Source organism: Bidens hawaiensis, unplaced genomic scaffold (assembly GCF_021521415.1).
Source record: "Bidens hawaiensis isolate Kalapana, Puna unplaced genomic scaffold, B.hawaiensis_p1.1 tig00023609_1, whole genome shotgun sequence".
NCBI lineage: Eukaryota > Viridiplantae > Streptophyta > Magnoliopsida > Asterales > Asteraceae > Bidens > Bidens hawaiensis.
This window is the reverse complement of record NW_027493697.1, coordinates 941-73,029: the sequence shown is the minus strand read 5'-3', so window position 1 is coordinate 73,029 and position 72,089 is coordinate 941. Positions and strand designations below refer to the sequence as shown.

Sequence of the window (72,089 nt, the reverse complement as noted above, 5' to 3'; positions counted from 1 at the left end):
ACGTACGTTACAATAGTCTTTTTCGGACTATAAGTAATGTACTAGTTCAGAACTTGTTGGTTCACCAAACTGAAAATGTCGGCAAACGTAAACGATATGACGTATTACATTGCTTAATTATAAAACAATTGAAAGAAATAAATGGTGAACTGAATCTGGATTCTAACACTACTTTCAGGCTGTAAATATATTTTGTTGAGTTTATTTATTTTCGCATATATCTTTTTTTGGATTGATAAAGAGGTTTGTTTGGTAGTGTTGCTTAAGTCCGAAATATTCCTAGAAAAAAGTGAAGCAAATGCAAATAGTTGTGGCCATAAATTAAATTTTTATTTGTGGTGTCCAACCCATGCACTAGAAAGTGCACACAATTTATTTTTTATTCAATTTTAATCCGGCCAAACAAACATATACATATGACAGATTCGTAGCCCTGATTTTATTTTAACGTTACATGTAACATGCCCCATAATATCCATTCTGATTTTCTTTTTTTCTTTTTTTTGTTTCATTTCCAATGTATTATAAAATTACGTGATCGGCCGTCATTTTATAAATATAAAAAATACAATGCTTTACCAAAACGAATGGATAATAAAAGTACCACAATTTAGGATGAAGTCTAGTATTGTTATGATCAAAAAACTAATTTAAAGCTCTATTATAATAATGGCTATGTATTTATTAGGGTGATAAACCTTTAATTATAATTCTATAATCCCATTACGTTGTTAATAAATCTAATGAATCTCATGAGCCGATACAGATCCAACTCAACCACCTACACGTAGGGTAGGGTTGTCACTTTTACCTGAAACCTGAAACCCAACCGGAGAAAACCCGTACCCGAACTAACCTCGACCTGAAAAACCCGAACTCGATAAAAGGCTAACTCGAACCCGAACCGAACGGCTTGGTTCTCGGGTTTGATTTATAAGTTTCGGGTCAACCCAAAAAAACGAATAAACATTTAGTTTTGAAATTAAATATATTTTTCAGTATCTTAGGCTAAGTCTTAGCCACCGAAGTTATCAGAATTTGGCCCCAATCAACTGTTGTCATTCCAACTATTATAGATTGATTTTTATTAATTTATGTTTTGCGTTTATTACTAATAGCAATCGTAATCAAACAACCAAATCACGCCCGATTGAAGACGGTTGTGGTTTGAATTAGTTTTACTCTTCTTTTGAATTGTTTTATCAAGTTATGTTGGTTTATTATTTGATGACTTGCGTTACGAGCAAAGAATGTGCTGTTTTAATTTTAGCATTGTAGTTTTTTTAATTTTTTTTGTTTTTTATGATACTCGAATCCCGATTAGCCCGACCCGAAAAAAACCCGAACCCGAATTACCCGAACCTAAAAAACCCATGAGAGATTTGGGTTGGGTTTCGGGTCAACGGTTAAAACTTTGAAACCCGAAGAAACCGACCCGAAAAACCCGAAACCCGATTTAAGTGCCAACAATTTTTTTATTTTTCTCACATCCTATGATTTAAGTGCCTAATAAGTTGAGGTAGGGACGAGTATCTATAAAGTAATTTTCTTGGGTACCATTTCGTTTAAAAAATTGTAAACCTACTCTCACTGGCTGGACCACCTTCTTCCTTGCCTAGCCTTACTTTTTAAGTCCTAAAATCGACATGAACCACCAATTCACTTGTAACCCCTCAGATATATATATAAAGGCGTTAGGCGTGTCCATCATTACAAAATGTCATAGTCTGTGTTAGTGTGAACCGTACTACGTTATGAATATGATGAAAGAGATAAATATAAACTGTGTGTGGATGGGTCATGTGTGATGAGTCTCATTACATAAATTATTACGAAAAACAAAAAAGATAGACCTAAATGTTTATTTTTTTAGCAATAACTAATACTTTTTGATATTTACATCCAAATGTGTATATTAAACAAATTTGTTTACATTTTTTAAATGATTCTCTAAACATTTATCTACATAAATATGTTATGCATTAACATAGTATATATGACTCGTACATGTTTGCATTGTATTTCAGTAATTTTCTTATATTTTAAATAATAATTTATAATAATTATTTTTTGAAAAACCTTGTGAAACGAGTGAATTCTCAACCGTAGTGTATAAAGACCCAAATGCTAGAAAGCTTCATTATAGTATATTACAAATAACTAGTTTGGTGCCGCAAGTACCCTATTGGGTCGCTTGACAGCACCGAATTAGCCCGCAAATTTTGTTTTTGTTTTTTTAGTTCAGTCATCATAACATACATAAAGGAGACCGACTGAACGCCGATTTTATTCGGTTCTGGTATTGTAACGAACGTGATGAAACCGACCGAGTTCCTGTCAACTCGCCGTTTCAACGCCTAAGATCGACAACGGTTGGGTTTTACCACCCCATTGGTCCACCTCCATTTTTAAAGTTTTATTGTTTTATATTTGGTTTTAATTCCAGTACAATAACGTACGTCACAGATCGAATTCGTGTCAACTTACCAGCTCAAGATTTGGGTGAGTCTTATCATCGTCTGAGATTTAGCTACTGCTGAAAACTAGTTTATAGCTAAAAATATTTATTGGTGTTGAAACATTATGAGGGACCATGCATCTTAATGACCTTGGTTGGTTTCATCACTATATTAATATAATAATATTAAATTAAATAAATCAATATTGTATGATAGTGACTGCCAAAATTGCAACCACGACATCATAATTTCAAACTTTGCCCTTTTCATTCAAACATGGGCCAACAGTTTCAAACACTATTTTTCATCTGGTTACAAACATAACATAACATAAACTTATATGTATATCATCAAACTTGCAATGTTCAACAAATAGCAATTAAAAGGTTGAGCTTTGAACTTATTTAATCTAGTCCAAATACTACATCAAACTAAGACGACTGATTCGATGACCGGTCTGGTATTCGTTATTACATATACAAGCGTTAACGTCCGCCATCTCCTCCCGCGCATAATCGAATCTAGGAGAAACAATTGTATTATACAATACAAGGTCATTTAACCTCTCCTATAAACAAAAATCTTAATTTTCAACAAATCATTATTATTCACCAATAATCACACTTCTTCAACCGGGCTAGACCGAGTTTCGCTACTCGAACCCCTATGTAAATCTTGATACTTTTCGGTCACCTCGGCCACGACAAGTTTAGTCAAAAACAACCCTGCCACGAAAGCCGAACCCATAAGCATTGTGAAAACCGCACTCCAACTTTGGGTCGAAATGTAGCCCGTTAACACGGGCCCAATCGCAGCACCGATCGAGCCCGTTCCATCGATGATCGCGGTCACCGTGGCAAGTGCTTTTGCGTTGCCTTTTAATGACTTGTGGGTCCCGAGATCCGCTGAAACCGCGGTTGTTATTAGAGCATACGGTCCGTTAACAAACATCCCAATGACAAGCATTAGGATGATGTTTACGGGCATGGATAAATGCCCGTAACTCCTATATAGGTATAGTGCGGGAATCGCACAATACGTGAAGCTCGCTGCTGTAATCGCACGAGTGTTTAGCCGGTCAGATATATGGCCGGCTAAGATTCCTCCCACCACACCGCCTACATCAAACAATGTAGATAGGTTCCCGGAAGCCGTGCTCGATAAATACTCGCCATTTATAGCTGCAAAGATGAAAAAAAATATTGAATAAACAAACGTGTCCAGTATAATCTCACTAAAACACAAATCTTTATTTTTTTAAGAAAAAAAACAATAAACACGTACCAGTGTGACTAATGTAAAACGGAAGCCAGTAAAGAAACGTATAAGCGACCAACTTCGCGAAAAAGAGGCAAAACGCAAACGGGGCAACCCCGGGTATTCTCCAAGCTTCTAAAAACCCGACTGCAGACCCGCTCTCAGTGTCGGGCTTCGGGCTCAATAGAGGCTCGGCTACCCCCTTTTTAGGCGATTCGGTTTGATCTTCGTCTCGATCAAACCCGACCGATTCCGGATCAACAGGCAAGAACATAAAAACGACGACTCCAACGGCCGCGATCATCAAACCCGGGACCACCATGGACCAACCCCAACCGTATGCCAAGAAATACGAAGCGATTAGCGAGCCCGATATGTTACCAACCGACGTATGCGCGTTCCAAATCCCCATTATAAGCCCTCGCTTACTCTTCCCGAACCAATTACCGACAACCGCAACCACCGAGGGCCACCCGGTCGATTGAAACAACCCGGCTGCCATTTGAACTACCAAGTAGTAGTAAAACATATGAACATTAGCCCAGTACCCGAGCCCGAATAACGCAGTAAACAAACCTGTTCCAACCATCCCTATCGTTAAAAAGATCCTTAAATTCATTCGGTCCCCAATATGGCCCGAAAAGAACATCCCAACCGCGTAAACAAACAAGAACGCCAAATCAAGGTCCCCGAGCAATACCGTCCCGTTCGATCCATCAAACGGGGCCCACCCGCTACCGAGAACCCACGAAAGCGCATTCGATCTTTTCAAAAATGAGACCGATTGGAGGGTTTCGTCGGGCGTTTGAGGGTCTAACGCGCTTTTGATGATGCTCGTTGTTTTACGAGTGGCGTGATAACTTGTGTAAGCTAGAAATGTGACAATTAACACAATTGCTTGATGGGTTTTGAATGAAATGTTTGATTTCTTTGTGCATTCTACTAATTTGATTCCTGGAGGCTTTGTGTTTGATTCACTGACTGGTTCTGATATTGAACCCATTGATGAGTTACAATTACTACTAGTGAGCTTCAACTTTCTTTATAATATCAAGAAAACCAAGCTGAAAAACAAGATGATGATACAAAAAAAATTAGATAGGTATAGATGTATAATATATCAAGTGTTAAAAGATATATAAAAAAAAAATATTGTTCTTAACTTGAGAAATGTATAAATAATTAGAGTATAGAGAAATTATTATTACTAGAGTAACTATTCTAATAGTAGAAAAATTATTATTACTTAGTTTTTTTGTTTAGCAAGTTGTAATTATTTTAGTTCAAAACTGTGAAGTAATAATATTATTCTAATATTCAAAAGCTTAATAGATTAATTTCATTGTAGCAGACCTGGTTCATACCAATCAAAGTCATTTTTTTTAATTATTTTTTTTTTCTGAAACGAGTAAGTACATGTGTTCAAGATCAATATGATAGATAAAAGACAAAAGAGGAAAAAACAATTATTCCAACAAATCAAAATTATTCCTGAAAATCTTGGGATTAATTCTTTACAATCTAATCAACAACAGTGTGGAACCTAATTCTACCAAAAATAAAAATATGGAAATCCAATTATAATATTTCTAATTAATATTTTAGCATATTTCTGATAATTTTCAAAAAATAGTAATTAAAATATTACTAACATATTTAATATTTAATTTAATAATTTCAAAAAAATATTTCTGATAATTTAGATATCTGAAATTTTCTAAAACTCCTAACCGAATCCGAATCCAGAATTCAGATAGCCGAAATTATCATAAATATTTAAAAAAAAAATACTAAATACCGGAGAGAACGAGTTTAAAATTTCAGATAATTCGGGTTTGGTTTCGGATTCAGATTTTTTTGTATAACAAAAAAAAAGGTGAAAAACAATTCATAATTTTGTTTTCAGCAAATTGATACATCGAATGAAAATCTCAAAAGTTTGCCAAAAATTAGTTAACCAAACGACAATTCTAAGAACATATGTTCCAAAAATAAACCAATAATCATTAACCTTTACAAACCTAATTAAACCTAACTCTTGTTTTCGATTATGAAGATTATGAAACAGATATTAATATTAAACATAAATAAACTAATGCGAACATAAACATTAAGAAAGTACAATGATACCTGGATAACTGGATGTTGTTTCTCTTTCTAGATTTCTTGTACTTGTTTTTCTATATCTATGATCTGTGCATGTATGTATCTAATCTCAATAACCTCTGATGATGTCTTTGAGTTGATACTTGATAGCTTTTGCTTTACTCTATCTTATGTTGTTGGAGCCAAATTGAGAACATGTTCCTTTTTTTATAGCGAAAGGTTTTATTTGCTTCATATTTAAATTACCATAGTGCCCTTGGTTATCTTGTTATTTGTCATTTATCCAAATTTAATGTTTTGGGTGGTATGACGATACTACCCTTAGGAGGGTACAGCATTCTTTTTAAATATTGATGATAATTTAATTAATTTCAACTCTTGCTAACTCTTTGTCTATTTAACCTTCTAGGCAATGTTTAAAAAACCGTTTTTTTACTCACATTAGATTGGTTAAAAAAATGGTATAACCGGTTGAACTGGGTTGTACTGAAAGGTTCAACCGGGTTATATAGTTTACCTTGTAATTTGATATAATTGCAACGTCAACTCAAAAATAACCCAAAAACATATAATTCCATAATAAAATATAATCCATAATTAAAAAATAATACAACACTACTCGTTTTTTTTAAATATAATCTAAAAATATACTTGTTCCAATGTTAATCGCTAGGTTAAAAATAACTTTTTAAAAATATAGGCCACGAAATATCAAAAATCTCTTGGGCTTTAAACCGGTATTTTAGAAAAAACCGTCAGTTCGATGTTCTAGCAAACCGCCCAAAAATACCGAACTCAAAATACCGGCCTGATATGCGAAATCCGGTATTATCGGTTTAACTGACCGGTATTTAAAACACTGCTTCTAGGTTAGTCCAGTTGATTATTGCAATGTTATAACAGTTAGGATTTCTTCGATGGACGTCAATTTGAATCCTAGTCAAAATGAGGGTTTTATCCTGCCGGTCACCAGGAACCAACGGTTATGGCCTTTGAGAGAAGCTCTATTGGGGTTCTAAACAGGCGTCAGACGCAAGCCAACATGTAACCGCTCAGTGATACTGAAGACTGCCTCCGTTCTTTAAAAAAAAGTTTTTTTGTCCACTTGCAAAATGTTACAAGATAAGTCAGTCACCAACTTCGACTTATAATATTTTATATTTTTAATTTTAATTGCCGTTAATATAAACGGAAGTCAATTGGGACACAACTTGTATGTGACGCAGTTAATAGTCAAATAAAAATAAAACTTTATCAAATAGGCAAATGAGCCAAAACGATTTCAAGGCCAAACAATACAAATATTGTGTCAATATTGACTCACTTGCTTATTATGGTATAAGAGTCCAAAAGTTTTCCATGCCGGTTTGATTTACGTTTTATCTTAATAAAAAATAGCTAAAATAAACGTATCATATGAATTCATCTATATAGAGGTCAGACCAACACAGTAATTGAGATTAAAATTGTGACCTTTCTTAAAACAGTATGACAAGTGATGTACAACCATTTGATGGTTAAATAATAGTAACTTCTGCAGATAACTCACTTAGTGGTAACTAAGTTATTAATGACTGACATGTTGTCGTTGTATTAGTTGTTTCATTTTTTCTTGTGCGTTCAGGTATCTTGTGACTTGCATGCTGCCTCTTTTTCGGTTTAATAATAGTGGCTTATCAAAAGAAAAAAAAAACAAATGCATGATTGCTACATGTAAGAATCTAGTTTAGAAGATGTGAATATGGTGAATATGGTATTTTAAGTAAGTTTTTAGTTCCGTTTTTTAACAACTTTTGTTTAGTTTTTTTATACAAAATATATGATTTTGCAAGTATATATAAAAAAATAATGGAAGATGTAACAACAGATGTATAGTGATCTCAATAGACGTTAACAAATCCATCGTGTGTTCACTTCTTAATATTCAACTATGGGTTTGTCTTCACTAAAATCTTATCTCTATGAAGAAAAAAACAATCGTTTTGTCACTAACAAGGTAATGACCATCTGTGTTTGTTTCTCTAAACAATAGCGATTGCTTATTCTTGTCTCACTAAACATATAATGGGAAATCTTGCAACGTCGTACTAAATGGGTAATGATCAACCCTTTACATCTCTTCAAGCGGGTAGTTCAAGGGTGGATCCTATTGTATTAAAAGAGTAGATCTATTGAGTTCACATTTCACTTTATTAACTTTTTTTTTTCAAATATCTTTTGAAGTGTTTATACATTGTTGTTGTTTGTCTTATCATTTTTAGATCTAAGATTTAAGAAGTTGTTTGGTTATTTTGAGAGGTTGAAAAGCCTGTCCTTGGTTTGGAAGGCATCATTAAATATTATTGAAATTATACTGAGTATGATATAATTATACACAATAACAAAAATAGTAATCACAATAATAGTATCATTAAGAAGCTTATATACATATTAGGGGTTGTCTAGTCATTTTCAAAAATAGTGTCCATTATTTGTTTAAACTTTATATTATTTGTATTACTAATAACAATAATAATGTGACATGATGGGTAGTATTAATTCGTGTAGGATAAATGCTAAATAAAATCCCATATATGCTAGTTTAAATATAAAAAAGCGACAGATTGATTTTCATATACGACATGCGATACACGTTGTTCTTATGCTTCGACCATAAAACATACGTTTTCTTACTCATATAACTTAAATTCAAAGGTATGTAATATTATATCAAGAATAACGACTTTGGTAAGAAGAAGAAACACATTGGCCTTGATATGAATATTATTTATAGTTGTATATAGATATATTGGTTTTTATTAATCGTAACTATTGTATTTTGGTCACTGCTGGTCCTAACTAATGATATGGCTACTGATGGTCCCAACTTTTAACGTATTTGTTCATAATGGTCTGTGACTAACAATATCCTAACGTCGTTAGTTTCTGGGCCGGAAAAGTCAATTTTGTTGCCGGGAAAACGCTACCTGAACACCGCAATCACCACCAATTGACTCACCGCCAACCAACTACCACCACTTGATCACCATCGACCGATTCCCACGTTGGTTCTATGGTTTCCGGCAACCTCAATAATTGTTGTTTTTACTAGAAAAATGTCCCTAAAGGTTCGATACAAAGTTACCAAGATGTTTGGGATGAAAATGTTGAGTTTTCTGGCAAAAAACGTTTTTCCGGCAACCTGAAATTAACGACATTAGAATTCTGTTAGTCGCGGACTGTTAGGAACAAATACGTTAAAGGTAGGCACTGCCAGCAACCAATTCGTTAGTTAGGATCAGTAGTGACCAAAAAACGATAGCTGGAATTAATAAAAACCAATAAACTTTGTATATAAATATTTTTAACTAGAAAACCATATCCAAAAATCCTATGCATTTTTTATTTTCCCAATTAATAATTATCATTTATCTACTTTTAATAATCAGTGAAATTATGGATTCAAATTAGGTAAAAGGTTCACAAATCTAAAACTAGTAAAAAGTAAATCACACACAATGTATTGTAACCCTTCAATTTTAAAAGAAAAAAAATGGCGTGTAGTGTTTCCATGAATAGACATGCGTGAAAGCACAAACCACGAATTTCACTCTCACCACCTTATTTTAATTCTAAAATGTGTAAATAAATATTAATTTCACTGATTTGCTAGATGTAAAACAGGTGTTCGATCTCAAATTTTCTAATTCTACCATTAATTAAAGTGATGTTTTGTAAGTTATTGAAGAACGGTTTGTTAAAGTTGAGATCGGCTTGTTACAAGTTTGAACTGAGTTGGGAGCTTAAACAATCTAAGCTCGAATATGAACTTCACATATCAAGTTTGATTAGATTCGAAAGTCCAAAACACAACTATTATTAATTTATTTAAATATAATAACCTTTGTTTTATATAGTAAATATATAGTTACATACTAAATACTATTACATATTAAATCATGATAAAAATAACCGAGTCATTATCAATACAAAAATATAATTACAAACATATGTAATAATAGTAGTAGAACATTAAAGAAATAATAAATGAGCTGAGCCTTAGACGAACTCGGCCTTTATAAGTCAAGCTTGAAGTAAGCTGAGCTGGAGCACAAAATCTTTTAAACTAAATGAGGCATGATACCCGTATTTTATGATTTTTACATTCCCTGTCGATATCAGACCCAACATTTTTGATGCTGATACCCTTTATTTCAAATTTGAGTCTTGGTATTTTTATACCGATATTTTTTTTATTAGTACCTCTACCGAGCTCATCATTCCTAGTTAAACAAACATTTGTGATAAATATAGGCCCAAATTGAAAAAATAAACAAACTATAGTGTCGTTTAAAGATATTAAGGCAACTTGAAATAAAATAATATCAAGGGTAAAAGCATCAATCCAGGGAACATAATCCTGATATGATAAAATAATAATATTTTAATCAAAAGGGTAAATTAGTAAATTCAGCAGCCGACTTGTTAGACACGAATTATTGTGAAGGCCAGTTGACATATGCATAGGCGGAGATGTAAAAGCATATTCGCATCTCCACATAGCAATATTCCTTCCGTGTTCTATCCCTTGATTCGCTACGAATATACCCGGGCCCACATCATCCTACGTGGCAACTATGCTGACGTATGCTTGTTTTGGCCATTCATGGGGTCCCACGTGGCATCATCTTCTTGGCTAGTAACAAATGCTTGTCCGAATCGGATGATTCGCTAGTCTTTCGTCCACTTAAAAAGATTTAACTTTAGATTAATTATTTTATTGATTAATATAACAATGATTTTTTTGTCAAAAATTGGGTTCCAATATGTAGAAACATAGATATTACATCAATATAGCAGGTAGGCGGGTAACAAGCTGCGCCGCCACCCCTTTCTGAATTGCAATGATTTAATATTTGTTTTTTGTGTTTTGTTTGTTTATTTATTACCATGTGTATTCTTTTTAAAATAAATAAAACCAGGGGTGTTAGTGGTTTAGTTGTTAAATGTGATTTCGAATCACTTACTTCACAAAACTACTTCAAAATAAAATAACAAAGAAGTTAAATTGTAACTTGAATTTGACAAATGATGTATACCTACAAAATTAACAACGTTGTTAGCCTCGTTATAAGAACGGGGGCCTTTTTATAACCACTAGCCACTATTCAGTTTGAGAATCAATATGATATGTGATAAGTATGAGTGAGAGTAGAGAGCCGAATCCTTTGACCGTTTGGCAAACGGCTCATATATGTTGGTTTTCCTGCATTAAACCTAAAACAATAAACTAGAAATAATAAACGTGAAAGATGAACCGGGCTTGTGTTTAACACAATTCCCTTAAACAGATTCGCGGTCTGTTCCCAAGGTACACCGGTTTGAAACAGTGGTAGCGTGCTGCCGGACTTGACGAATTGCCTGAGACGAAATCAAGAATAATCTTCCAACAATATATAGCATAAGGTCTGAAATACTATTACGCCAGGTGTCATTAGAATATCCAGTTTGTCCCCTCCACGACCAACATAGTGGAGATCATGGAGGTTGTTTTGTGTGGGACCCGCTATGCGACAGGGGGTTGTCTCTCATGCATATTTTTTGTAGTCGTGCATTCTGTACATGTAGTGCTTCCCCGCTGGATTATTTCCCTTTATGCGGTTGTATAGTAACATCAATAGTCTCCACACTTATCTTTTATTCAACTAGCGTCTATAGATTGGCAGTTCGAGGGTGTGTGCCTGTGGGTCTGTCCCTTTGGTGTTTTCCTCCCGAATCCGAGTCTATATCTCTTTAAAGAGCTAGAGACGCAACTTATTACCCATTTACCTACTATTTTCGATGTAAAACTACTATAACTTAATTTTACGTACTCAAAAGTTAAAGATAACCACGTGAAACACATTTTTGAATTTTTTATGCTTAAATCCATTTACGTTTATCAACTTTTAACACCACACATGATTCCCACTTATATACATGCTTATTTAAAAATTGTTGAAATTACTAAAGCATAAATGGTGCTTTAATCATAATAGAAAACGCTGCAAGAACCATGCGATGAAAGTTAGATGTAATGTAAATAAATTATTCACTAACGAGTAACCAAATTGTTTGGAGCCCGATTGTATCAATGTGTTTAATAATGTGGAGACATCTCAAATGATAAGGGCTCGAGTCCCATAATGATGTCGTATTTGTTGTTAAAAAATCACTAATGAGTTATCAAGGAGTGTATTACTATTTACTAATTGCAATTATGTATATAAATTGTAGGTTAACAAACTAATAAGAGCTTTACAGGGATACATATAAGAAACAAAAGCAAATTAAATTGTTATTTGAATTTCTTTGTATTGTTAAGACACTTAATATATGAATAATAATGTTGTTGTGGTCCAAACTAATCATGTAAAGTCAAAGTTGAGTACCAAACATTTTTATTAAGCGGCGTATCTTTTAAGATCATGCGCAGTCAAAACTAGGTATATCCTGGCATTTTACGTCATATAACGCTTAGTTAGTTTTTAGGCATTTTACAAAAAGTGGGTTTAGTGGGAAATTACCCCCAAAGTGCCTCTCCCTCCTCCACATCTCTCTACCTTGCTCTCACAAAACCCTCAAAATTCGAGCCAGCCTCACGCTAGGTACAAAACGCTGACCTCCAAAATGCCAACCAAAACGCCGGGAAGAGGGTGTTCCACGACGTTGTGGCCTCAAATGTGACATTTGAGCCAATACAAGGTACACCTCAGTACGTATTTACCGATTAAGCAAATAAACGTCTTTTGCGTAACAAACGAACGATTAACCGAACGGGTCGGGTTATGACCCAGATATCTCGGGGGCCATCTATAAGTGATATACGTTTAATACAAGCTAAAATATTAGTAATATGGCCTTATTTTGATAGCAAACAAGTTAAACGAAAACATGCTCGTTTAACTACCCGTTATAGATTTAAACGCGAAAGATAATTACAAACCAAGCATTGTATCATCCGTTAAGCCGAAAAAGACTTACCAAACACTTATTTGAAATGTTTTAAGCGATCCGTGAAAATATTTTTGATTTTTACAAACATATAGTATGTTTTTATAATTTTACACAAAACTAGCCGGAAAAAACACACGTTTTCGTACTGTTTAACGCACCCGATAAGTTTTTCGCGCCAAAAACCGAACCCGAACTAAATTTCGATTGAGATTTTCGTATTTGGGCTTGAGGAATCAGAAACTTGGGCCAAAATGGGCCCAAATTAGGCCCATGGATTTCCGGCCGCAGCCGCCACCCCACCCCCCCTTTTTTTTCCTTTCACATATAAACTAGATTTGAGATATTTTACACATATTTTCACAATACAACTTCTGGAACTCTTCTTCTCCAGCCTAACCAGCAAGAAAACTAGGTAAAAACCTTATGATTAATCGATTTTTGATTCTTTTAAACTCGTTTAACAACATATAAACATGTCTTGATTACTATAAATCATTCCTAACCATGTAAAAGTCCTAAAAATGGTCCATAAACATGTTTTGATCATGCACATGGTAAGGAACCTGTTTTGATAGTTTTTTTGGCCATAAACACGGATGAAAGGGTTGAAACGACGTTTTTACGGTTCAAAAGTTCGTTTTTGTGCAATAGCCGAAACCCTAAGTTAAAGGGCTGTTATATTGATGAAACCTACTTGGTTTGTGATATAGGAGTTTTATCTAGCTTTCATAGAAGCACAAGAACCTGAAAACTTGATTAGAAGGGCGAAAACGAACCAAAATCACTAAGGTAATGCCGAAACACTCACTTACGGGCTATTTAGGTTAAGGTTGTGATGTGAATATTATTAGGCCTTGAAATTTTGCAAGGACATCAGGGACCATGTCAATGAGTCCCTGTTCAAATTTGGTAATTTTTCGACCATCCGAGAATATTTGGCGAATTTAATACCGAATTGGGACGTTTATTTGGGAAAAATAGCTAAAATACTTCAAAAATTATGAAAATTTTCTGGTAACTCATATTTGATGTATTTTGATCACATATGAATTTTGGGATCATTTGGAGAAGTTTAAAGGTGTTTTGTTTATATGCGTTCGTGTGAATTTTTATAGCCAAATTTGAGCCGAAAAGAATATCGCACGAGCTTTTTACATTCTGGAATTGATACAGGTGGTTTTGGGACATGATTTGAGTATTCAGGAATTTTTGTGGAATTTTTCGAAATTCTTTGGGGTAAACGGACGATTTTCAGGCGAAATATAGCTGATAAAATGAAATTTTATAAATTGATAAATCAGTAAATAATTCCGGAAATATTTTTATAAAAATATACATATTTTAATTGATAAGTGGTTAAATTTTCATAATTTAATGATTAACGGTTAATTAATTATGCTAATTTGAATATTAAACAAATTCAGTTTTTATAAAAACCGGCAAGTTCGCGATTAACGAATCTGCGGGAATATCAAAACACCAAGAGTGATCAAAAATCATATTTTTTGACTAATTAAGTAAAAACGAACTTTTCTATGAGAAACCTGGACAATCCGGGTGGATTGTGCGCGTTTCTTCTCAAATCAAAATGAATAAACGGAAACGGGTCCCGTGGCCAATCCGGAACCCCAGTATGTGATTCTTCTTTATAACTTAATCATTTTATTAACCAATACATTTACCCAAGCTTATTTTCAGTATGTTTTCTGAACTCGTAAACGAACAACTTGGCTCGGCTGGAAAAACGAGAATCTGAGCCAAGTTCAGTTTTAAGTATTAGACATTGAACAACATCACAACCTAAGCCTATTGCCACTTTCTGGGCGTTCCAGCTACACCCAGATTAGTTATACAGCCCAGTTTAGTATTGAGATTATAATAATATTAAAATATTAATATTATTATAATATTAATTATAGGAACTATGATAGCGGACCGAACAAACCACGAGCTGATACAGTGCTGATTATCTACTAAACCGTGAGTTTCATGACCCCACTCTTTAAACAGTTTTACGAACTTTCGGGGTGAAAAACATGTTTGATTACATATACATACCTGAAACATGGTGATGTGAATTATCTAAGTGCTAACACACGAAAGTCTCCACTAACACAGTGATTAACTTCGAGCCAGTGACTTGTGAATAGTACTATTGGTTTGACAAACCCAAACGGAGCCGGCATGTATTGCTGAGACTTTACCCCGTTTGCACATGACCATAATTATACAACACGCTATGTAGTGTTAGACATAGCTACTTGGGGCATGTTGTGGGCGGAAAGGGGCCACAGTGGTTGATTGAGAGTGGGAAATGGATGCACGCAGCACATACAGTCAAGGCTTCACTGTAGCTTAGCATAATTACATTATTTACATACATACATACATACTTATTTCATGATTACAAGTGTTAACTTGTGAATACTCATTATTGTTTTCTCGAAACTCGTGAAACTCACCAACTCTAGTAGTTGACCTGTTTTAAACTGCTTTTCAGATGTACCTAAATCGGAATGATTTGGTGATCTGTTACTTGCCCAAAGGTGTGGTTGATGCTATGTGAATAGAAGCAAGGATACTAGTAGTAAGATCGTATAGTTAACGAACTAGCTTTGTTTGTATCGCCTAGACTGTAAAACAATGAATGAACAAGGAATTGTAATATATTGTAAATTAGGTTGTGATGTTTCTTTATAAACAGTGTGTTGATACCAGAGATGTATGTTGCATTCCCGTTTTACGCTTCCGCATTGTGTTAGTCGGGTGTGACATCAAAACGCCCCAAATTGCCATAGACTATGGATGGCCACGGATTACTAGATTTATTTGCCTTTTCTAGATTAAAAAGAAAGCTTGAACCTTGGCATGGTAACTTAAAGCCATAGTTCCAACTGGCCAATTATCCCCAGCTCCATGTAGAGGTGTACAAACCGGTTTAAAACTTAAAATCGGTTTGGGTTAAAACCGGTTTGATTTGGTCAAAAAAAGTCCAACCCGGTTTATGATCTGTTCGGTTCGGATTAAAATCGATTTCTTGAGAGGTTACGATCGGTTTCGGTTCGGGTTTTGACCGATTGTTGCCCATTTTGGCCGGTTGCGGTTAAGTCAACCGGTTTTGGTGAAGAAAATTTCAACCAGTTATGAACCTACGATTTCAATCGGGTTCCAAACCAATTTCTACATAATCGGTCTCGGTTCAATTTTCGGGTCGTTTCTTATTTGGTTTATATGCCCACCTCTAGCTCCATGGTCAAGGATAGGCACCTTAGGTAACGTTTGGTATGCATGAATGATAGGGGGAATGTAATGATTCATTACGTAGGGATGAAAAAAGTGGTGTTTGGTTGCTTAATGGAATGGAATCATCCATTACACATGGAATCCCATTCCATCAAAACCATTCTTTCCTACCCTTCTTTTTTTTTTCATTCCATTCCTTCTTCACCCTACTTTCTCAACAATACCATCACCACCTAACAACAACTACCACTACCATCGCCATCACCGACACCTTACCGCCACCACCGCCTCCGACACCTTACCGCCACCACCGCCTCCGCCACCAGCGCAACCACCGCCACCGCCGTTGCCGCCATCGTCACTGTAACCACCGAAACATTGTCACCGCCACCCTACCATCGCCATCACTGCCAATGCTACCACCGCTTGACCACTGCCACCCCACTTCCACCGTCGCCTCTGCCACCATAATTTTCGTCGCCGGAGCTAACACCACCTCCATCGCCATTGCGATTTTTTTTTGTAAAAAAATTATTTTGAGATAGGAGTGTTTTTATTATTTCTATTTCAATCATACAACTTTTTAGGATACCAAACAACATAAGTAATAATTTATTTCATTACCATAGGTTAACCAAACAAGACAAAGGAATGAAATGATCAATTTCATTCCCTTGTCCATTCCATTCCATTCCCCCTTCATTCCATTACCTCCAACCAAACACACCCTTAAGACTTTATTAAAATGAGAAAAAAAACAAATAAACAAGGAGGGGGGGGGGGGGGGGTTGGGTTCAAGTCCCACATGTGAAAAAAAATAGAGGTTACATATTAGGCCAGGTGATTTCTCAATTTTGGTGTGTCTTCTTCCTAAAGGTGATCTCCCGGTCAGGAATGATGTTTGTGATTCCCTTCATGGACGTGCCAACCTAGCTATCCAAAGTTTCATATTTGAGAAATAGAGGTAATCGGATAAGTTAGTGGCCCATCATCGACCTAAGTTAGACGTTCAAAAAGCAAAGGTAGTTTCCAATTTCCAAGCATTAGTTTCCAAACATAGTGCATGTTTGGGCCATTTAATACAGAATACTTAATTATTTGATAGCCCACATTGGTTTGAATTTGTTACACGATATCACATCCCAATATCTTTTAAGTTTTTCAGTCACGTGCTATCTTATTGATAAGATATTCATTATTCACTTATGCTCTCTCAGTACGAGACACCGACAAAACATAAATGTAGGGTTGTGTAAGTATAAATGTTAATTTCGTGAGAAAAAACTTCGTTAAGCAAATCTTGAGGGACTAAAAATGGGTTTTTTAGACTTGAAAAGTTTAATGAGTTCCTGAATCCACGAGTTATTTGCTTGAAAGTCATAGAAATTATGACGTTAAAATTTTTTGAACGACCAATTTTATTAGAAAAAACGTAATTGATTGACAAACAAGACGCTCGTCAATCAAATAGTACATCAGTTTTACAAATGCACCAATTTACAAAACATCAAAAAGAGGGAAAACACACACCAAGATTTATGGCATTAATAAGTAGAAACATCTCATATGAAGAATTAAAGTTCTTAAAATTATTTAAAAAAACTGATAATATAATTAAACTAAAATTGAGCAATAGGGTTCTTGTAAACTTTAAAGTTTCATATTTATTTTCGGAAATGAAAGAAGACTATGATGTTATAAATTATTCGAATTTACTCATCATGGATATTTAGTTAAATTCAAAAGTTGGCTATTGTTAGACTACGGAAAAGTCGTGACCGATTTGTAAAAGGCTATAGAAAATGGCTATTGTTAGACTACGGAAAAGTCGTGACCGATTTGTAAAAGGCTATAGAAAATTTGGGTGCTACGTACACAATACTAACCTAACATGAAATTCATTGTTTATGGTTTAGCGTAAATGGTTTAGTAAATATTCATGTTGCACCCATGTTCACGTCTGTTGAACCATTTCATGTTCTCGTCATGTTCAGATTCAGGTGCCTAACACCTTAACACAGCTCTCATGCCCTATTAGACTAGTCGACTAGAATGTTGAATTTTTATAATATTTTCACTAAATAAATTAGAGATGTTCACAGTCCGGTTTTCGCGGTTTTTGGGTCAAACCGTGAACCAAACCGTTGGTAACGGTTTTTGATTTTTGTAAACCAAAACCAAACCGTAGAATTTCTAAACCAAACCGAACCAAACCGCTAGAAACGGTTTGGTTCCGATTTGGTTTCGCGATTTGGGCTTGTTGGATTTTTATACAAGATGTCCAAATTAATGCATAATATATTTTTAGTAATGTTGTCATATGTTTATATAATTTAACAAGCATAAACAAATCATTAAGAAATAAGCAAAACATGAGTTGAAGCCATAAACTTTCAATTAGAAAACCTACGGATTTGGGCTCAGCCCATCTTTTTCTTAACTATTATTGTTCAATTTAGCAATACATATCTTATATAATTTAAATTAATTATGTAGAGTAATAAATTTGAACATATATATACATATAAAATATAAATATTTATAAATTTAAAATAATTAATCCAAACGGTCCGGTCCGGTTTTATACGGTTGGTTTTCGTTGTAAACCGTAAACCAAACCGTTCGCTACGGTTTGAATTTTTTGAAACCGACCGACCGATAGTTAATGAAAAAACCAACCGTGAAACCAAACCGATGACCAATTTGGACGGTTTCACGGTTTCGAATCAAACCATGAACACCCCTAAAATAAATTATCAATATGTCATTCATATTTATAAGTTACAATTATATATTTTTCTATGTTTAGAAAACTTGCTATAAAATAAAAAGTAACCCAAATTTAAAACAAAAACATGGTCATTGTGAGAACATTTAAATGCAGTTTTTTTAGCTGATTTCATTGGCCAATATGAACCACAAACAGAAACAACAAAACCCGGAAAAACTATGCTACATATTTTGTTTTGACATATTCATAACATAACATAAGTAGATGACAAGATATAGTTTTATAGGATAACAAGAAAACAATATTGTCCATCCATTATACAATATATTTGTTTTATCCAAAACTATTTCTAACTTGTGGCTCTCCCTTATACACTCACCATTACTTCATCCACAAATCACACATATTCTAACCTTAGAACACTTATCAAACCACACAATGAATGACAAAGTAGACAAGCTAGTGATCTTCCTAGCAAAGAGAGATGGTATTGATAAGCTTGTCAAAACATTCCAATATGTATCAAAGCTTCTCGTTTGGCACCTCAAACAAACCAATCCGAAAATAGCCCATAGAGCCAAACAGTGTGAAGTGGCATCAGGGTTGAGCCGAAAAGCCTTCAGGACTGGACGGTTTCTCACAGGCTTCAATGCCCTTAGGAGAAATCCAGGCCCAACCCCGACTTATAGGTTTCTGTCAGTCTTTGCTAACGCAGGGGAAATGATCTATTTCTTTTTTGACCATTTCCTCTGGTTATCAAGAACCGGTGTTTTGGATGCAAATCTGGCTAGGAGAATGAGCTTTATATCGGCGTTTGGGGAATCGCTTGGGTATGTGTTTTTTTGTGTTATAGAATTTATGATGATTAAAGAAGGGATTGAAGAGGAAAGAAGGATTAAAAATAGTTTGTTATCAGAATCAAAGGAAAAAGGTGATGAAATTAAGAAGATTAAAGTTGACAGAGTGATGAGATTAATGGCAGTGGCTGCTAATTTGGCAGATTTAATTATTGGGCTGGCTGATATAGAGCCCAACCCATTTTGTAATCATGCTGTCACACTTGGTATTAGTGGGCTTGTCTCTGCATGGGCCGGATGGTATAGAAATTGGCCCACTTGAATTATAATTAGTAGGAAACTTAATTATTTCCCTATCACTAATCACTCTATGTAGGTATGTATAATGCTTTACAATATACTTTGTATTTCTTTATTTGGTAGTGTATACATGAATAATAATATATAGCTAAAAATACATTTGGGCTAATACATTACCGGTTTGTAAATTAACATACTACCACCGAGTGAAAACGCATAAAAAAATGCTACCAAAACAATCAATTCAAGTAAATAATGACTGAAGTTACAAAATGCTTATATAAACTTTGAAAACGTTTAGTGCAAAAGTAATATCTTGTTTTTTTTAAATGACTCCTAAGCTTAGTCTATCCAATTATGCAATTGAACACGTGTGCGGTGTACCTGCAGAGCTGCACTTTATGGGATTTAATCCTGCACCACAAATAATCGTAACATTTTGTAAATAAAATTTTGTGTCTATTTAATGTAACAATAGATTAGGGTTGCTTGATAGATTGTGGCTCGAGTCTCACTCGGAAATTTCACTTGATATTGCTCGTATGCATAACAAGAGGAGTTTAACAAATAAATGAATTAAAAATCATAAACTATGTGCATGTTAAAATTAGTTTTTTTTACAAGAATAAATTAGAGAAAATATTAGAATTTAAAACTCAACAAGCAGGTATGGCGTTTTTACGAGATTAACTCAAAAGACTCACGACGTGCAGGTTTAAATCCTTGCAAATGCAAGGTAGTATAAGTGAAATATTGTTGTTAATAATAATAATAATAATAATAATAATAATAATAATAATAATAATAATAATAATAATAATAATAATAATAATAATAATAAAAACTAAAAAAAGTCGGTGGATTATAACATTAACATTTGCTTCAGATTAAGCAAATATTTCATCAAAGCTAAATAATAAAATATTTTGAAGAAAAAAAAAAGAACCAACCGAAAACATCAAGTTAACTAATAACATAAAGCCACGTGGATCAAGCAGTTATTATTTGAAAAACATTCACAAAACCTTAAAACTGCTTATAGCAATCTCACAACACTCAACATTTCATTTACATTTACAACAATGTCAAATCCCTCTTCTTCAATCCAATTCAATTCAGCATCGATGGCCTCTCTAAGAGACCGATTCGAACACGCACTCACTCCGTCCGCCTACCGATCGTACCTTGCCGAGTTTCACTCCACCTTCTTCTTCGTCTGTATCACAGTAATCACACACCCTCTTTTTACTACTATTTAATAATATGTTACATGATATATTTTATTAAATTTATATAGACACAATGTAACATGTTAGATGTGCTTATTATATAGACACAGACACAATGTAACTTGTTACATGTCTAGTCCTAACTAATGTTTTAATAAATTGTAACGGATTATTATTATTATTATTATTATTATAGGGAATATGTCGCCCGAATCACCGATGGTTGATCCGTCCGGTTTGGTAGCGACGGCGATTGCGACTGCGTTTTCATTATCAGCCGCGGTTTACGTGGCGGTTAATGTTTCTGGTGGCCATTTGAATCCGGCTGTGACGTTTGGGATGGCGATTGGAGGACATATTAGTATACCGTTGGCGATATTCTACCGGATTTCTCAAATGCTTGGATCGATCTTCGCGTGTATGTTATTGAGATTCTTTACTGTATCACAGGTTCGCAACTTCGCATACACTTATTTAAAGTTCGAATTATTCGCTTTTTACGAATATAGGCTATAGTATAAACGGGCCCGGGTCAGTTTTGGGTCAAAGTTTCGGGTCAATGCTCTTCCGACAAGACACGAAAACATGACCTGAGCCGAACACAAAATCCAGGGTTTGGGTCTGGCATAAACGGGCTTGGACCAAATTTGGTGGAACCTACGAGCCCGTTTAGCTAAACGGGTCGATTCGGGCCGGCCCGTTTAACCCATTTATTTTTTTGTTTGGTTAAAAAGAAAACTTTTATGTTATTAATAATCAAAATGTAGTCATTTTATACAAATTTATACTTTTGATGTGAAGTTTAAATTTTTATTAGTAGTATGTGAACACAATAGAACATAAAAAAGGTGTTCGGGCCAACCCGTGAAATTTCATGTCATGCCCGTGTTCAAGTGTCTGACACGATTTTTGAGTTCGTGTCAGGTTCGACCTGCCAATTTGCGAACACGACCAGCTTAACTAATGTTTACTATATCTAGAATGTTCCGGTTCACGAAGTTCCGGTCGAGATGACCGGATTTGGAGCATCGATTTTGGAAGGTGTGATGACATTTGCATTGGTGTACACTGTATTTGCTGCTGGAGATCCAAGAAGAGTTGCATTTGGAACAATTGGGCCGTTGGTGATTGGGCTTATACAAGGAGCCAATGTGTTGGCTTCAGGCCCATTTACCGGTGGGTCCATGAACCCGGCCTACTCTTTTGGGTTGGGTATGGTTGGGGGAAGCTTTAAGAATCAGGCGGTTTATTGGATCGGTCCATTGATTGGAGCGGGTGTTGCGAGTGTGGTGTATGATAATGTCGTGTTTCCGGCTCAGTCACCTGAGAATGCTGTCCGGGGGATTACGGATGGGATCGGCGATTAAGTTGTTAATTGTGTAACTTTTAATTATTTTATTGTGATTAAAATTATGTGACCGTGTAAATCTTTTATCCTTATTTTTTATTAAGGCTTTTACATATAGTTTAAGTTGTTAATTGTGTATAAGCCTATGCTAAATAAGGCTTTAGGCCCAACACAGTTTAGTTGGGCCGTTAGAGTAGCCAACCCAATAAGTAAATTTAGCTTTCATTCTAGGATTGTATGCTTGAGGTAGAGCCTAGAGGTGCGCATAAACCCGGTTCCGGACCCGACCTGAAACCAAGCCTAGTATACTCGACCACAAGTACATACCAAGTTTCAGTTTCTCATAAGAGACCATAGGTGACCCGGTTTTTGACTTTGTTGACCAAAACCTGAAACAGCTCCTACTTGATTCCTGAAAAAAAACTCGGTTTGCTCGGCTCTACTTGAAGGATATCACCTGGCACGCCTTGGATACTGAGTTGCTATGAGAGACCGGTTAAGACAGATAAATTGTTAATGAATCGCCGCCCTTGGGATGGGACGAGAGGCACAAATCTTAACTGATTAAGTGGTAAAAAAGTTATAATGAGGAAAAAAATATGTCTCGTTTTAGTAATACCAGTATCCATACCAATTTAGCCAATTTGCTACCCGTCGCGTACCCTAGACCGACTTTACTAATTTATTATTCATAGCAGTAGCCAGAACATTATACGGGCCTGCTTCATATACCAAGTTGCGTTGAGAGACCGGTTTAGACGAATAACTTATTAATGAATCTCCACCCTTGGGACTAGAGGTGTAAATTATAACCGGTTAAACAAACAGAAACTGATCAGCCTCTATCAAAAACTAAATTATTAAAAGAACAAAATTGACATATAATGATTTTTAGAGACGGCCATGTTCGATCCTCCCCTCATGTTTTCTTTGCGCTAATATAATATTTGCTAATTATTTTTGTTTTTGTTTAAGATACAATTTTTTTTTTCTAATTGGTGGACCACAAATGGCTAAAGTTTGTACCTACCATCAATATCACTAATTCTCTTGGAAACACTTTATATGCACACTTACATCAAATAACCATTTGTTAAATTAAAAAACACCCACCACCATTGACCAAGGACTTGACTTTTTTCATTAGTTACATAAAAACAAATTTACTACTCCTATACCCACCCCACCACTAATTCAAAACAAAAAAAATGAAAAACAAACTCATATAATATAATTCCATAAAATGAAAAAAAAAACAAAAAGAAAGACCAATTCTATCAACATTCAATGGTGGCCTTTTGAGATGGTGGTGGCGGTGGAGGTTTAGCACCACCATTACCCACCACTCTCCCTCCACCTTTCTCCGGCGACTTTCTCTTTGGCTTCGCTTCAAGCAACATTGACACGACATCCCTCATTGAAGGCCTATCAGTTGGGTTTCTACTTGTACATAACAACGCCACTCTTAATACCAACATCATTTCTTCCCTTACCAAGCTACATAAAGCCCCCGCGTCTTTATCCAACACGTCCTTTATCCCTTCTCTGTTTTTCATCTTTGACCTAACCCAATCCACGATACTGTTCCCGTCACCAAATTCAGAGTTTACTGATGTCTTACCGCTAATGATTTCCATTAACACGACCCCAAAACTGTATATATCACTCTTTTCATCAACTTGCAACGTATACGCATATTCTGAAAGAAACAAAACAAATATCTTAGCATGAATCACGTTAATTATTACATAAATAGATATTAATGTGTGGTAAAAAAAAGCTTTATCTTTATCTTTAATTATTGCAACTCCAAAACCATACATATCACTTTTTCATCAACTTGCAAATTGTACACATAAGTTATCTATATAAAGGAAATAAAAGTACATATTAATGTTAACAATTCTTTTTAACATAAATCACCCAACATAATAACATATGTAAAAGAAATCTGTAGTGTTAGAACAATAATTGTGTTGAACTGTTTTGACATCAAGGACATGAAAGTGATATCCACAGATTATAAAAGAAATCTAGTGGGGTCCATGATAATACACATTTTGAAATATAAATAAATAAAATTCTTCACGCGCATTAACTATTAGTATTGTGTGTAAAACCGTCGAAAATGCTATAATATGTTGGAAGGTTTTACAAACAGTAATAATATTCATTAACATATAAATAAATATTAGTGTGAAATGTGCTAAGTTAAAAGAAACAGGATATACATACCTGGTGCAATGTAACCATACGAACCGGCAATCACAGACATTGACTCGTCACACTGAATTAGCTTTGCGACACCAAAATCGGCCACCCGGGCTTCCATCTCACCATCCAATAAGATATTACTAGGCTTTAAATCACGATGAACAATAACAGGATCACAATCGTGATGAAGGTAGCAAATCCCCTGGGCTACCCCTAACGCTATTTTGTAACGAGTGGCCCAATCCGCCATTAAATTGTCACCTTTATTCTTCCCATGAAGCAAATCATCCAGGCTTCCATTTGGCATGTATTCATAAAGCAACATTGTGCAATCCAAGTTACTACAACACCCTAACAATCTCACGATGTTACGGTGTCGCACGTTACCCAACACGTCCACCTCCGCCAACACCCCTCGTAGCCGTCGGATCGTCTCCTTATGCTTCCCCCACAACTTCTTAACTGCTATGATCTCGCCACTTGGCATTTCAGCTTTGTACACGGTTCCCGTGGACCCCATACCTATAATCTTATCCGTCATCGACACGCACTCCACCACATCCTCGGCCGTGAAATTTAACCGCTGGAATGCGGTTAACTTCCACGGCCCAATCTCCCGGTCCTCCACGAATCGGCCGCTCTTACAACTCGCGTGTAAGCAGCGTCCGCCCGTGATGAGGACCACCATACCCAAACAAAACGCCGCGGCCAATATCCACATGACCGTTCCATCGGTCCTCTTCGGCTTCTGCTTCACTTCTATTTCGACTCCACTCGCACACGGCTTTTCCTTTTCGAGTACTCCTCCGCATAATCCTTCGTTTCCCACGAACGAAGACGGATGTAAACTCGAAAATGCAGGACCGAAAGACGGAATAGGCCCCGTAAGCTGATTATACGAAACATTAAACGCTTCTAAGGTACTACAATTACCGAAAGTCACGGATATCGTCCCGGTAAGCAAATTATACGAAAGATCGACTTCGGTTATCGAAGGTAAAGTCGTAATCTCCCATGGAATGATCCCAGTAAGCGAATTATGCCGCAAGTTTAACGAAATAAGCTTCATACAATGCCCGATATCCCACGGTATGCTATCGGTTAAATCATTCGATTCGAGCTCAATCTTATAGAAGTTTTCGCAGCCTTTAAAGCTCGGTATTCGCCCGGTGAGTTTACTCGCACTCGCAGAAAGTATCTGTAAACTCGGAGCATTCCAAATCTTATCTGGCAAGTGACTACCAAATGCATTTTCTGAGATGTTCAGATACTCCAATTTAGCTGCATTCGCTAAATCGGATGGTATCAGGCCAGTAAAATCGTTGTTACTGAGCTCCATGAATGTAATATTCGGTAATTTACCGAACCCTATGGGTATCGAGCCGTTTAATGCGTTGCATTGCACTCGCAGCCTCACCAGTGATGCACAAGTAGCTAATGAAATGGGTAGACTACCCGAAAACTTGTTCGAAAAGAGAATAAGCTTTGTTAGCTTCCCGCCTCGACAGAGATTCGGCGGCACTGGACCGGAGAATGAGTTCGATGAAACGTCGAGTCTCTGGAGGTTCGAATTTAACCCGAGCTTTTGCGGGAGGGTTCCGGCGAGCGAATTGTTCCATAGGAACAATAACTCGAGTGCGGGTAGCTCACCGATGCCTTCGGGTACTTCTCCGGTGAACTCGTTGTTTAATAGGCTTAACACTTTTAAATTCTTCAACAACGCGAGTTCGTGCGGTATGCTCCCGAAAAATGTGTTGTCCGACAAGTCGAGTGTTTTTAGATTATGCAAGTTTTTAATACTTTTCGGGATTTCGCCGGTTAGGTTGTTTTTGAAGATTAATAAGGTGTTGAGTCCTGTTAGGTACGTTAAAGCAGTAGGGAACCTGCCCGAGAGACCGGCTGAAGAGACGTCTATGAAAGTTAAATTCGCCAGTGTGGCGAATTCGGGTGGTATGCCACCCGTGAAATCGTTGTACCCGATTTCCAAATGTAGGAGAGAGGTTATTAACCCCAACTCTGCGGGTACTGCACCTGTTAAGGTGTTACCCGCAAGGTACATAAACTTCAAAGATTTGAAGCCGCCGTACGATTTTGGTACCTCGCCTTCGAAGTAGCTTCCTCCGAAATTTAGATGTTGTAGAAACTCCAAACGAGCACATTCGTCGGGTAACGGCCCGGTGAAGTTGTTGCTATAAGCATTGAAGTAAGTAAGCAGCTTCAATTTTTTCATCCCGAGTGGGAATGTGGAGTTAAAAAAGTTGTGATTAATATCGAGCGTTCGAAGTAATGTTAGGTTGAAGATCGCGGGTGGGAGCGGGCCCGCGAAGGCGTTTACGCTTATATTTAAGTGGTGTAAGTGTGTTAAGTAAGTGATGTTGTCCGGGATTGAACCGGAGAGGTTTCGGTTTGAGATGTCTAGTGTGTTTATTAGGAAAGTGTTCGGTTCGCATTTGATACCGGACCATTTACACCACACGGGTTCGAGCCCGGGGTTCGGTAAAGGGGGTGATGTGTCCCAGTCTTGGAGTGTGTTCATGGGGTCTATTAGGGATGATTTTAGTGAAACAAGTGCTTGAAGTTGTTGAGGTATGTTGGTTGTGGGAGTTGTGGCTAGTGAGTGGTGTAGGCATAGGAAGATGAGTAATATTAGGAGGTTCATGGTGTTGGAAGATGAGTAATATTTGGTTGTTTGTGAGATGAATAGATGGTGGATTTAAGGGTTTGAATGTTTCTTTTTGGGAGTGGTGGTTGGGTGTAGATGATGGTTCATGGTTGATGGTTAATGTTGTTGTGTGAGTGGAATAGGTTTGGTGGTTTATGATGAAGATGAAGAGGAGAAGATGATGTTGTTGTATACTTGTATATGATATCTACAACTACTAGTCATGGGATGGAGGCATGTTTTTTTTTTTTTTTTTGCTTAACTTGAAAACAACTACTCTCTTCCTTTTTTTCTTTTACTTTATTTAACTTCATTGTTTCCAAAGTTAAAATTACCTATTTTACTTTTATTTTTTTCAAAACTTAAATAATATTTATACAGTTAACCAAGGTTGCAAAAGTCGCTAGGCGTACTCTAGGCGACCGGCCAACTGTGGAGTTAGGTGTACTCGGAGTACTCGGATATATGTCAAATATCGTAAGTTTATTAATATTTATAAGAAAATAAGTGGATATTAATCTAAATAAGATAAATACATTTTTAAATACTAAATTATTCTAAAATTTGATAATCATTAATTAAAGAAATGATATTTTCTCTTTAATATTACAGAAATATAAATTATGTTTTATTACTTTAAGTCAAAATTGGCCAAAGTTGACTGATTATATGTGATTCTGGTTGAGGTTGATAAACTTTGATCGATTATTAGTAACTATGCGGAGTTAAAGAAACTCATCTTGGTGCCATATCTTGTAACGAATATTCGGAAAGTACCCGGCCTTGTACCTACTTTTACAACATTGCGGTTAACTATACGCCACTTCTGATACTGTAAGTAACGTATAAACACTTTACTTTATACTATTATATAAGACGGTTAATTAAGGATTATCGCATGTCACCATGTGCAAATATAGTAAAAATGTATTATCATATGGTTATTATGGTTTTATTTTTCTTTATTTAACTTCATTCATCCAAAATCCAATTACCGTCTTAACCTTTACTTTTTCAAACCTTAAATAGTACTCATACGTCATGACATCTAGTACTGAAGTGTAACAAAGGATATAACACTTGCACTTTACTTAAGACGGTTAATTAAGGATTCTAAATGTCATCATGTATAAATGTATTATACGAAGTTATTTTATCTTTCTATTTAAAAGTGCTCACTCACCTTAGTTAAATTAGGTAAACACTTTATCCATGAATCTAAATGATTACATTTTGCTTAAAGAGAAATTCTATGCTTAGGTATCATAGATTAAGCAAACCCCACAACAAATTAGTGTGAGTGAGAGTTTAGAGTGAGTGACAACTTTTATCTTGGGATTTCATATTCTAAACTTTCCTTTTCATGATTATTCCTTGGTATTTCTTTTTATTTATTTATTATTATTATTATTTTCTTTTATAGCTTTATCTTTGGCTGCATCTGGTTACACTTGCCCAGTTCCTCCCAGGATCCAAGAAAGTTTCTATTTTATAATGTGCAAGTACCCAAAGAACATCTTTTATTATTGTTATATTTAACTAACCAAATATTTGGTACAACAAAGTAAATTCTATTTGTTTAATGTTGCCGGCCCTTGTCTTTAGTTTTTAGATTTGTCTTTTGTTATGAATTATGATTTTGTACTCAATGTGTGACTTATAATATGTGTATTCTTGGTAAGGATCTTATATTATGTTTTACCCAAACTAATTTCCCACCATAAAGTTTAAATATTTTGATTTAATTTGAATTGTTGTATTCCTAACTTTATCTCCTATTTTATTGTATAGAATAGTGTATATTTTTAGTGACATTTAATGATAAACCAATTCGGTTGATACCTTCATATGGAATCAGCCAAGTTCTGAGTTCTAACTCAAGCATGTTACTTATAATTGCCTAGAGGCTAAGATTGATCGAGTAGTGGAGTTCGAATAAGTCGACATCGTAACACCATGACTTAAATAAAGAAAATGATTTACAAAACAGAATATTGTTAGTTTCGTCACATAGACTCATAAAATAAAGAGTTATTTATGTAACCAACATTCAGCATGAGAATAAGCAATCTTAGATTATGCTATATCTGAGTTAGCGGGCACTAATTTGCGGAAGTATGAAGTTGTCTATCTATGTCTTGATAGTTGATATCCTCGTGTAAGGATGTTGACACTTCTTGGTGTATAGGGTTAGCAAACATTATTAAGGCTTATTATCGGGGATAGTTGACTTGATATGGTCTCATTTTTTGCCTCATCTAGCTTCGGCATGTGTTGTGTTCCTTTATTGTTCTAGCCTTCTAGGGGTTGACAATTGTATCGTGGTTTGTCCTGTTGCAACCAAGGACTTGTTGAGATGTGTATCCTTGTTCCCGTCTTCTATTTGTCTGTTTTCTTGTGTTCCAAGCTTGTGCCTTTGCCCTTAGAGTATAAGTGTGGATGGCTGGGACTCGAGTCCCTTATACGGTTCACTTTTGATAGTTTTAACGATTTAAGACAAAAAAGATAAATAAAAGATCTTTTATTAAGTTTCGAAAAATGATAAGGACTATTCATGAACATAATACATGTACATGTACACACAACTTTATGTTCCTAAATTGGAAAAAAAAATATTGATATTAAACAGTCGGGTATCGTTACACGACAATTTCTAGGTTCTAACCGTAAACCAGGGTAACCTTCTTCATTTTAAACAGTTCACCATCGATTTCAACATGAACACCCTAAGTGAAACAATTAGTGAGACATGGTTCTCTAATCTTCTATGATATCAATATACAATAGTAACAATACCAAATACAATCAACATAAGGCTTTTATCAGGATTTGTCCAACTTTATGCATATATATTTATCAATGATTAACATGTTGTAAAACAAATGAAGTATTATCTATCAAGTAGTATTAATGTTTGTACTTATGCATATGCACTCCCTTTATAACTGGTCCAATCTGTTAGTACAAAAGCTTTAATAAATTTTGTAACAAAGCTTACTAGCCTCTTCTCCTTTTGTCCCAACTCAGGCATACCAGACCAGACAGTGCTTGTTCCAAGATTCTGGGACCAATTGTGTCTCTATGTACACCAACTCATAAAATCTAGTCACGGTTTTTATTCATGTTTTTATTAAATAAACAACCAACTGATTCTTAACTCCCAGGTTGTGATTTAAGTTAAAAAAATATTACCACGTGCAAGTACAGGTTTGTTTGATAACTATGTTGGAGGGAAAAAGAAAAATATATACGCGTTTTTTAAATCAAAATGGGCTCAGTATCACAAAATTTGGGAGATCACAAACTCGATAGCAAGACTCCAAATGAGAAAAAACAAGTTCAAAAAGTTAATCCACTTGTGGTTTGTTACGCTGATTTTGTCCATACCTCTCGATGGATCAAAAGTTGTGCCGGCTTTAAGTTACCAAACTTTAACCACTTCCTTTCGTTTAGTTGGCCCAAATATGAGTCATAGAGTCCTTGGATCAGCTCAACTCAACATGAAGCACTTGAAACCAAACGGTAATAGTTTTTAATCCACGAAGAGTCACAAGACATGGAATTAACAGATAATGGAAACGGCTTGACAACAGATGTCAAGGTATCTCCATGGATAATATGGTTTGAGTCCACAAAACGAAGTAATTACGATCTCATCCAAAATTCGTACGCAGTAAAAAAAACAATTTGAATTTAAGATCAAACTTTAAATAAATATATTGATAATATAATTATTTTATGTAAAAACTAGCCAAGAAATAGTTATGAAATGACATCCTTGTTGAATTTATACATCTAAATGATGGGCCATGGAGGCATTGAAGAGTCTTGATCAGCATGTGAATAACAATTGTAATCTTTTGATGAAGTGTGACTGTTCCTGTTTCAAATGTTTACATCAATCAATATATTTCAACAAAGAAAACAACACTAATTTGTCCACAACATAAATAAAGACCTAGCAAATTCATTTTACATAAAAATGGAAAATGGATCTAGAAATTAAATTGCTACAACACTATTTCAAAATAAAAAAGAGTAATGGTTTACTTTATATGTCATGTGGCAGGCAAAACAATCATATTGGGCAATTTTGATTCATGTCCATTTAGTCTTTTGGCCACCATCAAAACCGCCACGTATAACATCAATAATAATAATAATTACTTATTATTAATATTGTAATGCCACGTGTCAATAATACCATTGTCTTAATCGATAAAAGGATGGTATTTTATATTTTTTATAAGTGTCACTCATTTAGTTCATTTTTTTTCTCTGATATAGATTTGGTGTTAATAAATAAATTAATTATAAGATTGACTATTAGAGAAGGTCTTCCACCGCTCTAACCCGGTGACCTTGTGGATGGCGGGTTGTACAATTATAAAATTTTGTTCGTATTTTCACTTCATATCAATTTGTAATTCGGTTTGGAATATGACTATTAATGGTGCAAGATTCCTCCAATTTTTGCTTTTTTGGTTTGGGACTTACGTTACATTCATCGGATCCGCTTTGTAAAAAAAGAAAAAGAAAAGAAGAAGAAGCTTGAATATGACTATCATGACGATTGACGACTTGTTGGTGCATTTGGAATATGCGGAACGAGTCCGTTTTTTCCTAAAGGAATTGGTTGGTCTTCGAGGTGGTGAAGAACATCAAATTGCTAGGATATCTTTTGATTAAAAAATTGGTACTCGTTTAAGTCCTTGACGTGTACGTCAGTACGAAATAGTGTAATTTTGTTTTCTAATGTTGTTTGTTGTTCGGACCTTTGTGTTCGTTTTAATAAAAGTCGTCGTTGGAAAAAAAATAATAAATTTAATTTATAAATAAGTATGAAACTAGTAAACTTATTTAAAAATAAATATCTAACGTATGTTAGTGAAAGATGGAACATTGGAAACCGATGGTACAAGATGTATGGTTCCAAAAATAAAGAATAGAAGAGGGAATGTGTGATGAGACTCTTTAACAGCATGATGCTGTAAAAGCAAATGTGTGGGTCTAGTGTGACCAATCACAACATCTCACTATTCTTCACACACACACACATAAATGACTTCATAGACTTGTGTCCACCAAACTTATTATTACCATATAACTTGGTGGAAAACACCATCATTCATTTTTTTCTAAATTAAGTTAAGTTCAATGTCAACTTACTCTTTTTTTAAAGGAAAGTTAACCATGTGAACTATCGAAAAATTCATGAAACTACGTTAACGCTTTGTTAACCGATCACATCTTGTGACGGGCATGCTCAAGTTTACGATAGAAAATTAGTGAAAACAACATTCAGAGTTTGGATCATCCGAAAGGTAGATCACGTTTTTATCATTGTATCATAGTTTGAAAGGTTAACTCATTGTTTTTATAAACTTACCTAATTGCAAAGTTGCTCAAGCTATGTTTTAAATAGTTTTTGTTTATATTTAAGTTTGGACTTTGGCCTCTTTAATCTACTTACTTTATTTATATGCTTAATCAATCTTCAAAGATTATACTCAAAATAAAATAATGGAATATTGGAGAATTTAGAGAAAGGATTGATGGTAGGTCCAATCTTATGTCATGTTACATGATAGCATGTTAAGAAAGAACAAAAGTTGCTTTTGGTGTGAAGGGTGAAAAAAAAAAGTAAAAAACATACCATGGGTTAAAAACCATCTGAATTTATTTATTTTTAATAAGTATCTAAAATTCAGTTTTCTTTAAACTATCTGAAAATATTAAAACAATTCTAATATATACTTATTTTTGCATTTTTTAAAGATTTTTTTCAACGTTTATGGGTTAAACTTTCTTGAAGTGTAATCTATGAATATCTAAAAATCATAAGATGCCAATTATAAAAGTCCATAGGTTTATAACATTTGAAGCAAAGGTATCATGATATTGTCTTGGAAGTATTTTCATCCCTTTTTTGAAACTTTTATTTGTTTGTTGGATGATGATAAATACAAAAGTCTACATTTTAATCATCATATACCAAATTAAAAAGAGAAGATCTCAATTGCATATAATTATCAAGTGCATGAGTTGTTTTCACTACAATAGCTAATGGTCCCCTTGGCCCTTGAGAGTCTACATATCATCAACACTATTTTTGGTGCCCACTTCATTTTGGCCACTTTAGTTATTGAATTAATGTTTTATTTAAAAAAAACTATCATTATACTTTGATTAGAAAAAAAACCACTTTTGTTAAGATCTAAAGTATGTTGTTATTTTTGCGAAAGTGTAAAAATTAAAAACCATAACGGTATTATTCTCTATATGAATATAAGTACATCCTCTAAAATATGAATTGATATTAAAACATTCTTTTTTTTTGTTATTACGTATATTTAACTCATGTGAGCATTATATGTCATATATGTCACACACTTCAGTTTCAGTACTCTTGAGAAAGAAATTTTGATCTATTATCTTTAGAACGAAAAGCATATTATAAAAAAACTATCTAGTAAGAAGCTAGACGGGACAATATCAATACAAATTGACCGGTAAAAAAACCATAGCAAAAACCATAAAAAGAAACTATTGGACTAAGTAACTGTGGATGCGTTGGTATGTGTTGCTTGGTGGACTATTTGAAACTTCATAATGATATGGTTTCTTGAAAAAAAGTCTAAAGTATGCATTGTTTGATAATATTATGTATTTTTCTTTATGATATTCGAGAACTAAGAATAAGTATAAAGTTAGTTATTTAAAGTGGTTGAAGAACCCTCTTTTACTCATATAATTTTCTTGGTTTTGCCCGTCTAACCGTCAATGCCTAGTAAAATCATTGTCATTTTTCAAAATAATAAAAAAACATTCAAATTTTGAACATGTACTACAAGGCATTATCATAAAACTTAGTAATATATATGTGACTTGGTTAAGATGGCTAGTACTATTGAGGAAGTAGGGCAGAGTGAGTGTTATCAGTGGTCCATTATAGAATAAGAGTAGGTGGAGCATGCGGTGAGAGTGAAGATCTTTGTGGTGGTCTTCATACCACTCCATTATATATATATATATATATATATATATATATATATATATATATATATATATATATATATATATTCAAATCAAACAAAGGGTAGTGCAATCAAGTAATATAATCTGGTATTATTTGATCTCTTATTATAAGTTGCAATATTTTATTGAAACATGTGAATTTTATTATTTGACACATGAAGAAACACTAACCGGACCCCGGACAGATTACTGGTAACCTGGGGGTTAGCTAGCTGTTTCCCACGAGGGGTTAGACCCTCAGAAGATGGTTCTTCTGATAACCTGCAAAACAGACACCGTGAGCTCGTCACTGAGAAGGGGGGGGGGGGTTCCTCCTTGTGACCACCCTCCGGCGTGAGAATCAGACTAGATTGCTCTTTAAATATAAAAGTATATTAAGAGATTGCTAGAGCAGATATCAGGTATAATATGATGTTATAAGATAGTATATGATAAGATAAGATGGTCATACCATTTGTGGTATTTATAGCCGAAGGTAGGTTTCCAAGGAGGTATGGCCGGCTGCAACAGTGTTCCTGTTCCACCAACAGTAGCCTACGCACGTGCCCTGCTGGTAGTTGGTGGGTAGGTAGCGGCTGATAGCGACCAGGCCTGCTGTATACTATTCCTTTTCTACCAACTGCCGGCTACGCACGTGGTATGACAAGAGTTGGTGAGTAGGCAGCGGCTAATAGTGACAATACAGTGTAGGAGCATGCTGCTCGCCATACTGTTGTCCATAAGCTGTCGTATCTTTAGTCAGATCTTTTTCCCATACCTCGTCAGGTACAGTACAGAAGATCTTCCCGTATCGTACGGACTGGCTTATTTGGGCGGGAGTATTCCCCCTCCCGCCCTTGTGCGGGATTGTTCCCGGCTTCGCTCATTTCTTCAGGTGACACTGAATGATTGAGAGCTAAGTGCCTTGTGCGTGTAGCCTTGCTGCGCGGGTGGCCTTCCCTAATGGCTTGTATCCGAGGCTGCGGGGACAGGCGGAGTCCTTCACCATTGGGAGGCATTTCCTGCGGGAACAGCTTGCGTACTGCGCGTAAGGACGTCACATCTCTGAGCATGGTTGGTCCTGCGGATCCAGTTGGTTTCTGCGCAGACGTCCCTGTTTAAGGTGAGTCTTGCGGGTCCAACTGGGCTCTGCTGGGACCTACCTCTTCATTCTTTGACACATGATTAAGTAATATAATCTGGTATTATTTGATCTCTTATTATAAGTTGCAATATTTTATTGAAACATGTGAATTTTATTATTTGACACATTTTGTTCAAATTTGTAATGAAGAAGATACTCGCAAACATTGTTGATTGCCTCCAAAGAAAGGTTAGTGAAAGGACCCATCAAAAGTTATGTTCAAATCTATGAAAGTTTGGAAAATTATTTAAGACTCGAAATAGCAAAATCTAAAGAAAACCCTCTTATGATCGTAGATCGCTATGTACAATTATATTATTCAGGTCACATAGTTTATTATTTAAATAATACGTTCATGCGCCTTAGTTATATACATTCTTTGGTAGGGTGCTACATGGGTCGTGTATGTAGGTTGGCGGGTCAAGCCCGACACAAAGCCTAAAACTTGACACCAACCCGTTTTTTACCGAGCACCAAAATCAATGTATGTATATCTTTAATTACAAATAGAACCAAAATTGACTTTGACTTGTATAAATTTTGATTTTGGGCATCATATGTTTAGTAAATATAAAGGGATTTTCCAACACTTAGAAACTCTTATGGTGTCGTTCGTGGCCCTTAATCGTGCTACGCACCGTTTAAGCAACCAACAGAGGGAGAACTCACCATCCGCCATGCGCGTGTCAAAGCAAGTGACTGGCAAGTTTTGCAAAGAATGAGGTTACATTTGGTGTACTTGAAGCAGTAAGCCAGCAAAGAAGCCCTAAACACTAATATGGCTTTTATCTGAAGTATGATATTAGTGATTCAGTGTATACATTACTGTTATCTGTTATGCATATACCGAATTCTTGTTGCTGAAATTCCACAATCGAAAATACTAATAATAAAAAAATATAAACAAAACCAGAAGCCATACAAGATTAAGACGTTATGAACTACGCACCGACAAACATGACAAGCTAACAAAGAACTGAATATTAGAACAAATAACGGTTGAACTCCGGCTTCAAGCAATAAAAAAAGGCGAACCAATCACCAAATAAGTAGCCACACATGGAAGACTAAAAAGAAAGTGGATCATGATAGCTTATACAAATGTTTAAGAACTGGTATATAACTAGCATACTATCCACACACCACTGACAGGTTATACAGATCATATAAGATTTTCAACATATCATACAGGAGGTATACACCACTTACAGTTTGTACGGCCCGTGATATTTAGCTAAAACATCAATTACCGTACTTCTTTTTAATCGTTCTATTTATTGTTTCTGAGTTTAGGCTGTTGGTTTAGTGACGATTGTCATTGACAAGTTGGTAATTTTCTCTGATCATTTGTATGTTTAAAGTCTAGAAAAAAACATTTTGATTAAAAATGAATTAAGCAGAGAAAACTGAATCTTAGTCTTGTCCTTCTCATCTGCTTTCTTTAGAGATTAGACATATCAATCCGCTTATAATGATGGTGCTTTCATTGACATCATTGCTATAAGCCGATTCAAGATGGCTAGTCTCCCAAGAAAGTAGACAAGAAGAATAAAGACTTTAGTTCAATTCTATGCAAATTCAGTTGGAATCAAAAGATTGCTTTCTCGACTACAAACAAAGAAACGATTGCCGAAAATAATCTACATGTATGTTAGTAATCGCTAATCCATTAACCCAAACTTAACCTAATAAACAATAAATAAACAAAACAACTAAAAAGAGAGATGGTAGCTAAATAAAAGGAAAAACAAAATTCTTAATCTTTAGAAAGTAGAATAAGATGATTTTCAATAACTAGTCTCTTAATCATGAGGTGCAAACAAGCTGAGTCGATCGTGAGCTACTCGATCTTGGATCAATAACTAATCTCGTTAAGGCTCGACGAGCCTCAAATAAAGCTTGCTTAGTTATCGAGCTCGAGCCTTGTATGGGAAACTCGTTTAGGCTTGTCGATTCTTAAGGAGCCTATGCATTAATTTTGCCGAGCTATGGCTCGTTAAGGTTTTCCTCATAATATATAAAAATAATTACAAATGCATATAAATTAATTAATACTTATACGCACTTCTAATGTAATTTTAACCACAAATCATTTTAACAAATTAAATAGAAATTATAGAGCATTGCCAATGGTTGCATGAGAATAAAATGGATCGAACGTTTGGGCCGTCGGCTTAATAGTAACCGGCCCATTGGTGACTGGCCTTGGATTCATAGTACAATTTAATATCTCTGGACTCTGGTTACTTATTATAGGTATAGTATACTCGACCACAAGTACATACCAAGTTTCAGTTTCTCATAAGAGACCATAGGTGACCCGGTTTTTGACTTTGTTGACCAAAACCTGAAACAGCTCCTACTTGATTCCTGAAAAAAACTCGGTTTGCTCGGCTCTACTTGAAGGATATCACCTGGCACGCCTTAGATACTGAGTTGCTATGAGAGACCGGTTAAGACAGATAAATTGTTAATGAATCGCCGCCCTTGGAATGGGACGAGAGGCACAAATCTTAACTGATTAAGTGGTAAAAAAGTTATAATGAGGAAAAAAATATGTCTCGTTTTAGTAATACCAGTATCCATACCAATTTAGCCAATTTGCTACCCGTCGCGTACCCTAGACCGACTTTACTAATTTATTATTCATAGCAGTAGCCAGAACATTATACGGGCCTGCTTCATATACCAAGTTGCGTTGAGAGACCGGTTTAGACGAATAACTTATTAATGAATCTCCACCCTTGGGACTAGAGGTGTAAATTATAACCGGTTAAACAAACAGAAACTGATCAGCCTCTATCAAAAACTAAATTATTAAAAGAACAAAATTGACATATAATGATTTTTAGAGACGGCCATGTTCGATCCTCCCCTCATGTTTTCTTTGCGCTAATATAATATTTGCTAATTATTTTTGTTTTTGTTTAAGATACAATTTTTTTTTTCTAATTGGTGGACCACAAATGGCTAAAGTTTGTACCTACCATCAATATCACTAATTCTCTTGGAAACACTTTATATGCACACTTACATCAAATAACCATTTGTTAAATTAAAAAACACCCACCACCATTGACCAAGGACTTGACTTTTTTCATTAGTTACATAAAAACAAATTTACTACTCCTATACCCACCCCACCACTAATTCAAAACAAAAAAAATGAAAAACAAACTCATATAATATAATTCCATAAAATGAAAAAAAAAACAAAAAGAAAGACCAATTCTATCAACATTCAATGGTGGCCTTTTGAGATGGTGGTGGCGGTGGAGGTTTAGCACCACCATTACCCACCACTCTCCCTCCACCTTTCTCCGGCGACTTTCTCTTTGGCTTCGCTTCAAGCAACATTGACACGACATCCCTCATTGAAGGCCTATCAGTTGGGTTTCTACTTGTACATAACAACGCCACTCTTAATACCAACATCATTTCTTCCCTTACCAAGCTACATAAAGCCCCCGCGTCTTTATCCAACACGTCCTTTATCCCTTCTCTGTTTTTCATCTTTGACCTAACCCAATCCACGATACTGTTCCCGTCACCAAATTCAGAGTTTACTGATGTCTTACCGCTAATGATTTCCATTAACACGACCCCAAAACTGTATATATCACTCTTTTCATCAACTTGCAACGTATACGCATATTCTGAAAGAAACAAAACAAATATCTTAGCATGAATCACGTTAATTATTACATAAATAGATATTAATGTGTGGTAAAAAAAAGCTTTATCTTTATCTTTAATTATTGCAACTCCAAAACCATACATATCACTTTTTCATCAACTTGCAAATTGTACACATAAGTTATCTATATAAAGGAAATAAAAGTACATATTAATGTTAACAATTCTTTTTAACATAAATCACCCAACATAATAACATATGTAAAAGAAATCTGTAGTGTTAGAACAATAATTGTGTTGAACTGTTTTGACATCAAGGACATGAAAGTGATATCCACAGATTATAAAAGAAATCTAGTGGGGTCCATGATAATACACATTTTGAAATATAAATAAATAAAATTCTTCACGCGCATTAACTATTAGTATTGTGTGTAAAACCGTCGAAAATGCTATAATATGTTGGAAGGTTTTACAAACAGTAATAATATTCATTAACATATAAATAAATATTAGTGTGAAATGTGCTAAGTTAAAAGAAACAGGATATACATACCTGGTGCAATGTAACCATACGAACCGGCAATCACAGACATTGACTCGTCACACTGAATTAGCTTTGCGACACCAAAATCGGCCACCCGGGCTTCCATCTCACCATCCAATAAGATATTACTAGGCTTTAAATCACGATGAACAATAACAGGATCACAATCGTGATGAAGGTAGCAAATCCCCTGGGCTACCCCTAACGCTATTTTGTAACGAGTGGCCCAATCCGCCATTAAATTGTCACCTTTATTCTTCCCATGAAGCAAATCATCCAGGCTTCCATTTGGCATGTATTCATAAAGCAACATTGTGCAATCCAAGTTACTACAACACCCTAACAATCTCACGATGTTACGGTGTCGCACGTTACCCAACACGTCCACCTCCGCCAACACCCCTCGTAGCCGTCGGATCGTCTCCTTATGCTTCCCCCACAACTTCTTAACTGCTATGATCTCGCCACTTGGCATTTCAGCTTTGTACACGGTTCCCGTGGACCCCATACCTATAATCTTATCCGTCATCGACACGCACTCCACCACATCCTCGGCCGTGAAATTTAACCGCTGGAATGCGGTTAACTTCCACGGCCCAATCTCCCGGTCCTCCACGAATCGGCCGCTCTTACAACTCGCGTGTAAGCAGCGTCCGCCCGTGATGAGGACCACCATACCCAAACAAAACGCCGCGGCCAATATCCACATGACCGTTCCATCGGTCCTCTTCGGCTTCTGCTTCACTTCTATTTCGACTCCACTCGCACACGGCTTTTCCTTTTCGAGTACTCCTCCGCATAATCCTTCGTTTCCCACGAACGAAGACGGATGTAAACTCGAAAATGCAGGACCGAAAGACGGAATAGGCCCCGTAAGCTGATTATACGAAACATTAAACGCTTCTAAGGTACTACAATTACCGAAAGTCACGGATATCGTCCCGGTAAGCAAATTATACGAAAGATCGACTTCGGTTATCGAAGGTAAAGTCGTAATCTCCCATGGAATGATCCCAGTAAGCGAATTATGCCGCAAGTTTAACGAAATAAGCTTCATACAATGCCCGATATCCCACGGTATGCTATCGGTTAAATCATTCGATTCGAGCTCAATCTTATAGAAGTTTTCGCAGCCTTTAAAGCTCGGTATTCGCCCGGTGAGTTTACTCGCACTCGCAGAAAGTATCTGTAAACTCGGAGCATTCCAAATCTTATCTGGCAAGTGACTACCAAATGCATTTTCTGAGATGTTCAGATACTCCAATTTAGCTGCATTCGCTAAATCGGATGGTATCAGGCCAGTAAAATCGTTGTTACTGAGCTCCATGAATGTAATATTCGGTAATTTACCGAACCCTATGGGTATCGAGCCGTTTAATGCGTTGCATTGCACTCGCAGCCTAACCAGTGATGCACAAGTAGCTAATGAAATGGGTAGACTACCCGAAAACTTGTTCGAAAAGAGAATAAGCTTTGTTAGCTTCCCGCCTCGACAGAGATTCGGCGGCACTGGACCGGAGAATGAGTTCGATGAAACGTCGAGTCTCTGGAGGTTCGAATTTAACCCGAGCTTTTGCGGGAGGGTTCCGGCGAGCGAATTGTTCCATAGGAACAATAACTCGAGTGCGGGTAGCTCACCGATGCCTTCGGGTACTTCTCCGGTGAACTCGTTGTTTAATAGGCTTAACACTTTTAAATTCTTCAACAACGCGAGTTCGTGCGGTATGTTCCCGAAAAATGTGTTGTCCGACAAGTCGAGTGTTTTTAGATTATGCAAGTTTTTAATACTTTTCGGGATTTCGCCGGTTAGGTTGTTTTTGAAGATTAATAAGGTGTTGAGTCCTGTTAGGTACGTTAAAGCAGTAGGGAACCCGCCCGAGAGACCGGCTGAAGAGACGTCTATGAAAGTTAAATTCGCCAGTGTGGCGAATTCGGGTGGTATGCCACCCGTGAAATCGTTGTACCCGATTTCCAAATGTAGGAGAGAGGTTATTAACCCCAACTCTGCGGGTACTGTACCTGTTAAGGTGTTACCCGCAAGGTACATAAACTTCAAAGATTTGAAGCCGCCGTACGATTTTGGTACCTCGCCTTCGAAGTAGCTTCCTCCGAAATTTAGATGTTGTAGAAACTCCAAACGAGCACATTCGTCGGGTAACGGCCCGGTGAAGTTGTTGCTATAAGCATTGAAGTAAGTAAGCAGCTTCAATTTTTTCATCCCGAGTGGGAATGTGGAGTTAAAAAAGTTGTGATTAATATCGAGCGTTCGAAGTAATGTTAGGTTGAAGATCGCGGGTGGGAGCGGGCCCGCGAAGGCGTTTACGCTTATATTTAAGTGGTGTAAGTGTGTTAAGTAAGTGATGTTGTCCGGGATTGAACCGGAGAGGTTTCGGTTTGAGATGTCTAGTGTGTTTATTAGGAAAGTGTTCGGTTCGCATTTGATACCGGACCATTTACACCACACGGGTTCGAGCCCGGGGTTCGGTAAAGGGGGTGATGTGTCCCAGTCTTGGAGTGTGTTCATGGGGTCTATTAGGGATGATTTTAGTGAAACAAGTGCTTGAAGTTGTTGAGGTATGTTGGTTGTGGGAGTTGTGGCTAGTGAGTGGTGTAGGCATAGGAAGATGAGTAATATTAGGAGGTTCATGGTGTTGGAAGATGAGTAATATTTGGTTGTTTGTGAGATGAATAGATGGTGGATTTAAGGGTTTGAATGTTTCTTTTTGGGAGTGGTGGTTGGGTGTAGATGATGGTTCATGGTTGATGATTAATGTTGTTGTGTGAGTGGAATAGGTTTGGTGATTTATGATGAAGATGAAGAGGAGAAGATGATGTTGTTGTATACTTGTATATGATATCTACAACTACTAGTCATGGGATGGAGGCATGTTTTTTTTTTTTTTTTTTTTTTTTTTGCTTAACTTGAAAACAACTACTCTCTTCCTTTTTTTCTTTTACTTTATTTAACTTCATTGTTTCCAAAGTTAAAATTACCTATTTTACTTTTATTTTTTTCAAAACTTAAATAATATTTATACGGTTAACCAAGGTTGCAAAAGTCGTTAGGCGTACTATAGGCGACCGGCCAACTGTGGAGTTAGGTGTACTCGGAGTACTCGGATATATGTCAAATATCGTAAGTTTATTAATAATTATAAGAAAATAAGTGGATATTAATCTAAATAAGATAAATACATTTTTAAATACTAAATTATTCTAAAATTTGATAATCATTAATTAAAGAAATGATATTTTCTCTTTAATATTACAGAAATATAAATTATGTTTTATTACTTTAAGTCAAAATTGGCCAAAGTTGACTGATTATATGTGATTCTGGTTGAGGTTGATAAACTTTGATCGATTATTAGTAACTATGCGGAGTTAAAGAAACTCATCTTGTGCCATATCTTGTAACGAATATTCGGAAAGTACTCGGCCTTGTACCTACTTTTACAACATTGCGGTTAACTATACGCCACTTCTGATACTGTAAGTAACGTATAAACACTTTACTTTATACTATTATATAAGACGGTTAATTAAGGATTATCGCATGTCACCATGTGCAAATATAGTAAAAATGTATTATCATATGGTTATTATGGTTTTATTTTTCTTTATTTAACTTCATTCATCCAAAATCCAATTACCGTCTTAACCTTTACTTTTTCAAACGTTAAATAGTACTCATACGTCATGACATCTAGTACTGAAGTGTAACAAAGGATATAACACTTGCACTTTACTTAAGACGGTTAATTAAGGATTCTAAATGTCATCATGTATAAATGTATTATACGAAGTTATTTTATCTTTCTATTTAAAAGTGCTCACTCACCTTAGTTAAATTAGGTAAACACTTTATCCATGAATCTAAATGATTACATTTTGCTTAAAGATAAATTCTATGCCTAGGTATCATAGATTAAGCAAACCCCACAACAATTTAGTGTGAGTGAGAGTTTAGAGTGAGTGACAACTTTTATCTTGGGATTTCATATTCTAAACTTTCCTTTTCATGATTATTCCTTGGTATTTCTTTTTATTTATTTATTATTATTATTATTTTCTTTTATAGCTTTATCTTTGGCTGCATCTGGTTACACTTGCCCTGTTCCTCCCAGGATCCAAGAAAGTTTCTATTTTATAATGTGCAAGTACCCAAAGAACATCTTTTATTATTGTTATATTTAACTAACCAAATATTTGGTACAACAAAGTAAATTCTATTTGTTTAATGTTGCCGGCCCTTGTCTTTAGTTTTTAGATTTGTCTTTTGTTATGAATTATGATTTTGTACTCAATGTGTGACTTATAATATGTGTATTCTTGGTAAGGATCTTATATTATGTTTTACCCAAACTAATTTCCCACCATAAAGTTTAAATATTTTGATTTAATTTGAATTGTTGTATTCCTAACTTTATCTCCTATTTTATTGTATAGAATAGTGTATATTTTTAGTGACATTTAATGATAAACCAATTCGGTTGATACCTTCATATGGTATCAGCCAAGTTCTGAGTTCTAACTCAAGCATGTTACTTATAATATGCCTAGAGGCTAAGATTGATCGAGTAGTGGAGTTCGAATAAGTCGACATCGTAACACCATGACTTAAATAAAGAAAATGATTTACAAAACAGAATATTGTTAGTTCGTCACATAGACTCATAAAATAAAGAGTTACTTATGTAACCAACATTCAGCATGAGAATAAGCAATCTTAGATTATGCTATATCTGAGTTAGCGGGCACTAATTTGCGGAAGTATGAAGTTGTCTATCTATGTCTTGATAGTTGATATCCTCGTGTAAGGATGTTGACACTTCTTGGTGTATAGGGTTAGCAAACATTATTAAGGCTTATTATCGGGGATAGTTGACTTGATATGGTCTCATTTTTTGCCTCATCTAGCTTCGGCATGTGTTGTGTTCCTTTATTGTTCTAGCCTTCTAGGGGTTGACAATTGTATCGTGGTTTGTCCTGTTGCAACCAAGGACTTGTTGAGATGTGTATCCTTGTTCCCGTCTTCTATTTGTCTGTTTTCTTGTGTTCCAAGCTTGTGCCTTTGCCCTTAGAGTATAAGTGTGGATGGCTGGGACTCGAGTCCCTTATACAGTTCACTTTTGATAGTTTTAACGATTTAAGACAAAAAAAATAAATAAAAGATCTTTTATTAAGTTTCGAAAAATGATAAGGACTATTCATGAACATAATACATGTACATGTACACACAACTTTATGTTCCTAAATTGGAAAAAAAAATATTGATATTAAACAGTCGGGTATCGTTACACGACAATTTCTAGGTTCTAACCGTAAACCAGGGTAACCTTCTTCATTTTAAACAGTTCACCATCGATTTCAACATGAACACCCTAAGTGAAACAACTAGTGAGACATGGTTCTCTAATCTTCTATGATATCAATATACAATAGTAACAATACCAAATACAATCAACATAAGGCTTTTATCAGGATTTGTCCAACTTTATGCATATATATATCAATGATTAACATGTTGTAAAACAAATGAAGTATTATCTATCAAGTAGTATTAATGTTTGTACATATGCATATGCACTCCCTTTATAACTGGTCCAATCTGTTAGTACAAAAGCTTTAATAAATTTTGTAACAAAGCTTACTAGCCTCTTCTCCTTTTGTCCCAACTCAGGCATACCAGACCAGACAGTGCTTGTTCCAAGATTCTGGGACCATTAGTGTCTCTATGTACACCAACTCATAAAATCTAGTCACGGTTTTTATTCATGTTTTTATTAAATAAACAACCAACTGATTCTTAACTCCCAGGTTGTGATTTAAGTTAAAAAAATATTACCACGTGCAAGTACAGGTTTGTTTGATAACTATGTTGGAGGGAAAAAGAAAAATATATATTCTTTCAAAGAAGATGTATATATTTCTGATATGTCAATATTGTCAAATCTTTTGTTTATGGAGATTTAATTTGTCAGATATTGTCAAATCTTGAAAAAATTAGGAGAAAATTCCCAAAATAAGTATTTGTGAAAACAAATTTCTTATTTTAGGTATCATTTGCAAAAAATTCCAAAAATAGGTATTATAAACTAGTCGTGACGAGTAGTTTGTAGAACCAATTAAAACTTACCGCGTGTCCTGAAACAAACCGTAACGAGCACGTTCATTAATCATTTACTCGTCACGACTAACTAAGTTTCACGCCTCGTAATCAACTCCCACGAGTAATTTCATAAGTCCTTTAATCGCGACGACTAGTTTACCCGATTTACATTCCCTACACGAGTAGTTTATTAGTAGTTAACTCGTCGCGACTAGTTTAACCTTATAATTTACTCGTCGCGACTAAGTGACTTATGAATTACTCGTGGACGTTGATTACGAGGCATGAAACTTATTTAGTCGTGACGAGTAGATGATTATGGAACGTGCTCGTTACGGTTAGTTTAAGAACACGTGGCAAGTTTTAATTGTTTCTACAAACTACTCGCCACGACTAGTTTATAATACATATTTCTGGAATTTTTTACAAATGATACCTAAAACTATAAATTTGTTTTCATAAATACCTATTTTGGGAATGAAGAGGTATGTACCCGCCTCAACACCGAGCGAGGCGGGTCAACCCACAAAGATATAGACAAGAGGCTTGAAATCAAGACATTATGAAGGCGCAAAGCCAAAACCTATGCGCATGGCGCATATCACATATGCTCACGCATATCACATATGCTCACGCATATCACATATGCTCATGCATCACATGCTCAGGCATCACATATGCTCAGGCACCACAGATGCTCACGCATCACATATGCTCACGCATCACATATGCTCAGGCCCCACAGATGCTCACGCATCACATATGCTCACGCATATCACATATGCGCGTGGCGCATCCGCGCGCGGCGCATATCACATGCTCGTGCATATCACATTTGCGCATGAAACATCTGCGCGTGAGAATAAAGAGAAGACTTCGCGCATCCTCAGGATAGGCGCATATCACACATGTACATGATCAACCTCGTCCTTATCCAAATCAGGATTAGGGCAACCTTGATTGTGCACGTCAGACAACCTTCCAGAAGGTATCTTTTTAAGGAATAAGAATATGCTGATGTTGACAGCTGCCAATGAAAGGTGGACAACTCAGCAAAACCCATGTGCTACCACGTGGTTATAACCAATGAGAAAGCACCAGGTGTCCCAAAGGACACGTGGCGCAAAGCAACTGGAAGAGGCCAACAAAGCCCTAATTGGGTCTGAGCCCAATCATTGGAAACCCTAGCACTATAAATACAGCATCAACTCCACAAGGAGAGGGGATCACAACAACAGACATTCAATCACACACTCGATCATTCAGTTACAGCCAGTAACACACAATTACATCCAATCACATCCAATTACAGAGTATTCAGCTTTTAAGCAATACTCTCCAGATTTCCTTACTCTGATATTATTATCTTCTCCCACAAATACTTATTCTCACACCGGAGGGTTACCCCAAAGAGGACCCCTCTGTCCCTTTCTGAGGGGTAAGTTGACGGTGCTGTTCATTTTGTAGGTGGAAGAACACAGATCCAAGAGAACCATCGGTGAAATAGCCTAATCACACCCGAGGAAAGTAGATCGTCTACCAGTGAGTCGATCCACGTTTCTTCATTGGCGCCATCCGTGGGTTACAACGGCAACAAGATCTCATCAGATCTATATAAAAAAAAAATTCACCATGGTTTCTGGCGTTCGTAACGTTGATCAAGTTCTGGAGGATATTGAACGTGAGGATGTTAATGAGGGACAGCAGTTTCTGAGGGTGCCGCGTGATTCTACGCGCACCACCAGTAACCGTCCCTTCACAACTCCTCATGGCCAGACTGAAACTCCTCCAGACGATCTCATGTTACAAAGTCTTGCCGGCGCGAAACAAAAAGGACCAATGGGTCCAGAAGATGAAACAAATGACCCTAAAGAATGGCTCATAAACGAGCAAAGGCGTCTAATGGACAAGTACAATGAGATGGTCAAACACAAAAAGTCAGCCGACTTAACACAAAGGCTAGCGTTTGACAAGCAAAACGTTCATGGAACAAAAAGGGCGCGCGCGCCGGAAGAAGGACATTCTGTTCACACCGCACACACTGAGTTTAGTGATGAAGAAGTGCACAGCATGAGGAAGACGCGAGACACTCATGCAGGAGGCTCACAGCTCCGCGCGCCCGTGAACATGGCGCCTGGAGCCAGAGCCGATCTGGATCTGCAAATACCGTACAGCCCACCAGTTAGAGGGCAAGTGGACGTAACCACACCGTACAGACCAGCCATCTTGGTGAAACATTCAAAGTTCACTGAGCGCATCGCGAAGGCTCCCATCCAGCACAAAACCAAGATGCCAAGTGGTTTGGGCAAATATGACGGCGCAACAGATCCAGACGATTTCTTGCAAGGTTTTTACAACACGGGAAACCTAGAGAGCTGGACGATGCCAACATGGTGTCACATGTTTGCTCGCTGCCTCACGGGCGCGGCGCGTGTCTGGTTCGAGAGCTTGCCGACTGGGCAAATCGATGGGTTCGAGGAACTATTGGAAAAGTTCCAGGCCCACTTCGTACAGTAGCGCAGACACACGCGCGACCCTGATGACATCATGCACTGCGTGCGCAGGAATGATGAAACGATTGAAGACTACATAACACGTTTCAATCAGGAGTCTCTGGCAATCGGAGGTATAACTGAGCAACTCCTGCGCGTGGCCTTTATACAAGGCGCGCGCAGTGATCAACTCCGCCGAGCTCTCGTAAGCAGAGATGGCATGCCCACCACTTGGGCCAAACTAATGGAAGCATCGCGAGTCTTCGCGAGAAATGAAAAACAAATTGCCCAAGATAGGGCAAGAGAAAGAGCGCATCAAGCTGAGTCACCGCGCAGCAACGAAAAAAGGGGCAAACAGAACTCTGTATGGTCCAGGTTGCAACCAACCAGTTTTTCTTCCGCAGAAAAGCAGGCGCAACCAAGCTCACCCCAGCCCCAAAAAGACGTTCGTAATCGCGGGGAGGGTGACAAGAGGGAAGGCGGCAGAGATCCTAACAGACCTCTGCCAAGAATATGGACTCCCCTCACTAAAACGCCTTCACAGGTGTTAAGCACTGAGAATGTCCAATTCAAAAGCCCCAAGCCACTACACTACAAGGGACCATCAGACAGTGGCAAGTACTGTGAGTTTCACAAGTCCACAGAACACAACACTGATGCATGTCACCACTTGAAGGATGCAATTGAAAAGGATGTAAAATCAGGCAAGCTGGCTCACCTGGTGAAAAACTCAAGACCAGAAAATGAACAATCAGGAGCCTCAGCCAGCAAAAAGTACAAAAGAATCTGTGTAGCCGAGGGAGGAAGGCAAGGGCAAATATCAAGAAAGAGAAGCACGCAAATCCACGGAGATTGGCGCGAGCAACAAGTAATCTTCCCAAGAATCAGGGGAGGCCCTTCTATCAGCAGTCCTCTTATCATCACTACACACATTGCTCATTATGAAGTGTCAAAAGTCCTGGTGGACACTGGCAGCGAATCAGACATCATGTATGAGCAATGTTTCAGAAAACTGGATCCGGCAGACCAAGCGAGGCTTGAAATTGTAAATGCACCAATCTCTGGTGTTTCAAATGAAATCATTCATCCCCTAGGTCAAATACAATTTGAGCTAACTATGGGGGATGAGAAACACAAGCGAGCCGAAGTGGTCAACTTCTTGGTCCTGCCCACCACTTCTTGTCACAATATGATCTTGGGTAGAGGAACGATTGCCCAATTTAACGCCATACCGTCGCGTTGGGGTTCCCAGCACCAACAGGTGTAACTTTTATATACCGAGATCATTTGTGCGCAGTGACAAGTACTCCGCGGGAGGGGAGAATGAAACTTCCAATGGCAGACAACGCGCCAGAGGAATGGATTCTCAACCCGAAATTCCCGGAGCAAAAAATCACAATTGGCGCTACGATATCAGACGACACGAGGTTGAGAATGAAAAGATTGCTCACAGCATATATGTCGGTCTTCGCGTGGCAACACTCTGATATGACTGGGGTTCCGCGAGACCTGGCACAACATGCTCTCAACACGTTCAAGTCTGTAGAGCCAATTGCTCAAAAGAAGAGAGTCATGGGGGATGAGAAAGCGAGGGCCATGAATGAGCAGGTTGAGGATTTATTGCGCGCAAACATCATCCGCCCGATACGATACCAGACGTGGGTAGCCAATCCTGTGATGGTAAAGAAAAGTAACGGGTCGTGGAGGATGTGCATTGACTTCAAGGACCTCAACAAAGCGTGCCCAAAAGATTGTTACCCCCTCCCAAACATCGACGCAAAGGTGGACTCCGTGGCGCCATTCAAGCTCAAATGTTTCCAGGATGCCTACAAGGGCTATCACCAGATTCAAATGGCACCACAAGATGAGGACAAGACCGCCTTCAGAACCGACAAGGGTGTTTTTTGTTACACAAAAATGCCCTTTGGTTTGAAGAATGCGGGCGCCACCTATCAAAGATTTATGGATGCCGTTTTCGGCGAGCAAATTGGAAGAAACCTAGAAGTCTATGTGGATGATTTGGTGATCAAAAGCAGGGAGGAAAAACAAATGCTCAAAGACATCGAGGAAACCCTCGAGCGCCTAAAGGAAGTTAACATGAAGCTCAATCCGAGCAAATGCACTTTCGGCGTGCAAGAGGGAAAATTTCTGGGTGTAATGGTCACCAAGGATGGTTTCAAGGTGAATCCTGAGAAGGTGGAGGCCATCCTTGACATGCCTTCGCCATCCACCATGAAAGAAGTCCAGAAGCTGAATGGTAGATTGGTATCAATCAACAGGTTCCTAGCGAACCATGCAAGCAAATCTACCCCATTTGTCAACACATTGAGGAATTGCTTAAAGAAAAGCCAATTCAAATGGACTCCTGAGGCCGAGCAAGCTTTCAGGGAGATAAAAGAATGTTTGATAAATCTGCCCGCGCTCACAGCTCCACTTCCTGGTGAAACTTTGACATTATACCTATCAGCAGGAGAGCGCGCCATCGGCGCAGTATTATTGGTGGATCGCAAGGGAATCCAAACGCCAATATACTATGTGAGTCGGGTGCTGACAGATCCTGAGACGCGCTACTCCATCATGGAAAAGTTAGTTTTGTCACTAACACACGCGTCGCGCAAGCTTCATAGATATTTCAATGGTCATCCCATTGAAGTTCTGACTGGTTACAACATCCAGCAAGTCTTGCGGCGCCCCGCGCTCTCAGGAAGGCTGACAAAATGGGCGCTGGAATTAGGCGAGCACACGATCGCCTATAAGCCCCGTCCAGCAATAAAGGGACAAGTCTTAGCTGATTTCATCGCTGAAATTCCAGAAGGAAAAATTGAAGAGGCTCAGCGCGAGGTAGACCCTCCGCGAGCCAATGATGAAGAAAATGTTTGGAGATTGTTCACTGACGGAGCTTCAAACAACGAGGGGTCCGGCGCAGGCCTTAAACTGGTGGATCCAGAGAATCATGAATATACTTACGCCATCAGGTTGGACTTCAAGAGCACCAACAATGAGGCTGAGTATGAAGCCCTGCTGGCTGGGCTGCGCATCGCGCACAAATTCGGAGTTAAAAAACTAGAGGCCCATGTTGATTCATACTTGGTAGCAGCACAGGTCAATGGCCTTTATGATGCCAAGGAGAACACCATGCCTCTATATCTAGAGCAGGCGAAAAAGCTCATCGAGCAATTTGACAGCTTCAGAATCATTCATATTCCGCGCAGTGAAAACAAATCTGCTAACGCGCTGAGCAAGATGGCATCAACCAGTTTCGATCACTTTGGCAAAGATGTCAGGGTAGAAGTAATGAGCAACCCGTCGGTGGTAGCGAAGTCTGTCCTTGTAACTCATACAACTCCTTCATCATGGATAACTCCAATAATGGAATTCTTGAATGAGGGAAAGGTACCGGACAATCGCGCACAGGCGAGGAAGATAAGACACAAGTCGCAGAACTATGAACTCCTTGATGGCACATTATATCGACGCTCTTATCTTGGGCCGCTCATGAAATGCCTAGATGCTGAGGAAGCAAGCTATGTGATTAGAGAGATACACGAAGGAATCTGTGGAATACATGCTGGCCCGCGCATGGTGGTTGCCAAGGCAATGAGCGCAGGTTACTATTGGCCAGGCATGTACTTGGACGCTCTAAAGGAGATCCAAAAATGCAAAGCATGTCAGAGCTATGCGCCAAACACCATGCGGCCAAAGAACAACTTGATTCCAGTAACCTCAGCATGGCCTTTCCACAAATGGGCAATCGACATTGTGGGTCCCCTTCCGCAAGCGCAAGGGCGAGTAAAATTTTTGGTAGTGGCAGTAGACTATTTCACAAAATGGGTTGAAGCCAAGCCACTAGCAAAAATCACAGCCGAAGTGATGAAGCAGTTTATCTGGAGCCACATCATATGCCGTTTTGGCTTGCCCATGGAAATTGTGAGCGATAATGGCAAGCAATTCACTGACAAGAAGATATCCAGCTGGCTCAAGGAATTGCACATCAACCAAATTTTCACTTCAGTTTATCACCCTCAGGGGAATGGACAAGTGGAACGCGCGAACCAAAGCTTGTTAAATGGGCTGAAGAAAAGGTTGGAGGGAGAATCCCATTCTTGGGTCGAAGAGCTACCTAATGTCCTGTGGGCACACAGGACATTAAGCAAAACCAGCAATGGCGAATCCCCGTTCAGCCTAACCTATGGAACAGAGGCAATGATTCCAGCAGAAGTTGGATGCCCATCCCATAGAGTGCTCATGATGAGCAAGATTGATAACGAGCGCGAAAGAAGGTTGGATCTCAACTTACTTGAAGGGCGCAGAGAGGCGGCTATCATCAGTGAAGCCAAATACAAGAAAAAACTGGAAAAATATTACAACCAGCGCGTGAAAGAATGCCACTTCAAGAAAAATGATTTTGTCCTTCGAAACAATGAAGCAAGCCGCGCGATACCCCCGGGAAAAATGTCCCCCAATTGGGAGGGACCTTATCAAGTCTTGGAAGAATTGGGAAAAGGCGCATACGCCTTAAAAGATTTGAATGGAAAGAAGATCCCGCGCGCATGGAACGCGGCACAGCTTAGAAAATGTTTCATGTAAAAAAATGTCAAGTTTGTAATCAAGGCTTTTTAAGCCATTATGAATAATGATACGCGCTATCTTCTCTTAATGTGGATTCTATTACCTTTTGCATACATGTTTCACACTTCCCTTTATTAGTTTTGAGCAATATGACAACATTGTATTGACATCAAAACGAAATAAAAACGAAGTAAAACATACATGCGCGAGCTTCAAGCTCAAACGCGTTAACGAGTCTTAACTCTAAAACGTCAGGGCCTTAGCCCAATTCTATTACCTTTTGCATACATGTTTCACACTTCCCTTTATTAATTTTAAGCAATATGACAACATTGTATTGACATCAAAACGAAATAAAACGAAGTAAAACATACATGCGCGAGCTTCAAGCTCAAACGCGTTAACGAGTCTTAACTCTAAAACGTCAGGGCCTTAGCCCAATAATGTGAGCCTTAGCTCAAATCACTCACAACATCCATCCTACATACTGCGCAGCCTAACCATAAAAATACCTAAACACAACTAAGGCAAAACAAATGCCAAAACATAGTTGTTAAGGTCTCAGGTCGAGGTCGCGCATGCAATTGTAATGGATATCTGAGCAACACATATTGATACGTAAAGGCTAAAAACTCATAATTCCATATAATAAATGCGCGACAGCGTCGCGCAAAAGAGGAATAATGAAAAAGCCTAGGCACGTGTCAACATAATCAAGATATGGCAAAATCACTTACAATATGACAAGGATTAAGTATAATAATTTCCTTACAACCTTGTTCTTATTTCAACGTGCAAGCATATCTTATATTCAACATGCAATATAAAGAGATGAATGGGGAATGCGCAAGATGCGAAGAAGGGAAAAACAAAATTTCATTCCAAAGCATTGAAATTTACAAGTATACAAGATGAAAAGATACAAACTACAAATAAAAATACAAATAACATGAAGGGCTTCTCAAGTCTCCACGTCGACGTCAGCCTCTTCATAATCCTCATCACCGCCCTCAGCATCTGGCGCAGGCCGCTCCTCGTCATCTCCAAACTGACCATAGTCTAGTTCTTCGTCCTGAATGGAGTCTTCTATCACGACAGTGTCAGGAGCGGATCCTTTGGCCACGCCAGAGCCGCTAGCAACGCCAGCATTCCCCGCGCCATCATCGCCGCCGCCAGCCCCTTCGCACTCGTCAAGTAATTTCTTTAGCGCGACGAGATCGGGCTGGTCAGCAAGCGCGGATATCTGCAAATCATAAGGAAAAATATGAGTACAAAAAGACTTAGAAAATAAGTCAAGGTAATCTCATTAAGGTTAAAATACCTGCGCAAGGATGGGAATGGGAGTATTCATATACTTCTCCCCCATCGCGGCCATGTCCGCGCAGGCAACGTCGCTCTGATAAGGGTACTCGGATGGGTTCTTCTTCAACATGCCATATTCATAGCCATCCGTAAACCCTTCAGCTCGACCCACCAAGCGCGCGGCAGCGTTGCAATCCATCACAAGGGCCTGGAACTCGTCTGAGTATTTCATCGCGTAAGTGCAACGAGTCATGCCCTGTGAGATTAGCCATTGGCGATCCTGCACGAGGGAAGCAACAGACGTCTCGAGGGCAGGAACCTGAGACTTTAACAACTCAACAGTTTCCTTAGTCTTTTTCAGCTCCTCTTTGTCGGACGCTGCCGCCGCCAAGGCTTCTTCCTTTTCCGCCCGCGCAGCATCAAGTGCTTCCTGGCTAGACGCTGCCGTCGCCAAGGCTTCATCTTTATCGGCCTGCGCGGCCGCCAGCTCCTTCTTCAGGCGCGCAACCTCACTCTCCAGCGATGATTTGTCAGTTATAGACTGGACAAGAGCTTGGTCACGCGCCTCCTCGTCCAGCTCCAAGTCGCGCACTCTACGCGCGTACTTGGCAGCGTCCGCCTCGGCCGCCTGCAGCTTCTCCCGCGCAGCCTGTAGCTCATGCCCGCGCTTAACGAACGCGGTGTTGGCACTTGCCCTGTTCTCACTGAGCTCTGCTTGGAGCTTCTCAGCTCTCTCTCGAGCATCAGAAAGATGCCAAGCAGATACTTTAGCCTCTTGCTTGGCTTCCGCAAGAGCATCACGTACCTTTACGTAATCATAGCGAAGCTCTTGGGAGGCAGCAAAGAAAGCCGACCCAGCAAACAGATGATCTTTAAGCAAGTCATCGCGAGCGCGGGCCTCCTGAAACCTCCTTTCAGCTGGAGGCACAGAATGAGCCCAGAAGTCCTCACACACACCCATGGACTGAAATGAGCTGTCCTCAGTAATGTTCCATCTCGGGCGGTAGATGTGATCGGCTTCCTGCAAACACAAAGTAATGATCTAAGTCATCAAAAACTAATATGAAAGTTCGCGCAGCGGAGCAAAAACAAAATTATACCTGCGGGGACGAAGCAGAAAAGTCAGCGGCAGGCCCACGAGAAGACGGCGACGCGAAACCTCGTGGCGCTGCAGGGCTGGCGCGGCCGCCGTCGGAGTCTTCAGCATGAACCTCCTCATCCTCCTCTGAAATAGGCCTCTTCTCCTGCGACCTAGAATCAAAATCAGTCTCGCGAAGAGGGCTGTGCGCAGGAGGAGGTGAGGGAGGTCTCGACGCCGCCAGATCGGCGCGTAAAACGGCCTCCTGCTCCTTAGTAATCCCGATGAGGGGAGATTCATCGCTTGCAGGAGCAGGAGTGCCGCCAGCAGCTTGTACGCCAGCTACGGCTTCTATGAAAAAATCAACAAAAAGAAATGGTTCATGACTTGATCTAAAAGAAAGTCAGAAAATAAGAGCGCAATACGTACCTTGGCGCAACTCCGTTCGCGAAGCAAACATCGCCATGAAGTCCATTCTGCCCTTCTTTGAGGGTAAAACAGGGGACTTCGAAGCGACCTCCGGCGCAGCCTCGGCATCTTGTTGCGCTGTCGCCGGCTCTACAAACATTTGAGTGAGCAAAGATTCATTAGTAATTCTATCAGAATCGCGCTCATAGAACCATAAAAGATAAGCAAAGTATACCTGTCGAAGGCGCAACGCCGCTTCCCTTTTCCACCGCGCGAAGGGAGGAGGTAGTAGCACCATACCTCGTGTGGACAGGAGGTCTGCCCACTTTTTGAGGCAGGGAGGACAAGGAAAACTTGGGGGGAAAATCCTGGGTTTTCTCAAATCCCCCCGCCTGAGTAGGAGGATCCTTAGCAGCAGGGGCAACATCTTTCTTCTGTTTCTTACTGGCCCCTGCGCCAGTTTTCCCCTTAGCTTTACGCTTTAGTTGGGGCGCCTCCTCCTCCTCCTCCTCCTCCTCTTCCGCGAGCTCCAGCTCGTAGTTCTCAAGCGCGTCTACAATACACGCAACAGAAGTGTTAGCAAAATTTGGTATTATAAAGGAAAATGTATAAGTACAAAGGCTTACCAGGCGCATCGCTGTCGAAGACAAATCCCAGATCAACAGGGATGAACATGTCATCGAAGCGATCGGGGAAGCCAACCTCCCCAGCGCCCAGCGCGACGGAGCCACCCTCCATATGCTCATCATAGGCGGCGTGGACATACTCCTTGCTGACTGCACAAAACAAGTCAAATGATATCAGCAAAAAGATAAGTATTCGCGCAGAAATAACGCAATGAGATTAACTTACACAGGCCGTCAACTTGGATAACGGGCTCAGTCGCGCTGTCAGCCCACCTCCTGCTCATACCGACCCCCACCAGCGCCTCCTCACAAATTTTCTTGGCGGGGGATGGTTCGGCGGTCAACTTTTTAACCCAGGCGCCAGTTGGGTTCTTGAAGACACCCACATCCGCAGGCGCAGAAGAGATCGCGCGCATCGTCATGCGAATGGGGATCACACCAGCCCTGATGTAAAAAAACCTCTCAGACCAGTCATGAAGGCTCTTGAATGAAACAGTGGAGCACTTCACCTTCTGACTGCGAGGAATAAATGAGAACCAAGAATCTTGGATCTTGGGCTTGTAAAAAAACTGAAAGCGCCGAGGGGTGGGCTCCTCGCGCTGAGATTTGCACATGAACTCAAAGTGAGTCATGCGCACAAGTCCAAACGGATGGACTTGGGATATATGAATCCCATAAAACTTAAGCAGTGCACCCACAAACCTTGTCATCGGGAGACGAAGGTTGCAGTGGGTGAAAAAATGGCTATAAAGGGATATATAGCCGGTAGGCGGGTCCGCCGCCGTTTGCCCGGCCCCAGGCAACATGCAGCCAAACACAGGGAGAAAACCCTGAGAGGCGATAAGGCTGTCAAGATCAGCCTGCCTCAGTTTGCAGGGGATTTCATTCCACCTCTTCACGGCCTTGGTCCTCCCTACCTCCTCCGATGAGGCCTCAGCAGCCTTCTTCCCCTTGCCGGTCTTCTTCAATGTAGACATTACTAACGATTTTCTACGGCAATGGATGGGGGAGATTGTGTTGTCTGAGCTATCAGACATACAACTGTGACAACGAACAAAGGATGATCTGAAGAACAGAGACCTGGAAGCAGAAGACAGCTAATCGGAATAGAATGAAAGAAAGAAAAGCTCTGAATAAACAAGAAGATGAAGAATAAAAACTCCAAGGGCTGGCTTTTATAGGCCCAGGAGAGAGAAAAATTGGTGCCGATCGGACTTCACGCGCCCCCACTCGCAGGTGTAAGCCAACGCGAGCGCGACACGTGTCCTTGACACTGTGTGAGGGGACACGAAAAGAAACTGTACAGCTGCTGCCAGAGTTCACGCGCCACCACTCGCAGGAACGGACCAACGCGAGCGCGACACGTGTCCCTGACACTATGTGAGGGGACACGAAAGGCAACTGTAGCACCTCGAGCACACGAAAGGTCTGACACGTCTCCATCACTGACGCATGTCAGCAACAACCAACCACGTACAGGGACGATTCGTTTTCAACTAAAAGGATAGAATTTCGCGCAACGATGAATAATAAGAAGAAAAAGACAAAACCCCTACTAAAAGAGCAAACTATTTAGTCTAACATCTATCTTACCTCGCTCGCGCGAGACAAGACACACATTAGACTGGGGGGGCTTGAAGAGGTATGTACCCGCCTCAACACCGAGCGAGGCGGGTCAACCCACAAAGATATAGACAAGAGGCTTGAAATCAAGACATTATGAAGGCGCAAAGCCAAAACCTATGCGCATGGCGCATATCACATATGCTCACGCATATCACATATGCTCATGCATCACATGCTCAGGCATCACATATGCTCAGGCACCACAGATGCTCACGCATCACATATGCTCAGGCATCACATATGCTCAGGCACCACAGATGCTCACGCATCACATATGCTCACGCATATCACATATGCGCGTGGCGCATCCGCGCGCGGCGCATATCACATGCTCGTGCATATCACATTTGCGCATGAAACATCTGCGCGTGAGAATAAAGAGAAGACTTCGCGCATCCTCACGATAGGCGCATATCACACATGTACATGATCAACCTCGTCCTTATCCAAATCAGGATTAGGGCAACCTTGATTGTGCACGTCAGACAACCTTCCAGAAGGTATCTTTTTAAGGAATAAGAATATGCTGATGTTGACAGCTGCCAATGAAAGGTGGACAACTCAGCAAAACCCATGTGCTACCACGTGGTTATAACCAATGAGAAAGCACCAGGTGTCCCAAAGGACACGTGGCGCAAAGCAACTGGAAGAGGCCAACAAAGCCCTAATTGGGTCTGAGCCCAATCATTGGAAACCCTAGCACTATAAATACAGCATCAACTCCACAAGGAGAGGGGATCACAACAACAGACATTCAATCACACACTCGATCATTCAGTTACAGCCAGTAACACACAATTACATCCAATCACATCCAATTACAGAGTATTCAGCTTTTAAGCAATACTCTCCAGATTTCCTTACTCTGATATTATTATCTTCTCCCACAAATACTTATTCTCACACCGGAGGGTTACCCCAAAGAGGACCCCTCTGTCCCTTTCTGAGGGGTAAGTTGACGGTGTTGTTCATTTTGTAGGTGGAAGAACACAGATCCAAGAGAACCATCGGTGAAATAGCCTAATCACACCCGAGGAAAGTAGATCGTCTACCAATGAGTCGATCCACGTTTCTTCAGGGAATTTTCCCAAAAATTAATATGAGAGCATAGGATTTAGACTAAATTGAATAAACGAACATGTGACATGATAAAATCCATGATTTACGCGTTTTTTAAATCAAAATGGGCTCAGTATCACAAAATTTGGGAGATCACAAACTCGATAGCAAGACTCCAAATGAGAAAAAACAAGTTCAAAAAGTTAATCCACTTGTGGTTTGTTACGCTGATTTTGTCCATACCTCTCGATGGATCAAAAGTTGTGCCGGCTTTAAGTTACCAAACTTTAACCACTTCCTTTCGTTTAGTTGGCTCAAATATGAGTCATAGAGTCCTTGGATCAGCTCAACCCAACTAGTTGAATAGTCATGAAGCACTTGAAACCAAACGGTAATAGTTTTTAATCCACGAAGAGTCACAAGACATGGAATTAACAGATAATGGAAACGGCTTGACAACAGATGTCAAGGTATCTCCATGGATAATATGGTTTGAGTCCACAAAACGAAGTAATTACGATCTCATCCAAAATTCGTACGCAGTAAAAAAAACAATTTGAATTTAAGATCAAACTTTAAATAAATATATTGATAATATAATTATTTTATGTAAAAACTAGCCAAGAAATAGTTATGAAATGACATCCTTGTTGAATTTATACATCTAAATGATGGGCCATGGAGGCATTGAAGAGTCTTGATCAGCATGTGAATAACAATTGTAATCTTTTGATGAAGTGTGACTGTTCCTGTTTCAAATGTTTACATCAATCAATATATTTCAACAAAGAAAACAACACTAATTTGTCCACAACATAAATAAAGACCTAGCAAATTCATTTTACATAAAAATGGAAAATGGATCAAGAAATTAAATTGCTACAACACTATTTCAAAATAAAAAAGAGTAATGGTTTACTTTATATGTCATGTGGCAGGCAAAACAATCATATTGGGCAATTTTGATTCATGTCCATGTAGTCTTTTGGCCACCATCAAAACCGCCACGTATAACATCAATAATAATAATAATTACTTATTATTAATATTGTAATGCCACGTGTCAATAATACCATTGTCTTAATCGATAAAAGGATGGTATTTTATATTTTTTATAAGCGTCACTCATTTAGTTCATTTTTTTCTCTGATATAGATTTGGTGTTAATAAATAAATTAATTATAAGATTGACTATTAGAGAAGGTCTTCCACCGCTCTAACCCGGTGACCTTGTGGATGGCGGGTTGTACAATTATAAAATTTTGTTCGTATTTTCACTTCATATCAATTTGTAACTCGGTTTGGAATATGACTATTAATGGTGCAAGATTCCTCCAATTTTTGCTTTTTTGGTTTGGGACTTACGTTACATTCATCGGATCCGCTTTGTAAAAAAAGAAAAAGAAAAGAAGAAGAAGCTTGAATATGACTATCATGACGATTGACGACTTGTTGGTGCATTTGGAATATGCGGAACGAGTCCGTTTTTTCCTAAAGGAATTGGTTGGTCTTCGAGGTGGTGAAGAACATCAAATTGCTAGGATATCTTTTGATTAAAAAATTGGTACTCGTTTAAGTCCTTGACGTGTACGTCAGTACGAAATAGTGTAATTTTGTTTTCTAATGTTGTTTGTTGTTCGGACCTTTGTGTTCGTTTTAATAAAAGTCGTCGTTGGAAAAAAAATAATAAATTTAATTTATAAATAAGTATGAAACTAGTAAACTTATTTAAAAATAAATATCTAACGTATGTTAGTGAAAGATGGAACATTGGAAACCGATGGTACAAGATGTATGGTTCCAAAAATAAAGAATAGAAGAGGGAATGTGTGATGAGACTCTTTAACAGCATGATGCTGTAAAAGCAAATGTGTGGGTCTAGTGTGACCAATCACAACATCTCACTATTCTTCACACACACACACATAAATGACTTCATAGACTTGTGTCCACCAAACTTATTATTACCATATAACTTGGTGGAAAACACCATCATTCATTTTTTTCTAAATTAAGTTAAGTTCAATGTCAACTTACTCTTTTTTTAAAGGAAAGTTAACCATGTGAACTATCGAAAAATTCATGAAACTACGTTAACGCTTTGTTAACCGATCACATCTTGTGACGGGCATGCTCAAGTTTACGATAGAAAATTAGTGAAAACAACATTCAGAGTTTGGATCATCCGAAAGGTAGATCACGTTTTTATCATTGTATCATAGTTTGAAAGGTTAACTCATTGTTTTTATAAACTTACCTAATTGCAAAGTTGCTCAAGCTATGTTTTAAATAGTTTTTGTTTATATTTAAGTTTGGACTTTGGCCTCTTTAATCTACTTACTTTATTTATATGCTTAATCAATCTTCAAAGATTATACTCAAAATAAAATAATGGAATATTGGAGAATTTAGAGAAAGGATTGATGGTAGGTCCAATCTTATGTCATGTTACATGATAGCATGTTAAGAAAGAACAAAAGTTGCTTTTGGTGTGAAGGGTGAAAAAAAAAAGTAAAAAACATACCATGGGTTAAAAACCATCTGAATTTATTTATTTTTAATAAGTATCTAAAATTCAGTTTTCTTTACACTATCTGAAAATATTAAAACAATTCTAATATATACTTATTTTTACATTTTTTAAAGATTTTTTTCAACGTTTATGGGTTAAACTTTCTTGAAGTGTAATCTATGAATATCTAAAAATCATAAGATGCCAATTATAAAAGTCCATAGGTTTATAACATTTGAAGCAAAGGTATCATGATATTGTCTTGGAAGTATTTTCATCCCTTTTTTGAAACTTTTATTTGTTTGTTGGATGATGATAAATACAAAAGTCTACATTTTAATCATCATATACCAAATTAAAAAGAGAAGATCTCAATTGCATATAATTATCAAGTGCATGAGTTGTTTTCACTACAATAGCTAATGGTCCCCTTGGCCCTTGAGAGTCTACATATCATCAACACTATTTTTGGTGCCCACTTCATTTTGGCCACTTTAGTTATTGAATTAATGTTTTATTTAAAAAAAACTATCATTATACTTTGATTAGAAAAAAAACCACTTTTGTTAAGATCTAAAGTATGTTGTTATTTTTGCGAAAGTGTAAAAATTAAAAACCATAACGGTATTATTCTCTATATGAATATAAGTACATCCTCTAAAATATGAATTGATATTAAAACATTCTTTTTTTTTTGTTATTACGTATATTTAACTCATGTGAGCATTATATGTCATATATGTCACACACTTCAGTTTCAGTACTCTTGAGAAAGAAATTTTGATCTATTATCTTTAGAACGAAAAGCATATTATAAAAAAACTATCTAGTAAGAAGCTAGACGGGACAATATCAATACAAATTGACCGGTAAAGAAACCATAGCAAAAACCATAAAAAGAAACTATGGGACTAAGTAACTGTGGATGCGTTGGTATGTGTTGCTTGGTGGACTATTTGAAACTTCATAATGATATGGTTTCTTGAAAAAAAGTCTAAAGTATGCATTGTTTGATAATATTATGTATTTTTCTTTATGATATTCGAGAACTAAGAATAAGTATAAAGTTAGTTATTTAAAGTGGTTGAAGAACCCTCGTTTACTCATATAATTTTCTTGGTTTTGCCCGTCTAACCGTCAATGCCTAGTAAAATCATTGTCATTTTTCAAAATAATAAAAAAACATTCAAATTTTGAACATGTACTACAAGGCATTATCATAAAACTTAGTAATATATATGTGACTTGGTTAAGATGGCTAGTACTATTGAGGAAGTAGGGCAGAGTGAGTGTTATCAGTGGTCCATTATAGAATAAGAGTAGGTGGAGCATGCGGTGAGAGTGAAGATCTTTGTGGTGGTCTTCATACCACTCCATTATATATATATATATATATATATATATATATATATATATATTCAAATCAAACAAAGGGTAGTGCAATCAAGTAATATAATCTGGTATTATTTGATCTCTTATTATAAGTTGCAATATTTTATTGAAACATGTGAATTTTATTATTTGACACATTTTGTTCAAATTTGTAATGAAGAAGATACTCGCAAACATTGTTGATTGCCTCCAAAGAAAGGTTAGTGAAGAGGTAGGTCCCAGCAGAGCCCAGTTGGACCCGCAAGACTCACCTTAAAGAGGGACGTCTGCGCAGAAACCAACTGGATCCGCAGGACCCATCATGCTCAGAGACGTGACGTCCTTACGCGCAGTACGCAAGCTGTTCCCGCAGGAAATGCCTCCCAATGGTGAAGGACTCCGCCTGTTCCCGCAGCTTCGGATACAAGCCATCAGGGAAGGCCACCCGCGCAGCAAAGCTACACGCACAAGGCACTTAACTCTCAATCACTCAGTGTCACCTGAAGGAATGAGCAAAGCCGGGGACAATCCCGCACAAAGGCGGGAGGGGGAATACTCCCGCCCATAAGCCAGTCCGTACGACACGGGAAGATCTTCTGTACCGTACCTGACGAGGTATGGGCAAAAGATCTGACTAAAGATACGACAGATTATTGACAACAGTATGGCGAGCAGCATGCTCCTGTACTGTATGTCACTATTAGCCGCTGCCTACTCACCAACTCCTGTCATACCACGTGCATAGCCGGCAGTTGGTGGAAAAGGAATAGTACACAGCAGGCCTGGTCACTATCAGCAGCTGCCTACCCACCAACTAACAGCAGGGCACGTGCGTAGGCCACTGTTGGTTGAACAGGAATACTATTCAGCAGGCCACACCTCCTTGGAAACCTACCTTCGGCTATAAATACCACAAATGGTATGACCATCTCATCTCATCATATCTTATCATATTATACCTGATATCTGCTCTAGCAATCTCTTAATATACATTTATATTTAAAGAGCAATCTAGTCTGATTCTCACGCCGGAGGGTGGTCACAAGGAGGAACCCCCCCTTCTCAGTGACAAGCTCACGGTGTCTGTTTTGCAGGTTATCAGAAGAACCATCTTTACCGGGTCTAACCCCTCGTGGGAAACATCTATCTAACCCCCAGGTTATCCGTAATCTGCCCAGGGGTCCGGTTAGTGTTTCTTCAGTTAGTGAAAGGACCCATCAAAAGTTATGTTCAAATCTATGAAAGTTTGGAAAATTATTTAAGACTCGAAATAGCAAAATCTAAAGAAAACCCTCTTATGATCGTAGATCGCTATGTACAATTATATTATTCAGGTCACATAGTTTATTATTTAAATAATACGTTCATGCGCCTTAGTTATATACATTCTTTGGTAGGGTGCTACATGGGTCGTGTATGTAGGTTGGCGGGTCAATCCCGACACAAAGCCTAAAACTTGACACCAACCCGTTTTTTACCGAGCACCAAAATCAATGTATGTATATCTTTAATTACAAATAGAACCAAAATTGACTTTGACTTGTATAAATTTTGATTTTGGGCATCATATGTTTAGTAAATATAAAGGGATTTTCCAACACTTAGAAACTCTTATGGTGTCGTTCGTGGCCCTTAATCGTGCTACGCACCGTTTAAGCAACCAACAGAGGGAGAACTCACCATCCGCCATGCGCGTGTCAAAGCAAGTGACTGGCAAGTTTTGCAAAGAATGAGGTTACATTTGGTGTACTTGAAGCAGTAAGCCAGCAAAGAAGCCCTAAACACTAATATGGCTTTTATCTGAAGTATGATATTAGTGATTCAGTGTATACATTACTGTTATCTGTTATGCATATACCGAATTCTTGTTGCTGAAATTCCACAATCGAAAATACTAATAATAAAAAAATATAAACAAAACCAGAAGCCATACAAGATTAAGACGTTATGAACTACGCACCGACAAACATGACAAGCTAACAAAGAACTGAATATTAGAACAAATAACAGTTGAACTCCGGCTTCAAGCAATAAAAAAAGGCGAACCAATCACCAAATAAGTAGCCACACATGGAAGACTAAAAAGAAAGTGGATCATGATAGCTTATACAAATGTTTAAGAACTGGTATATAACTAGCATACTATCCACACACCACTGACAGGTTATACAGATCATATAAGATTTTCAACATATCATACAGGAGGTATACACCACTTACAGTTTGTACGGCCCGTGATATTTAGCTAAAACATCAATTACCGTACTTCTTTTTAATCGTTCTATTTATTGTTTCTGAGTTTAGGCTGTTGGTTTAGTGACGATTGTCATTGACAAGTTGGTAATTTTCTCTGATCATTTGTATGTTTAAAGTCTAGAAAAAAACATTTTGATTAAAAATGAATTAAGCAGAGAAAACTAAATCTTAGTCTTGTCCTTCTCATCTGCTTTCTTTAGAGATTAGACATATCAATCCGCTTATAATGATGGTGCTTTCATTGACATCATTGCTATAAGCCGATTCAAGATGGCTAGTCTCCCAAGAAAGTAGACAAGAAGAATAAAGACTTTAGTTCAATTCTATGCAAATTCAGTTGGAATCAAAAGATTGCTTTCTCGACTACAAACAAAGAAACGATTGCCGAAAATAATCAACATGTATGTTAGTAATCGCTAATCCATTAACCCAAACTTAACCTAATAAACAATAAATAAACAAAACAACTAAAAAGAGAGATGGTAGCTAAATAAAAGGAAAAACAAAATTCTTAATCTTTAGAAAGTAGAATAAGATGATTTTCAATAACTAGTCTCTTAATCATGAGGTGCAAACAAGCTGAGTCGATCGTGAGCTACTCGATCTTGGATCAATAACTAATCTCGTTAAGGCTCGACGAGCCTCAAATAAAGCTTGCTTAGTTATCGAGCTCGAGCCTTGTATGGGAAACTCGTTTAGGCTTGTCGATTCTTAAGGAGCCTATGCATTAATTTTGCCGAGCTATGGCTCGTTAAGGTTTTCCTCATAATATATGAAAATAATTACAAATGCATATAAATTAATTAATACTTATACGCACTTCTATTGTAATTTTAACCACAAATCATTTTAACAAATTAAATATAAATTATAGAGCATTGCCAATGGTTGCATGAGAATAAAATGGATCGAACGTTTGGGCCGTCGGCTTAATAGTAACCGGCCCATTGGTGACTGGCCTTGGATTCATAGTACAATTTAATATCTCTGGACTCTGGTTACTTATTATAGGTATAGCTGTATAGACTTATAGGTAAAGGCACACGAACCGGTTCCAAAGTAAAAAGCGCTTTGGGTCCTAATCGGGTTTGAGTTGTTCGACAAAAAGTCCAAACCGGGAAGAGTACAAACCAATTCGGTTTAACCGACAAAAAGTCCAAACCGGGAAGTGTACAAAACAATTCGGTTTAAAATCAACCGGGTTATTATCACTTTTTGACTAGTTTTGGTCAGTTTAGTTCAATTTAATTGCTTTGAAACCGCTTTTAATGGAGAGAATTACAAATCAATCCCAGACCTACAGCGCAATCGCTTCCAAACTTGTTTCAAAGATGAGTTTTTTGGATTTTTTATGCATCTCCATAAAAATGAGTTTTTTTATGCATCTCCATCTGTGGTTATATATTATCATAACAATATAATATTTACTATATTGTGATTATAATTTTTAATGATCTTTTTTTCTTTAAACTTAATCTTTATATTTCAAAACTTTGAAGTGTTTATTGTTTTTCTTCGTTTTCTATCCATCAATCTTTCATTAGGTTTTTCAATCATGTGACTTTGGTTTTATACATTTAACTTTTTGTTTAGACTAAATGACCTAAATGAAACACCTATATTATTTAGTAATTATTTTATTTTCAAATTAAATTAAGAGGTAATAGTGATAAAGGTTCACTAATTGTTTAATTCAACAATAATCCCCTAGATGATTTGTTACCCTCACTTAATCTTACAGAATTTATATATTTTTTTAAGGTTCATAAAATTAAAACACACCATGAAAGTTAAATTAGTTTAGAGATAATAATAATAATAATAATAATAATAATAATAATAATAAAATAGAAAATAAAATAAAAAATACCTAACTGTTCAATACAAGGGAAACTTAAATATTAATGTGAAGTCAGCCATTTCTTTTTTAGCTAGTAATTTTGATTTTAGAATGTTTGATTCACTAAGATAAACACAACTAAAGGACCCAAGCATAAGTAAAAAGTACATATTTAGGTTGCTTAATAGGACATTATATTTACATCTTCAAGACTGCTTTACAAATTACAAATCACAAATAAACAAATTGGGAAGCATAAAACATTTAAATACTTCACACAAACTGTGATGCTCCATCATTAGAAAATCTCTATTAACTCTTTAACATGACTAAAAACATTTATATGTAACTCTTTTAACTCTTTACATACATGAAAACAATATATATATATATATATATATTCACAATTTTTTTGCAATTATTAATGCAACATCAAGTACTTAAAATTGCAATTAAAACTAATCAACTATACTTGTGAAAGGATAATCTATGAATCCACCTATAAAATGGATGGGCTGGGAAGGTCAAATAACAGGTCGAAACGGGCTCATTATCTTTTTAACTAATTCACACATAACATGTCAATGCATCTACTCGAGATCAATTACACAAGATGCAAACCCAACGAAAGAAAACACGACACGTTAACCTATCAAATCGAGAATATGTGATCGCCTAAAGTTGCATTTGACTTAAGTTTTAACGGAATAATGTGGCTGCTATGAGTTTAAAGGCACCAAAAGGCTTCAACAATATCCTACAAAGATCCGATAACATAATGCAAACCACCACTATTCTTCATGCATGGTTGGAGTAAGCCCGACTTCACGGTGAACACAAAGCTCCCCCTGTAATGAAACTATTACACCATAAAGTAAAAGATAATAAAATAGAATGACAAATTGTCAGTGATTAGTCCACAAAACTCCAGGCAAAACACTTTAGTAAAAGATGAATAACAAAAACATTTAGACTGAATGATCTTGAAACCGCCTCTCTGCACATGTCACAACAGCGTAGCAGATAAGAAATCAGATGAAAATTTTGCTCCATGAAATTATGCCTGTCAAAAGTTAGATGCCATGACAAAGAAAAAAGGTTAAATTTATTTAAAAAAATGATACCATAATATTGTAAAATGATATAATTGTTTTTAAGATGTACCATAATATTGTAAAAATGAATCAAGGTTGTTGTAAATCAATTAACTAATGCTTGTATTTGCATGATTCCACTTAGGGTTGTGCAAGAAACCGAAAAAACCGATCCGGAACCGAAAAATCCAAACCGAAAATTTGGTTTTATGTTTTTGTAAAAACCAAACTAACGGTTCGGTTTTGGTTATGCATGTAATAAAAACCAAAAAAACCGAACCGAATTTTTAAATTTTTATTTATTTTAAGTAATTTATAAGAATTTAATAAATATGTAACTCAAATATTTTTGGTCAAATGTATAACAGTCTATATTAGTTAACAATCAACAAAATAATTTATATCTAAATTCAATATTTTTTGCAAATTTGTTTTATTGGCCTAAAATTTTCAAGCTCAAATGGCAAAACCGAAACACAACCAACACCAAAATGAAAACCGAAACCGAACGGTTTCAAAAAATCCAAAACCGAAGTTTTGGTTTCCAGTTTGGTTTTAGCCCAAAATCGCACCGAACCGCAACCCCCCCCCCCACCAAATTCCACTTACTAGTTAAAGATGAATGATTTGAGTCCAACTTGTGTAACAAAATTGGTAAATTTTGCAGCCAGTCGAGCGCTTAAAACGCTGATGTGACATTTGTTTAAGCCAATTTAAGTTATTATTAATAATAAGCCACATCAGCAACCTTACGTATAACAACTAACCTCCACGTCAAGTCATCAACCGACAACTATTTAACGGCTCAGCTGGTTGCAAAATTACCGAATTTAAACACGTTATGCAAGTACGATAAACTCAGAAATAAGAAGTTAACAACCATACCTTTCATCTCAGAAATGATAAGTAAATAACACTATTATTTGGTCTCTGACAAGAACTTCTCATATTCTTTATCCGCGTTAGATTTATTCGTCTCGATAGTGGATGGAGGAGCATCCGGACGTGGGGCCCACGGAACATTTGCAATGATCTGTGAAGGGTCAATAGTTGACTGAGGCGGCATGCTGGTAATATTAGCAGTAGCAGGTACACCATAATACGGAGCGTAGGCGTATGTAGGCATTGAATACACAGGTTGAACACTTTGATGCATCTCACCCGAAGGAACAGTTAACGAAGTCATACCAGAAGATCCTGTAGGCGCAGCTACAGGATATTGCATCCCATATGGTGGTAACGGTTGACTCATCACCGGAGGGTACACGGTGGAGCCCGGAGGGGGAGGGGGAGGTGGGAAAGCCGCGTAGGTAGTTGGCCCGGGTGGCGGTGGAGGTGGACCCCACGGAACTGGATTACCAGGATATGTTGCAGGCGGCAGTGGCGGTGCACCGCCAGGCACAGGCGGTTGGGCCGGATAGGACCTGGGAACCATAGCAGGCGGAGCCGGTGGGCCAGGTGGGACCACCGGTTGCGGACGTGTTCCCGCAATTCTAACAGCAATTGATCTTCCCTCCAAAAGATGATCGTTCATGTTCGCAATAGCGGCATTAGCTTGATTAACATCTGCATACTTCACAAACCCGTAACCTTTACTCAACCCTGTAATATGGTCTTTAATAACTTTTGCCTTTACAATTTCACCAAAAGGCGCAAACAAACGAATCAACGTATCGTCATCCAAAGTAGACGGCAAGTAACCGATATACAGATTTGTTTCATCGTATTCCTTTGACGGTTTCAACACACTCACCCCTAAACCTAATCCTAATCCACCTTGTGCTGTACTTCCACTTGCTACAGCAGCAGTAGTATCGGTTCCGGAACTACCCGGACCGATAGCAAGAGTTGCAGAACTCGACTTGATCAAAGACTCGGGAACCGTCCCACCTAACTCAGCCAAAAAGTTCTGATACTCATCATCCATTTTCTTACCAGCTGTTCCTTTAACCGGACAATCAATCGTCGGATGCCCACCATCACCGCATATTTTACACAAAACATCGCTTTTAAAAGTCGAGCTCCGAGACGGACACGCAAACTGCCGGTGTCCCGGTTCACCACACAACCTACAATACTCCTCATCCCGTATCGTCCCATTCAAAGCCGCAAGTTCCCTCAACTGCTGCCGCTTATGCTCATTAAGCACCTCATCAACCGGCTGCAACAGCTTCTGCACCATACTCGCAGCCGCATCCACCGCTTCCTGCGTATCCGCCTCCACAAACACATGCAAATCCTCATTCTCCGACGGGTCATACTTCAAATCCCGCTTCTGCTGCAGCCTCCCCTCCTTCACCGACCCCTTCCCTCGAATCACAATCTTCGCACCAGTCTCCCGTTCCATCCGCTTCTGTGTGTTCCCCCTCGGCCCAATAATAAGCCCGATAAAATTATACCCCGGGTACTCCTTCATCGGAATATAAAGCTTCTTCGAAACCTTAGGCGGGCGATAATCCGCAGGCGGTTTAAACGACGGATTCTCCTTCAAAATCTGTGAAATAATTTCTTGTCTCTCTTTATTCAACCGTTCCCAGCGCCCGATACTCCCTCGTGTTAATCCGAATCCCCATGTTATCATAAACGGGCTCGGGCGAAGGCGATCGAGCGCCTTCGGGCCTATCGTCTAAGGGCAAACCGGACTGAAACTTTCTACTTATCTCTAACAACCTATTATTAAGTGCTTGTAATTTGGGATCAAGTAATATACCTGCAGTAACATCTTTCATGAAATCAGGCAACTGTAAGACCATAGGGTTTGGTGTATCATCTTCCCACCGTGACTTTCGCTTACGTGTGCCGGTGACGTCACCGGATTCTTCCGGCGGTGGGTCCCACCGGGACTTACGGCGTCTCGGGTTAACGGTGATCCGTTTTCGTGGGATTTGGGATCTGGGTTTTGATCCTGTGTCCCGTTTTGGTGGTTTGGTGGGTGAAAGATTGAATCTTGGTTAGGGTTTGGTGAGTCTTGGATTTGGGGATTTGGTTGAATTAGGGTTTCGAGATGGGTGTGGGTTGATTCGTCCATTTGGGGTTGTGGGTTGGTGGTGGTGGTGGTGGTGGTGGTGGCGGTGGAGATTACGGCCGCGGAGACGGTGGTGGTGGTGGTTATGAAATATGAATATTATGAATATGAATATGAAAGAAAGTACAAGGGAAGGGGTGTAGTTTTTATATAGGGTTAGATTTAGGTTTGGACTTTGTATATGTATATATGCACAATTAATTTTTACTATAAATGTTTTCTATCACACAATTAGATATGATTTATCCACCTCAAGAAAAGGTAAAAAAAATGTCAACCCAAGTTAATTCAAGCGGTTTTTTAAATTCACCGGTGATATATATACATGAAATATATGTAGGATCATTATTAGGAATTTAGGATCATAGTTGACAAAGACTCCGAACACATGGAGTCATCTTCTTGTTTTTCTGTCATAAATAAAAATGACGGACTAAACATAGAATTTTGATCAACATTTAAATGCTTTTTAAAAATTTCAACTTTATAGTTTCATTTGAATTTCTAAACATTCTTTTCTATTTTAGAAATCATTTCTTGGTGTCAAAATATGATATGTGATATAAAAATGAAGGATCTGTTATCTTTTCTTTTCTCACGTTTTTCTTTTTCAAAAAATGATCTTGGAGGTTATGCAATGTTTACGCTCAAACTTTTCGTTTACACAGTAGTAATATTCATTGTTTCTCTCTACATCTTTGGATTCCTATCCAATGATCCAGGATGTAATCCTGAACGTGAAGAATAAATTGTTTTTCTTGCATTATTTTATAATTTTCTTCATATTTTTTATTTTCTTTTAGTTATTTCACACACTTAACTAGAAAAAAAATCTATCACCGGAGAGAGAGGGATTCGAACGGTTTTTGGGTGTGCCACGCTTGAGCAAATCAGAAGTGTTATTTAGGTTGTTTAAACTTTGCGTTAATCATTCCATCTTCTATATTATCATCTAAACTATAGAGCTTTTTTTATACGGTTGTTTAAACTTTAAATTATGAAGTGTCGTTCGTCATCAAATTTGGTGCTTTTTGATCCCAGTTGCTATGGGGAA

The 72,089-nt window shown here is 37.8% G+C and overlaps 5 protein-coding genes and 1 pseudogene across 6 annotated transcripts; 2 read left to right on the top strand and 4 right to left on the bottom strand.

The window, feature by feature from the left end:
• Positions 1-2,838: 2,838 nt before the first annotated feature.
• LOC143567697 (putative glycerol-3-phosphate transporter 1) lies at positions 2,839-4,815 on the bottom strand. The gene is made up of 2 exons (XM_077054053.1): positions 3,744-4,815; positions 2,839-3,640 (listed from the first exon to the last, which is right to left on the bottom strand). Exons 1-2 carry the CDS (start codon positions 4,717-4,719, stop codon positions 3,078-3,080), a joined length of 1,539 nt encoding a protein of 512 aa, XP_076910168.1. The 5' UTR covers positions 4,720-4,815; the 3' UTR covers positions 2,839-3,077.
• A 14,392-nt stretch (positions 4,816-19,207) lies between these two features.
• LOC143567691 (peroxisomal membrane protein 11-4-like) lies at positions 19,208-19,890 on the top strand. The gene has a single exon (XM_077054048.1). The coding sequence runs from the start codon at positions 19,210-19,212 to the stop codon at positions 19,888-19,890; it is 681 nt and encodes a 226-aa protein (XP_076910163.1). The 5' UTR covers positions 19,208-19,209.
• A 1,102-nt stretch (positions 19,891-20,992) lies between these two features.
• LOC143567689 (putative aquaporin TIP5-1) lies at positions 20,993-22,573 on the top strand. The gene is made up of 3 exons (XM_077054047.1): positions 20,993-21,086; positions 21,294-21,547; positions 22,078-22,573. The coding sequence occupies exons 1-3, from the start codon at positions 20,993-20,995 to the stop codon at positions 22,462-22,464; spliced, it is 735 nt and encodes a 244-aa protein (XP_076910162.1). The 3' UTR covers positions 22,465-22,573.
• A 1,136-nt stretch (positions 22,574-23,709) lies between these two features.
• LOC143567701 (uncharacterized) lies at positions 23,710-31,914 on the bottom strand. The gene is made up of 3 exons (XM_077054057.1): positions 31,848-31,914; positions 24,681-27,317; positions 23,710-24,144 (listed from the first exon to the last, which is right to left on the bottom strand). The coding sequence occupies exons 1-3, from the start codon at positions 31,912-31,914 to the stop codon at positions 23,723-23,725; spliced, it is 3,126 nt and encodes a 1,041-aa protein (XP_076910172.1). The 3' UTR covers positions 23,710-23,722.
• A 6,789-nt stretch (positions 31,915-38,703) lies between these two features.
• LOC143567700 (uncharacterized) lies at positions 38,704-42,312 on the bottom strand. Its single transcript, XM_077054056.1, has 2 exons — positions 39,675-42,312; positions 38,704-39,138 (listed from the first exon to the last, which is right to left on the bottom strand). Exons 1-2 carry the CDS (start codon positions 42,310-42,312, stop codon positions 38,717-38,719), a joined length of 3,060 nt encoding a protein of 1,019 aa, XP_076910171.1. The 3' UTR covers positions 38,704-38,716.
• A 25,474-nt stretch (positions 42,313-67,786) lies between these two features.
• On the bottom strand, positions 67,787-70,915 carry LOC143567696 (splicing factor-like protein 1 pseudogene; annotated as a pseudogene). The gene is made up of 2 exons (XR_013141455.1): positions 68,896-70,915; positions 67,787-67,979 (listed from the first exon to the last, which is right to left on the bottom strand). The product of XR_013141455.1 is annotated as a splicing factor-like protein 1 pseudogene (transcript).
• Positions 70,916-72,089: the final 1,174 nt, after the last annotated feature.

What these genes read in the sequence shown, in the direction of transcription:
- LOC143567697 (XM_077054053.1), bottom strand. Translation starts at nt 4,719, where the DNA reads ATGGGTTCAATATCAGAACCAGTCAGTGAATCAAACACAAAGCCTCCA. An exon ending in GTTTTACATTAGTCACACTG is followed by an intron (nt 3,641 to 3,743) that starts GTACGTGTTTAT and finishes TCATCTTTGCAG; the next exon opens with CTATAAATGGCGAGTATTTA.
- LOC143567691 (XM_077054048.1), top strand. Translation starts at nt 19,210, where the DNA reads ATGAATGACAAAGTAGACAAGCTAGTGATCTTCCTAGCAAAGAGAGAT.
- LOC143567689 (XM_077054047.1), top strand. Translation starts at nt 20,993, where the DNA reads ATGGCCTCTCTAAGAGACCGATTCGAACACGCACTCACTCCGTCCGCC. An exon ending in CTCCACCTTCTTCTTCGTCT is followed by an intron (nt 21,087 to 21,293) that starts GTATCACAGTAA and finishes TTATTATTATAG; the next exon opens with GGAATATGTCGCCCGAATCA. An exon ending in GATTCTTTACTGTATCACAG is followed by an intron (nt 21,548 to 22,077) that starts GTTCGCAACTTC and finishes TACTATATCTAG; the next exon opens with AATGTTCCGGTTCACGAAGT.
- LOC143567701 (XM_077054057.1), bottom strand. Translation starts at nt 31,914, where the DNA reads ATGCACCAACAAGTCGTCAATCGTCATGATAGTCATATTCAAGCTTCT. An exon ending in TTCTTCTTTTCTTTTTCTTT is followed by an intron (nt 27,318 to 31,847) that starts TTTTACAAAGCG and finishes CTTCCAACACCA; the next exon opens with TGAACCTCCTAATATTACTC. An exon ending in GTATGGTTACATTGCACCAG is followed by an intron (nt 24,145 to 24,680) that starts GTATGTATATCC and finishes TGTTTCTTTCAG; the next exon opens with AATATGCGTATACGTTGCAA.
- LOC143567700 (XM_077054056.1), bottom strand. Translation starts at nt 42,312, where the DNA reads ATGAACCTCCTAATATTACTCATCTTCCTATGCCTACACCACTCACTA. An exon ending in GTATGGTTACATTGCACCAG is followed by an intron (nt 39,139 to 39,674) that starts GTATGTATATCC and finishes TGTTTCTTTCAG; the next exon opens with AATATGCGTATACGTTGCAA.